The sequence below is a fragment of the Anomaloglossus baeobatrachus genome, chromosome 6 (assembly GCF_048569485.1).
Source record: "Anomaloglossus baeobatrachus isolate aAnoBae1 chromosome 6, aAnoBae1.hap1, whole genome shotgun sequence".
NCBI lineage: Eukaryota > Metazoa > Chordata > Amphibia > Anura > Aromobatidae > Anomaloglossus > Anomaloglossus baeobatrachus.
This window is the reverse complement of record NC_134358.1, coordinates 565,952,727-566,024,815: the sequence shown is the minus strand read 5'-3', so window position 1 is coordinate 566,024,815 and position 72,089 is coordinate 565,952,727. Positions and strand designations below refer to the sequence as shown.

The window sequence follows — 72,089 nt, the reverse complement described above, 5'->3', positions numbered from 1 at the left end:
TTTCTTTATCAAAATTTCTGGGTTTTTTTGGTTTTTATTTTTACTACTTCGATACCAAACATGTAAAGATTGTTTTATTTATGGAATTGTAATGACCTAGAAAATCCTACTGCAAGGTCAGTTTTATGGTTAAAATGAACGATCTAAGTTAAAAAAAAACTTGCAGAATTTCATGTGTTGCTTTTTTTGCTACACTTGAATTTTGTTGCCGCTTACCATTACATCATATATAAATGGAGTCATTCAAAAGTACAACTCCTGCAAAAAAAACAAGCCCTCACACAGCTATATATATATATTATATATAATATATATATATATATATATATATATATATATATATGTATATATAATCGAAGCAAAACTAAACATTTATGGCTCTTGATCAGCTCCAAATTTGTATGATGCAAAAAAAACACTGGCATAATATATTTTCTTCAATTTTTACCAATCTTGTAAAACCTCTCCTGCGAAAAAAAACACTTGCTGCTTCTCAGAGAAATGGTTGTCAGTGCGTTGTCGCAGTTTTCTGATTTTGCTACTGCTACGTTCAGGAGCTTGTGCTGTTATTTCTCCCATGTGATGTCGTGCATCTGCCAGCAGAGGGCTCTGCTCTGGATATTGACTTGTCTGTGTCTCTGCAGCTAGAAGACATGTGTGATGAGACGTATCAGAACCGGCACAACGCGTACGAGGATCTGGAGCGCTCCCGCTGGGACTCATGGACTTCAACTATTCCACAGAGACGAGGGAGCAGGTACTGAGATATATTCCCTTACACAGCAGGTCTCCGGGCCCGGCCTCAGTGTACACCCTGCATTTCTATACCGCTGTTTCCGGCCCGACCTCAGTGTACACCCTGCATTTCTATACCGCGGTCTCTGGGCCTGGCCTCAGTGTACACCCTGCATTTCTATACCACTGTCTCTGGGCCTGGCCTCAGTGTACACCCTGCATTTCTATACCACTGTCTCCGGGCCCGGCCTCAGTGTACACCCTGCATTTCTATACCGCTGTCTCTGGGCCCGGCCTCAGTGTACACCCTGCATTTCTATACCGCTGTTTCCGGGCCCGGCCTCAGTGTACACCCTGCATTTCTATACCACTGTCTCTGGGCCCGACCTCAGTGTACACCCTGCATTTCTATACCGCTGTCTCTAGTCCCGGCCTCAGTGTACACCCTGCATTTCTATACCGCTGTCTCTAGTCCCGGCCTCAGTGTACACCCTGCATTTCTATACCGCTGTCTCTAGTCCCGGCCTCAGTGTACACCCTGCATTTCTATACCGCTGTCTCTGGGCCCGGCCTCGGTGTACACTCTGCATTTCTATACCGCTGTCTCTAGTCCCGGCCTCAGTGTACACTGTGCATTTCTATACCGCTGTCTCCAGGCCCGGCCTCGGTGTACACTCTGCATTTCTATATAAATTGCAGGCAGCTCGGCAGCATAATGAATGACTCCCAGACGAGTGGAAAACTCCAGAGCATTCACTGCACCGCGCAGGTCGCTTTGTCTAGTTACATGGACTGATCCTCCATTTACCTTGTGCTGCCCCAAGGTCCTCAGTTGCTTTCAGTTTTGCAGAATGTTATAAGACAATGGCTCACAGGTTACCATATTTTTTTGATTATAAGACACTTTTATTTTTTTCTCCCTCCAGAATTGTCATGGACGGAGGAGGTGTTTATAATCTGTATATAGCTAACTGTGTGGAGCAGGGTCACAGCTGAAAGTCGGCGGTGGCAGTACAGCACGGTGCGGGACGAGGCGGGGAGGGGGTGGTGCAGCGGCATGATACGAGCGCCATTGATGATCAGTCATTGAATGCGATAGACTACAGGATAATGGCTGTGGATGCAGCGCATGTGAAGAGAGATCTCAATCTGCGCGTGCACCGCTTCCGACACAATGGACTTCAGAAAAATGGCTGCCAAAGTGGCGCAAGCGCAGATTGAGCTTTTGACTGAGGCCTGTCTGTGTGTGCTGTATCCGCAGCCATTATCCTGAAGCCCATCACATCTACTGACCAAACCTCAATGGAGCCCCTTCCTCCCAGCCTCGGGCCTGCAGCGTGCTGTGCCGCCGCCGTCGTCCTGCGCCCCCTCTCCACCACGCCCTACAGAAAGCTATATCCAGATTATAAAACAGACTTTGATTTGAAGGCTAATCTAATTTTTTTTTCTATTTTTCCTACTTTTTTTTTCATACCCTCCAAATTTGGGGTGCATCTTATAATCCGCAATATACAGTATATTGAAGAGTCAGATGCTTTCTAATTTTAAGAATTTGTAGACATTGGATATTTCATATATCTTTTCCCCTTAGGTCCTCTAACAGATCTGACGGTCGATGGACCCCGCAACCATCATCCAATAGCCAGGGGTCTTTCCCGCAGCCGGCCTCTCCAGATATTGGATTCCACAGCCTTAATGATGTCCCGCTAACCCTGTCATCTGCTGCCACCGAGTACCCGGAGCCTTACAGCACTGTCCAATGCCTCTCTGTCCACAGCCGCACCAGGGGGCTCTCCTGGAGTGAAGACACCAGATCTTCCACCCCCGAGGTCCAGGATGAAGAAGAACAGGTTAACTTCAGCTTCTTTTGTGTTGACCTACAAACTCCCTCTAAAGGGTTTCTATGGTTCTGTGTTGGGGCATCAATATCCACTCGGTGGGGGTCTTGCTTTTTAATACCCCTGTTGATCAGCTGACTGTAGGGGGCCTGGCGCTCAGTTGTAAGTGGGTGCACTTGGTAATACAGCTCCAGGGCTGAGCTCTAATACTAGGTCAGAGCTCGTCCACCACTTCTATCAGCAGATCCATGGCGAGCAGTGATCCGATATTGAGGACCTTTCCAACGGACAGGCAAGCAGACTTGTAGACCCCATATATATTGCTTCAAACACGTCCACTAGAGAGCTTGCAGTTATGTTCCCCCAATGATGATGGGTATTACATAGAGGCCAATCTATATGCTGGTAATGACGCACGTTTCTTCTCTCTGCAGACTATCGCACCCTGGGAGTCTCGCTCTTTTCCCCTCTCAGACAGAGACCAACACTCTCTACAAACCTCACCGGGGACTGCACAGAGCAGAGGCAAGAGCAAACTTCACCCCGACGTCCTGTGTAACGCAGAGGGCACGTCTGACCCCCAGACTGACAGCATAGACTCTGGCACGTCAGCCGAAAACCTTGCCCCCACCTCCAAAGATCCCCTTTTACCTAATAGCATTTCAGTAGTTCGATTTAGTGCCCATAGCGGTGAAAAAATCGCAAGCCTGGAATATTTTCCCACCAGGCTGGTGAACAAGAGATGAAAGCGCGTCCTCTTCACAAGATTGTGTATGACCAGAGAATACAAACCCCATATACGTTATTTCAGTATCAAGTGCTTGGCTGGCTACTTGCAGGCCCGAGCGGAGTAGTAGGGGCCACCAGTAATGGCCGGGGGGTCCTGGGCTCAGCAGCACGCTGAAGTAAAAGGCCTGTGACGAGGTTATAGCAGAGGCCTCAGGCCGGACCTCACGCTTAACGTGGAGCGCAGGAAAGTCTCCAGATGCGGAAGACTAATATTTCCTGCCGCTTCGTGAGGTGCAAAAGGCAGAAGTAGGTACAAGGAGCAGGTAACGTAGGCAGCGGAGGATTGCTGGATTATAGGCATTATTAAATGAGGTCCACAGAGGTGCAGGGGAATATTAATCAGGCGTAGACCCTTGTGCTGCGCCGCAGGAGGTGCAATGTTCTGCAGGTGTCTGCTTCCATCCTAGATCTTAGCTTCTGTCCTTCGTTATATCACTGTGTAAAGTTATAGCAGGAGAAGCAGATTCACCTCCCGTGTCTGGGGCCACAAAACAAGGCGCCACGGAACGGGCAAGAACGAGACCTAATAAAGAAGCCACCGGACTGAGATTCCTCTCCCGCTGCCTGGGAACAAAAAACGTGTAATTACTGAATGAGGGGGAAGAATCGCCTCCTGTCTGAGAATGGCCGGGTGTATATGGATATATGGAGGAGATTACAAAGAATAAATTCTAAATCATATTATTCCGATTCTCATGTGTCTCACTTCTTGTGTCTGGACAATTCTTTTACTTAATGCGGTATTTTATATATGAAGAGGAACAAAACAAGTGCAGCAGTAAGGTAAGTCATTGCTTCATATAGATAAGCAGGCGTAAAAATCCAAAATAACCAGGTAAGATAATACAAGCATAAAGGGACATACGAGATGGAAAGGATTAGTGTCCCGTATTCATATTGCTCTCATCTTGCTAAACCCCACACGCCAACGCAAGTTTCACACGTCCTTCCTCAGGGAAGATGACAGGAGAATATTACAGTAGTCGAGGCGGGAGAAGATGAGGGCATCGGTAGCATTTTAGTAGATGTGGGGTTGAGTAAGCGACCAATTCTGTAAATGTTTTTGATTAGAAAGTGGTCAAGCACTTGGCTGTTGCGGTACAGGGGAAAGCCTGATAATCATTGCCATAGGTCAGGTAGGGAGTTCAGCGATTTGGAGGAAAGAAGTTCTATTTCTTTGGCGCTCCATTGGGAGACCCAGACAATTGGGTGTATAGCTATGCCTCCGGAGGCCACACAAAGTATTAAACTAAAAGTGTAAAGCCCCTCCCCTTCTGCCTATACACCCCCCGTGCTGCCACGGGCTCCTCAGTTTTTATGCTTTGTGCGAAGAAGGCAGACATCCACGCATAGCTCCACAGCTTAGTCAGCAGCAGCTGCTGACTATGTCGGATGGAAGAAAAGAGGGCCCATAACAGGGCCCCCAGCATGCTCCCTTCTCACCCCACTCTTGTCGGCGGTGTTGTTAAGGTTGAGGTACCCATTGCGGGTACGGAGGCTGGAGCCCACATGCTGTTTTCCTTCCCCATCCCCCTTAGGGCTCTGGGTGAAGTGGGATCCTATCGGTCTCCAGGCACAGGAGACCGTGCTCCATCCACAGCTCCTGAGGACTCTGCTGGATAGGAGCCGAGTATCGTTCAGGGACATGGCCCTGCTACTTTGAGGTACTCTGTGTCCCCGTGGGGACCGCACACAGCAACACTCCAGCATTGCTGGGTGTGCTAGTGCACCGGGGACCGCGGCGCTGACTGCGTTTGTGCCTTTACACACTGCAGCGTCGCTGAGTGTGTTAGTGTATGGGGACTGCCGCGCTGACCGCCGCTGCCATTGTTATCACTGCGGCGCGGCTGGGACTGTTAGTGCGCCGGGGACTTCCGCGCCGACCGCGCTTATACGGCGGCCGCGCTTATAATTTAGTCCCCGGCTTTTGCGGCCTAGTCTCATTCTTTTCCCGCCCCCAGACCTGCCAGTCAGGGGAAGGGCGGGACGCTGTAAAGGACGTCAGCAACTGAGGCTGGAGCATGCTTTGCATACTCCACCCCCCTCACTGTGCACAGTGGGGCACCAGATTCCCGCACTTTCTAGGGCACGCCCACGGCCCCCTCCTCTCCTCAGGACGCCGGCAGCCATTCCTGTCAGCTCTGCTAACGCTGGAGAGGGGAGACAAGCTCAGGGAGACCCAGGCAGGAATTCTGGTGACCACACAACCGCTTTGCGCGGGCGGTAAGCAGCACCTGTGGTGCTGGCCCCACTAGTGCAGAAGTGTACTTATAGATTATATGATTATAGGCTATACTTTACACTGTATGGTGCACGGTTGTTTATTTGGCTATATACCCTCCTGTATTGCTCAGAGGAGACAACAGCATGTCGTCCACAAATAGCAAGGGTGCCAAAGCACAGACTTACTATGCTGCCTGTGCAGCATGTACGGCTATACTGCCGGCAGGTTCCACTGACCCTCATTGTGTGCAATGCTCGGCCCCTGTGGCACTTACTCAGCCGGAGCCTCTGCTAAGGGTGGCCCAGGGAGAACCACCTGTTAACACTGTCCAGGTGACAGGGACGGAGTTTGCAGTTTTTACTGAAAGACTTTCTGAGACTATGGCTAAGATATTAGAAGCCTTGCAGTCCAGGCCGGCATCTCAAGCCATGGGCACTGTGGAATCATTGCCCCCTGGCCCCCCTCAGTTGGAACAACAATGTTCTCCCGGGGTGTCTCATAGATCCCAGAGTGAGGTCTCTGACATAGTACGCAGCCCCAGACCGGCTAAGCGAGCTCGCTATGAAATCCCCTCGACATCATCACATTGTTCAGGGTCTCAGCGAGAGGACTCTCTGTATGATGAAGCGGAGGTAGCTGATCAGGATTCTGATCCTGAAGCCGCTCTCAACCTTGATACTCCTGATGGGGACGCTATAGTGAATGATCTTTTCTTCGGCGCTCCATTGGGAGACCCAGACGATTGGGTGTATAGCACTGCCCTCCGGAGGCCACACAAAGCATTACACTAAAAAGTGTAAGGCCCCTCCCCTTCTGGCTATACACCCCCAGTGGGATCACTGGCTCACCAGTTTTCTGCTTTGTGCGAAGGAGGTCAGACATCCACGCATAGCTCCACTGTTTAGTCAGCAGTAGCTGCTGACTATATCGGATGGAAGAAAAGAGAGCCCATACTAGGGCCCCCAGCATGCTCCCTTCTCACCCCACTTGCGGTTTGTAAGGTTGAGGTACCCATTGCGGGTACGGAGGCGGGAGCCCACATGCTGTTTTCCTTCCCCATCCCCCGGAGGGGCTCTGAGGAAGTGGGATCTTACCGGCCTCCAAGCCCTGAGGCCGGGCTCCGTCCACAGACCCATTGAACCTGCTGGATAAGGAGCCGGGGTACCGTTCAGGGACAAGGCCCTGCAACATTCAGGTACTCTGTGTCCCCCTATGGACTGGCCGCGCACACTCCAGACTCGCTGGGTGTGCTAGTGCGCCGGGGACAGTAGCGCTGCGCGCTGGGGTTTGAGTCACTGCAGCTTAGCTGAGTGACTTTATGTGTTGGGAACTACCGCGCCGGCCGCTCCGGGAGCGGCGGCGCGGCTGGGACTTGTAGTGCGCCGGGGACTTAGCGCCGACCGTGCTTTTACGACGGCGGCGCTTATAAATCTAGTCCCCGGCTTTTGCGGCCTAGCTCCGCTTCGTTCCCGCCCCCTCCCTGTCAATCAGGGAAGGGGACAGGCGTTGTGCAATCGTCAGCGCCGAGGGCTGGAGCCTTATTTACATGCTCCAGCCCTCTCACTGAGCACAGTGGGACGCAGGTTTCCCGCTTTTTGTCTGAGCACACCCAGGGCCCGCCCCCCCCCTCCACAGAGACGCCGGCAGCCATTCCTGCATGCAGTCTGGCTGGGGAACGGACACAGGCTCTGGGAGACCCAGACAAGGGATTTCTGGCGACCACACACCCGCGTTAAGCGGGCGGTAAGCAGCACATTCGTGCTGGCCCCACTAGTGCCACAGTGTTATTTAGTGTACTTTTTCCTGTACCAGATATATCTATATATATTGCACTGTAAGGTCGCTTCTTGGCTGTATACCCCTATTGCTCTGAGGAGACGACAACATGTCATCTGCAAAACGCAAGGGTGCCAAGACACAGGCTGTGAACGCTGCTTGTGCCGCTTGTGGGGCTAATCTACCGGCAGGTTACAATGACCCCCATTGTGTGCAATGTTCGGTCCCGGTGCCACTTCGTCAGCCGGAGCCTATGGTGGTAGTGGCCCAGGCAGAGTCGCCAGTGAACCCTGTCCCGGTGACGGGGACAGAGTTTGCTGTTTTTGCTGACAGGATTTCTGTCACTATGACAAAAATCCTAGAGACCTTGCAGGCCAGGCCAGTTACTCAGTCCATGGACACTGCTGCGGCAATGTTCCCCGGTCCCCCTCAGTTGGAGTTAATCAGTGCTTCAAGGGGGTCACAGGCATCTCAGCCTGACGGCTCTGATTCAGATGAGAGTCCCAGGCAGCCTAAGCGTGCTCGCTGGGAGAGACCCCCCACGTCATCACGCGGATCAGGGTCTCAGCGAGAAGAGTCTCTACATGATGAGACAGAGGAGGGTGATCAGGAGTCTAATCCTGAAACCGCTCTCAATCTGGATACTCCTGATGGTGACGCCATGGTAAATGACCTTATAGCGGCCATCAATAGACTGTTGGATATTTCTCCCCCAGCCCCTTCTGCAGAGGAGGCAGCTGTACAGCAGGAGAAGTTCCATTTCAGGTATCCCAAGCCTAAACTGAGTACTTTTCTGGACCACGCTGACTTCAGAGAATCAGTCCAGAAACACCATGCCTACCCAGATAAGCGTTTCTCCAAACGTCTTAAGGATACACGTTATCCCTTTCCCCCTGACGTGGTCAAACGCTGGACCCAGTGTCCAAAGGTGGATCCCCCAATCTCCAGGCTTGCAGCTAGATCCATAGTTGCAGTGGAAGATGGGGCTTCACTTAAAGATGCCAAAGACAGACAGATGGACCTTTGGTTAAAGTCTGTCTATGAAGCTATTGGCGCGTCGTTTGCTCCAGCATTCGCGGCCGTGTGGGCACTCCAAGCTATTTCAGCTGGCCTGGCACAGGTGGACTCTATCATATGTCCAGCAGTGCCGCGAGTAGCGTTCCTAACCTCGCAAATGTCTGCGTTTGCGACTTACGCTATCAACGCTGTCCTGGACTCTACAAGCCGTACCTCAATTGCGTCTGCCAACTCTGTTGTCTTGCGCAGAGCCTTGTGGTTAAAGGAATGGAAAGCGGATTCTGCTTCCAAAAAATGTTTAACCAGCTTGCCGCTATCTGTAGATAGACTGTTTGGTGAACAATTGGCTGAAATCATTAAGCAATCCAAGGGTAAGGACTCCTCCTTACCCCAGCCCAGATCAAGCAAACCTCAACAGAGAAAGTGGCAGTCGAGGTTTCGGTCCTTTCGAGGCTCCAGCAAGACCCAATTCTCCTCGTCCAAAGGGACTCAGAAGGAGCAAAGGAGCTCAGATTCCTGGCGGGCTCAGTCACGCCCCAAGAAAGCAACCGGAGGAACCGCTTCCAAGGCGGCTGCCTCATGACTTTCGGCCTCATCCCTCCGCATCCTCGGTCGGTGGCAGGCTCTCCCGCTTTTGCGACATTTGGCTGCCACAGGTCAAAGACCGGTGGGTAGCAGACATTTTGTCTCACGGGTACAGGATAGAATTCAGTTCTCGTCCTCCGCCTCGGTTCTTCAGAACCTCCCCACATCCCGACCGAGCAGATGCCCTTCTGCAGGCGGTGTGCTCACTAAAAGCAGAAGGAGTGGTGATCCCTGTTCCTCTGCAGGAACAAGGGCAAGGTTTTTACTCCAATCTCTTCGTGGTTCCAAAAAAGGACGGCTCGTTCCGTCCTGTTCTGGACCTAAAGCTGCTCAACAAGCATGTGAACGCCAGGCGGTTCCGGATGGAATCCCTCCGATCCGTCATTGCCTCAATGTCTCAAGGAGATTTCCTTGCATCAATAGACATCAAAGATGCTTATCTCCACGTGCCGATTGCTACAGAGCACCAACGTTTTCTACGTTTCGTGATAGGAGACGACCATCTCCAGTTCGTAGCTCTGCCATTTGGTCTGGCGACAGCACCACGGGTTTTCACCAAGGTCATGGCGGCAGTGGTAGCAGTCTTGCATTCTCAGGGACACTCGGTGATCCCTTACTTGGACGATCTACTTGTCAAAGCACCCTCTCAAGAGGCTTGCAAACACAGCCTGAATGTTGCGCTGGAGACTCTCCAGACTTTCGGGTGGATCATCAACTTTTCAAAGTCAAACCTGGCACCGACTCAATCACTAACGTATCTTGGCATGGAGTTTCATACTCTCTCAGCGATAGTGAAGCTTCCGCTGGACAAGCAGCGGTCCCTACAGACAGGGGTGCAATCTCTCCTTCAGGGTCAGTCGCACCCCTTAAGGCGCCTCATGCACTTCCTAGGGAAGATGGTGGCAGCAATGGAGGCAGTCCCGTTCGCGCAGTTTCATCTGCGCCCACTTCAATGGGACATTCTCCGCCAATGGGACGGGAAGACGACTTCCCTAGACAGGAAAGTCTCCCTTTCTCAGACGGCCAAGGACTCTCTGCAATGGTGGCTTCTCCCCACCTCATTATCACAGGGAAGATCGTTCCTGCCCCCATCCTGGGCAGTGGTCACGACAGACGCGAGTCTGTCAGGGTGGGGAGCAGTTTTTCTCCACCACAGGGCTCAAGGGACGTGGACTCAGCAGGAGTCCACACTTCAGATCAATGTTCTGGAAATCAGGGCAGTGTATCTTGCCCTATTGGCCTTCCAGCAGTGGCTGGAAGGAAAGCAAATCCGAATTCAGTCGGACAACTCCACAGCGGTGGCATACATCAACCACCAAGGAGGGACACGCAGTCGGCAAGCCTTCCAGGAAGTCCGGCGGATTCTGATGTGGGTGGAGGAAAGAGCATCCACCATATCAGCAGTTCACATCCCGGGCGTAGAAAACTGGGAAGCAGACTTCCTCAGTCGCCAGGGCATGGACGCAGGGGAATGGTCCCTTCACCCGGACGTGTTTCAGGAAATCTGCCGCCGCTGGGGGGTGCCGTTCGTCGACCTAATGGCGTCTCGGCACAACAACAAGGTCCCGACCTTCATAGCGCGGTCTCGCGATCAAAGAGCTCTGGCGGCAGACGCCTTAGTGCAAGATTGGTCGCAGTTCCGGCTCCCTTATGTGTTTCCACCTCTGGCACTCTTGCCCAGAGTGTTACGCAAGATCAGATCCGATTGCGGCCGCGTCATACTCGTCGCCCCAGACTGGCCGAGGAGGTCGTGGTACCCGGATCTGTGGCATCTCACGGTAGGCCAACCGTGGGCACTACCAGACCGTCCAGACTTACTGTCCCAAGGGCCGTTTTTCCATCGGAATTCTGCGGCCCTGAACCTGACTGTGTGGCCATTGAGTCCTGGATCCTAGCGTCTTCAGGATTACCCCAAGGGGTCGTGGCCACCATGAGACAGGCTAGGAAGTCCACTTCTGCTAAGATCTACCACAGAACGTGGAAGATTTTCTTATCCTGGTGCTCTGCACAAGGAGTATCCCCCTGGCCATTCGCGTTACCTGTCTTTCTTTCCTTCCTGCAATCTGGGTTGGAAAAGGGCTTGTCGCTCGGCTCCCTTAAAGGGCAAGTTTCAGCACTATCCGTGTTTTTTCAGAAGCGTCTAGCGCGACTTTCTAAGGTGCGCACGTTCTTGCAGGCGGTGTGTCATATCGTACCTCCGTACAGGCGGCCGTTAGATCCGTGGGATCTAAACAAGGTCCTTGTTGCTCTCCAGAAGCCGCCTTTCGAGCCCCTGAGGGATGTGTCACTTTCTCGACTCTCACAGAAAGTGGTTTTTCTGGTAGCGGTCACGTCTCTTCGGAGAGTGTCTGAACTAGCAGCGCTGTCATGCAAAGCTCCTTTCCTGGTGTTCCACCAGGACAAGGTGGTGCTTCGCCCCATTCAGGAGTTTCTCCCTAAGGTGGTATCCTCTTTTCACCTTAATCAGGATATCTCCTTGCCTTCCTTTTATCCGCATGCAGTTCATCGGTATGAAAAGGATCTACATTTGTTGGATCTGGTGAGAGCACTCAGAATCTACATTTCCCGCACGGCGCCCCTGCGCCGCTCGGATGCACTCTTTGTCCTTGTCGCTGGTAAGCGCAAAGGGTCGCAGGCTTCCAAGGCCACCCTGGCTCGATGGATCAAAGAACCAATTCTTGAAGCCTACCGTTCTGCTGGGCTTCCGGTTCCATCAGGGCTGAAGGCCCATTCTACCAGAGCCGTGGGTGCGTCCTGGGCATTACGACACCAGGCTACGGCTCAACAGGTGTGCCAGGCAGCTACCTGGTCGAGTCTGCACACTTTCACCAAACATTATCAGGTGCATACCTATGCTTCGGCGGACGCCAGCCTAGGTAGAAGAGTCCTGCAGGCGGCAGTTGCCTCCCCGTAGGGGAGGGCTGTCTTTGCAGCTCTAACATGAGGTATTTCTTTACCCACCCAGGGACAGCTTTTGGACGTCCCAATCGTCTGGGTCTCCCAATGGAGCGCCGAAGAAGGGAATTTTGTTACTTACCGTAAATTCCTTTTCTTCTAGCTCCTATTGGGAGACCCAGCACCCGCCCTGTTGTCCTTCGGGATTTTTGGTTGTTTTTCGGGTACACATGTTGTTCATGTTGAACGGTTTTCAGTTCTCCGACGTTACTTCGGAGTGAATTTGTTTAAACCAGTTATTGGCTTTCCTCCTTCTTGCTTTTGCACTAAAACTGGTGAGCCAGTGATCCCACTGGGGGTGTATAGCCAGAAGGGGAGGGGCCTTACACTTTTTAGTGTAATGCTTTGTGTGGCCTCCGGAGGGCAGTGCTATACACCCAATCGTCTGGGTCTCCCAATAGGAGCTAGAAGAAAAGGAATTTACGGTAAGTAACAAAATTCCCTTCATTGCATCCATCAATCAAATGTTGGATATTTCTCCCTCAGCTCCTCCAGTGGAGGAGTCAGCTTCTCAGCAGGAGAAATTCCGTTTCAGGTTTCCTAAGCGTACAACGAGTATGTTTCTGGACCACTCTGACTTCAGAGAGGCAGTCCAGAAACACCGAGCTTGTCCAGATAAGCGTTTTTCCAAGCGCCTTAAGGATACACGTTATCCCTTCCCCCCTGACGTGGTCAAGGGCTGGACTCAATGTCCCAAGGTGGATCCTCCAATCTCCAGACTGGCGGCTAGATCCATAGTTGCAGTGGAAGATGGAGCTTCACTCAAGGATGCCACTGACAGACAGATGGAGCTCTGGTTGAAATCCATCTATGAAGCTATCGGCGCGTCTTTTGCTCCAGCATTCGCAGCCGTATGGGCACTCCAAGCTATCTCAGCTGGTCAGGCGCAAATTGACGCACTCACACGTACGTCTGCGCCGCAGGTGGCGTCCATAACCTCTCAAACGTCGGCATTTGCGTCCTACGCTATTAATGCTGTCCTGGACTCTGCGAGCCGTACGGCGGTTGCAGCCGACAATTCGGTGGTAATACGCAGGGCCTTGTGGCTACGGGAATGGAAGGCAGATTCGGCTTCCAAAAAGTGCTTAACTAGTTTGCCATTTTCTGGCGACCGTTTGTTTGGTGAGAGATTGGATGAAATCATCAAACAATCCAAGGGAAAGGAAACATCCTTACCCCAGGCCAAACCAAAAACACCCCAACAGAGGAGAGGACAGTCGAGGTTTCGGTCCTTTCGGGGGGCGGGCAGGTCCCAATTCTCCTCGTCCAAAAGGCCTCAGAAGGATCAGAGGAACTCCGACGCATGGCGGTCTAAATCACGCCCTAAAAAGACCGCCGGAGGTGCTGCTACCAAGGCGGCTTCCTCATGACTTACGGCCTCCTCACACCGCATCCTCGGTCGGTGGCAGGCTCTCCCGCTTTTGCGACACCTGGCTGCCACAAGTAAAAGAACGTTGGGTGAGAGACATTTTGTCTCACAGTTACAGGATAGAGTTCAGCTCTCGTCCTCCGACTCGATTCTTCAGAACATCTCCACCTCCCGAGCGAGCCGAGGCTCTTCTGCAGGCGGTGGGCATTCTGAAGGCAGAAGGAGTGGTGGTCCCGGTTCCTCTTCAGCAACAGGGTCACGGTTTCTACTCCAACCTGTTTGTGGTTCCAAAGAAGGACGGGTCCTTCCGTCCTGTTTTGGACCTAAAACTGCTCAACAAACACGTAATGACCAGGCGGTTCCGGATGGAATCCCTCCACTCCGTCATCGCCTCAATGTCCCAAGGAGATTTCCTCGCATCGATCGATATCAAAGATGCTTATCTCCACGTACCGATTGCTCCAGAGCATCAGCGCTTCCTGCGCTTCGCCATAGGAGACTAACACCTTCAGTTCGCGGCACTGCCGTTCGGCCTGGCGACAGCCCCAAGGGTTTTCACCAAGGTCATGGCTACAGTAGTTGCGGTCCTCCACTCTCAGGGTCACTCGGTGATACCTTACTTAGACGATCTGCTGGTCAAGGCACCCTCTCAAGAGGCATGCCAACACAGCCTCAACGTTACTCTGGAGATTCTCCAGAGTTTCGGGTGGATCATCAATTTTCCAAAGTCAAATCTGACACCGGTCCAATCGCTGACATATCTTGGCATGGAGTTTCATACTCTTCCAGCGATAGTGAAGCTTCCGCTGGACAAACAGCGTTCACTACAGACAGGGGTGCAATCTCTCCTTCAAGGTCGGTCACACCCCTTGAGGCGCCTCATGCACTTCCTGGGGAAGATGGTGGCAGCAATGGAGGCAGTCCCTTTCGCGCAGTTTCACCTGCGTCCTCTTCAATGGGACATCCTACGCAAATGGGACAGGATGCCGACGTCCCTAGACAGGAACGTCTCCCTCTCTCAGGCAACCAAAGCTTCCCTTCGGTGGTGGCTTCTTCCCACCTCATTATCGAAGGGGAAATCCTTCCTACCCCCATCCTGGGCGGTGGTCACGACGGACGCGAGTCTGTCAGGGTGGGGAGCAGTCTTTCTCCACCACAGGGCTCAGGGTACGTGGACTCAGCAAGAGTCCTCACTTCAGATCAATGTTCTGGAGATCAGGGCAGTGTATCTTGCCCTAAAGGCGTTCCAGCAGTGGCTGGAAGGCAAGCAGATCCGAATTCAGTCGGACAACTCCACAGCGGTGGCTTACATCAACCACCAAGGTGGAACACGCAGTCGGCAAGCCTTCCAGGAAGTCCGGCGGATTTTGATGTGGGTGGAAGCCACGGCCTCCACCATCTCCGCAGTTCACATCCCGGGCGTGGAAAACTGGGAAGCAGACTTTCTCAGTCGCCAGGGCATGGACGCAGGGGAATGGTCCCTTCACCCGGACGTGTTTCAGGAGATCTGTTGCCGCTGGGGGATGCCGGACGTCGACCTAATGGCGTCACGGCACAACAACAAGGTCCCAACATTCATGGCTCGATCTCAAGATCACAGAGCTCTGGCGGCAGACGCCTTAGTTCAGGATTGGTCGCAGTTTCAGCTTCCTTATGTGTTTCCTCCTCTGGCACTGTTGCCCAGAGTGTTACGCAAGATCAGGGCCGACTGCCGCCGCGCCATCCTCGTCGCTCCAGACTGGCCGAGGAGGTCGTGGTACCCGGATCTGTGGCATCTCACGGTCGGACAACCGTGGGCACTGCCAGACCGACAAGACTTGCTGTCTCACGGGCCGTTTTTCCATCTGAATTCTGCGGCCCCTCAACCTGACTGTGTGGCCATTGAGTCCTGGATCTTAGCGTCTTCAGGATTATCTCAAGAGGTCATTGCCACTATGAGACAGGCTAGGAAACCAACGTCCGCCAAGATCTACCACAGGACGTGGAAAATATTCCTGTCGTGGTGCTCTGCTCAGGGTTTCTCTCCCTGGCCATTTGCCTTGCCCACTTTTCTGTCCTTTCTTCAATCCGGATTGGAAAAGGGTTTGTCGCTAGGCTCCCTTAAGGGACAAGTCTCTGTGCTCTGTGTTTTTTCAGAAGCGCCTGGCCAGACTCCCACAGGTGCGCACGTTCCTGCAAGGGGTTTGTCACATCGTCCCTCCTTACAAGCGTCCGTTAGAACCCTGGGATCTGAACAGGGTGCTGATGGTTCTTCAGAAACCACCGTTCGAGCCAATGAGGGATATTTCGCTCGCACGCCTTTCGCAGAAAGTGGTTTTTCTAGTAGCAGTCACCTCACTTCGGAGAGTGTCTGAGCTAGCAGCGTTGTCATGCAAAGCTCCTTTCCTGGTGTTTCACCAGGACAAGGTGGTTCTGCGTCCGGTTCCGGAATTCCTCCCTAAGGTGGTATCCCCTTTTCATCTCAATCAGGACATCTCCTTACCCTCGTTTTGTCCTCATCCAGTTCACCAATGTGAAAAGGATTTGCACTTGTTAGATCTGGTGAGAGCACTCAGACTCTACATTTCTCGTACGGCGCCCCTGCGCCGCTCGGATGCACTCTTTGTCCTTGTCGCTGGCCAGCGTAAAGGGACACAAGCTTCCAAATCAACCCTGGCTCGGTGGATCAAGGAACCAATTCTCGAAGCTTATCGTTCCTCGGGGCTTCCGGTTCCCTCAGGACTGAAGGCCCATTCTACCAGGGCCGTGGGAGCGTCCTGGGCCTTGCGACACCAGGCTACGGCTCAGCAGGTGTGTCAGGCAGCTACCTGGTCGAGCCTGCACACTTTCACGAAACACTATCAGGTGCATACCTATGCTTCGGCAGATGCCAGCCTAGGTAGGCGAGTCCTTCAGGCGGCGGTTGCCCACCTGTAGGACGGAGCCGTTACGGCTCTATTATGAGGTATTATTTACCCACCCAGGGACTGCTTTTGGACGTCCCAATTGTCTGGGTCTCCCAATGGAGCGCCAAAGAAGGGAATTTTGTTTACTTACCGTAAATTCCTTTTCTTCTAGCTCCAATTGGGAGACCCAGCACCCGCCCCTGTTTTTGTGTACACATGTTGTTCATGTTGAATGGTTTCAGTTCTCCGATATTCCTTCGGATTGAATTTACTTTAAACCAGTTTATAATTTTTTCCTCCTTCTTGCTTTTGCACCAAAACTGAGGAGCCCGTGGCAGCACGGGGGGTGTATAGGCTGAAGGGGAGGGGCTTTACACTTTTAGTGTAATACTTTGTGTGGCCTCCGGAGGCATAGCTATACACCCAATTGTCTGGGTCTCCCAATTGGAGCTAGAAGAAAAGGAATTTACGGTAAGTAAACAAAATTCCCTTCTTTGTCAACAGTGAGTTTTTGGAAGCAAAACAAGGATATGGTTGATATACTCTGGGATTCTGAACAGCAGAGGGGTGACGTAAAAGCCTGAGGGGTAGATCGGAGTGTCATCAGCATATAGGTGGTACATGAAGCCATAGGACGTTGATATGTCCCAGGTCAACGGTTTACAAGGAGTGGGGGTCCCAGCACAGAGCCTTGAAGGACACCGGTAGAGAGAGGGGATGAGAAGATAATAGAATGGGTGATGCAAAATGTGAGGTATGAGGAGATCCAGGAGAGGACAAGGTCTGTAATAATGAGGGAAGGGAGGACCTGTAATAGGAGGGAGTGGTCGTCTGTGTCGAAGGCAGAGGACAAGTCTAGTAGGAACACCAGAGTAATACAGACTGCAGAGGACAGGGCGAAGAAAAGCAGCACAGTAATGCAGAGGACAGGTCCAGGAGGAGGAGCACAGAGTAATGTAGAAGGCAAAGGACAGGTCCAGGAGGAGGAGCACAGAGTAATGTAGAAGGCAGAGGACAGGTCTAGGAGGAGGAGCACAGAGTAATGTAGAGGGCAGAGAGTGGACACTCATTGGCTGTCGGTAATATGCCCCAGCACCTGATAGATAAATGAACACTAGTGAAAACAATATATAGCACCTAATGTGAGTCTATAGTAGATACTGTATATACACCATGTGTGTATGGTATAATGTACATACACACAGTATATACAGTGTGTCCACCCATACCCTCTCCACCGCCATTAACTTGAGAACGGCGGCAGCTATAGGAATAGAAGTGGTGTCTAGGTATAGTAAAGTAGCCATGTGCTATGCAATGAAACCACCTATAGCGCCACCTGGTGGAAAACAACGGAGTTAGCATTTTTATCTCAAACAGAAAACGAGAGAAAAAAAGTGAATTACAAAGCTGTAGGGCATCATCAATTTCGAGATAAAAATGCTAACTCCGTTGTTTTCCACCAGGTGGCGCTATAGGTGGTTTCATTGCGTAGTGCATGGATACTTTACCTAGACACCACTTCTGTGCCTATAGCTGCCGCCGTTCTCAAGTTAATGGCAGTGGACACACTGTATACACATATATACGCACACACACACACACCTTGAGTTATATATTGTTACATAATACAGTCCCCCTCGTGCACTCTCTTCTCTCCCCTTTGATGAGTGTCCATACACCTGTGCGGTGTCCCAGTGATGCGGAGATCAGTGGTGACGTCCGTGATTTCTGCTCCCAGTAGTATTCAAAAGTCAGGAGCTCAGGACGCTGCGCTCATAACATAGTGCAGAGAGACTGTGCACAGGGGAGGAGAGACCGTTACCCGGGCCCTTACATCATAATGGGCTGGGGACACTGTCGGGCAAACAGCGCTGATGATGTCCCCAACAGCATGTGGGTTGCCCTGCTGGTCCAGGGCCCCGGCACATACAGTGCACTGGAGAAGACAGTGCACAGAACGCAGCGTACTGGGGGTGGGGGAGGATGAGAGAGGGGGCGGGGGAGGATGAGAGAGGGCGGGGGAGGATGCGAGCGTGCGGGTGCTGTGGTGCACTACCTGGATGGCCACAGGTCTGCAACATGACGTCGGCTGTGATGATGCTCGTCAACGTGGTCCAGCCCCTGACATCACAGGAAGCAGCAAAATCCCGGCAGAAGTCACATGACCGCTCTGAGCCGGGGGAGAGGGGCTGAAAGCAGCGCAAGCGTAGTTGGTATCAATATACCTGCCGCTATGTAGCCCAATGGTTAAATAAAAAAAAAAAAAAAGAATAGGGAAAATAAGCCGGGTAACCCCCTTTAACGATAGGTTGGAGAGATGTGTTGGGGCCGGGATAAATGTGGTGGTGATGTTGGGAAGGAGGTGGGGGAAGGGCATTGGCCTGGTATATGGAGGGGTCTCGGTGGTTGAGTAGTAAAGCTTTGCCTGATTTTGTCCATCTTTTTTTTTTTTTATTTTTTTCCCCCCATAGCGCCTGAAGTTGATTTCAAATACCCTTTTTTCTTTACTATCCACAGTATGTGTGAATTTAGTCTTATATTCTCCAATGAGGGGAAATTAATAATTGAATTTAGAAGTGAGTCCTACCTGCTCTTCCAGATGCCGTCCCTCTGTAATGCTGATTCTCCGGATTGCCAAATGCAGCAGCAAAAAACTGCAGGATAATGAGTAGGGGTCCAAAGTTGGAGGATACAAAGAGTGGTCAAAATGCTACACTGCTGATCCGTATGAAAAGCAATGACTGTCTGTGCGGGCAACTGCCCCCCTGGATTCATTATTCCCTTTGCTTATTACCCCTAAAACATGTTTTAAGCATAACCTTAATTCTTAACTATTCCAGATACAGCAGGACCTGTCCTGAATTTGGGTCGTTCACCGAGGAGGTTGGAGCTGTGTGCCGACTTGTTCTGTATCTGTGTTCTCAGGACACAGATACAGCTAAGCAAAATGGCGCAAAAGTCAAATCCCTGCTCCATTACACTATCAAAAATGGACTGACCTGCAAAAACATTCAGGTCACGTGATCTTTTTAGGTCATATGCCTTGACAACACACACATCAGCTGCGGAGAATTGGGATGTGTCCGGATATACAGCCAAGTCAGAAAATGATGTGGCGGGCACTGTGGAGGGTCACATTCTGTGTGGGGCATTGGGGATATCATACTTTATGGAGGCAATATAGAGAAAATTTAATTTTCGCAGAGCTTTTTTTTTTTTTTTTTTTAAATAAAAAGTAATGACCAATTTAAAAGGGGTATTCCATTACTTTCAAACTGATGGCCAATCCTTAGATTGGGTCATCAATATCAGATCATTATGTGTCTGGAACCCCACACTGATAAGGTGTTCTCTGGTAGAGGCTGGATGTCAGTATTGTGATGGAGAGGATTAGAGATGAGCGGTTCGGTTCAGTGGCAGCAAACGAGCCGAGCCTCCATTGACTCGAGCTTTACCCGAACGCCGGAGCAAGCCACTGATTGGCAGACTGAGTCTCCATTCACAAACAGCCAGCCATAAGCAGATCCCTTCTATTTAATAGTCTGTTTAGGTGACTAGAACCTGTGATCATCTGATCACTTGTGCTATATACAGCAATATCATTGCATCATCAGAACCATCATACATCACCAAAACCATCTTCAGTACGTGTACACAACAGCAAAACCATAATCAGCAAAATAATACAGCACCAAAACCACCATCAGTATAGGAATTAATCTTCAGAAACACCATCAGTACAGAAATACATAGCCAAAAGAACATAAATACTGCATAAGAACCACAATCAATTACAGGAATACAGCAACAGAACCACCATCATTGAGGAAAAACATCACCAGAACCATCAACATTACGGAAACTAATACTAAAACAACCAGGAATATAGGAACACAGCACCAGAACTACCGTCAGTACAGGAGTACAGCTTGAGACCAACTGCCACATGCTTCTCCCTTTTGAACCATGGCCACCACAGTCCCCACATCACAGTCCTTATCACCGCATTGGCCCTATCACTACACTAACACAATATGTCACATTATTCTTCGTGTCCACTATGGATAGCTTTCCTCCCCTGAATCTGGCCCTATGAGTTTGTGATCCATGACTTGCTATACGTCATTTGAAGGTCCAATGGCTCCACTGTTACCTCCTGGGAATGGTGGTCACCAGCAAGGTATTTAATCAAGACTCATGTTGAGTCCTAATACGAAGAAGAGTTATTTGGCTGAATCTGTGTGACGCAACTACCGGATACATGATGACTAGGAATGAAGACAAGGAGATATCTAAACAATCGGCTGAGGGTAGGGCTGTACTTATAGCTCCTGGTGCCCGAGGCACAAACTTTACACCTGCTTTAAGATGGCTCTCCACCCTAGGACCGAATGCTGGACACATTTCTCATGCGACATCATCCTATCTGGTCCCCACCCTATTTTCTTTCCACTCTACTGCACTGTAGTAGAAAAGGTATGCAAGTTATGGGTCAGGCTAACCAGTGCACCCCCATCTTCCAAACGAGAAATAAAAGCCATGGGAGAAAAGGAGGCAGCGGGATGCAAAGAGAGGGCATCGGGTAGGGTGACGATACATGAGAAACAGTGAAAAGCAAAAGGGTAACAATGTTTTGAACTTTTGTCTTTTAGGCTCCATATCTCGCCATCCTCTACAGCTTTGAGCGTGAGACGACCTTTATTTTATAGACAATCATCTTGGCTATCTCATATATAAATGTGACTTAAAGAATATGTTATCACAGGTCACCTAAACCTATATGTATCCCAAATGATGGACGATGCCAGGCACATCAGGGTGGATCCTGGTGTAGCAGCGATGATCGAGAGAAGTGGAAAAAGCCAGAAACCATCTTGGAAAACCACTGAAGCTTTATTGTGAAAAATCTCTAAAAAACATACAGTGGATAAAAAGCTCAGCGTGTAGACAAGGGTCTACGCGTTTCAGGCCTGACATAGAACTGGCCCTTAATTATTAAGTCCAGGGGTTAGCAGTGGATAGGCATATATCAGACACCACCATTACTAACATGTTAAAAAACACTCGAAAAAAAATATTTTATTTGGATAAAGACTCCCCTACACTTCCTTGTTCACCAATTTATTAATTAAAAATAAGTCCTCGAAGTTCCGACATAATCCATAGTGTAATATCGCATGACGCCCATCAATTGCTATGGAGTCTCATTCTCAGAACAAGACTCCGTAGGTCACTGCCGGTCAGCGGCAGGTTCTAGTCTTAGAAATTCTGTGCCTGCCGCTGATTGGGAGTGACCTGTGGAGCCTCATTCTAAGAATAAAGATCCATGGGAATCGATGGACACCATGGGACATTACAATATTAGATTTCTTCGGCGCTCCATTGGGAGACCCAGACGATTGGGTGTATAGCTACTGCCTCCGGAGGCCACACAAAGTATTACACTAAAAAGTGTAAGGCCCCTCCCCTTCTGCCTATACACCCCCCGTGGGATCACGGGCTGCTCAGTTTTCAAGCTTTGTGCGAAGGAGGTCAGACATCCACGCATAGCTCCACTGTTTTAGTCAGCAGCAGCTGCTGACTATGTCGGATGGAAGAAAAGAGGGCCCATACTAGGGCCCCCAGCATGCTCCCTTCTCACCCCACTCTTGTCGGCGGTGTTTGTTAAGGTTGAGGTACCCATTGCGGGTACGGAGGCTGGAGCCCACATGCTGCTTTCCTTCCCCATCCCCCTGAGGGCTCTGGTGAAGTGGGATCTTACCGGCCTCCAGGCTCTGAGGCCGGGCTCCATCCACAGACCCGGAGATCCTGCTGGAATGGAGCGGAGTATCGTCAGGGACAGGCCCTGCAACGTTAAGGTACTCTGTGTCCCCGTACAGTCTATGCACAGACACACTCCAGCGTTGCTGGGTGTGTTAGTGCGCCGGGGACAGTAGCGCTGCGCGCTTGGGCTTTACTCACTGCAGCTTAGCTGAGTGAGTTTATGTGTCGGGAACTACCGCGCCAGCCGCTGCTGGAGCTGCGGCGCGGCTGAGACTTGTGGTGCGCCGGGGACTTTCGCGCTGCCGTGCTTTTACGACGGCAGCGCTTATAAATCTAGTCCCCGGCTTTTGCGGCCTAGTTACGTTTCGTTCCCGCCCCCAACCCTGCCAGTCAGGGAAGGGGCGAGACGCTGTACAATGATCAGCGCCGAGGGCTGGAGTCTTATTTACATACTCCAGCCCTCTCACTGGGCACAGGGGGACGCCAGTTTCCCGCTCTTGTCTGGGGCACGCCCACGGCCCGCCCCTCTTCACAGGACGCCGGCAGCCATTCCTGCAGGCAATCTAAGCTGGAGAACGGACACAGGCTCTGGGAGACCCAGCAAAGGGATTCTGGCGACCACTTACCCGCTTATGCGGGCGGTAAGCAGCACCTTGGTGCTGACCCCACTATTGCCACAGTGTTTTTTTGTGTACTTTATCCTTGTACTTATATTTGCAAGACCATACACAGACACACGCCAGCATTGCTGGGCGTCTTAGTGCGCCGAGGACAACAGCGCTGCGCGCTTGGACTATACTCACTGCAGCTTAGCTGAGTGAGTTTATCTGTGGGAAACTGCCGCGCTGGAGGCTGCAGCGCGGCTGAGACTTGTGGCTGTACGGTCGCTTCTTGGCGATATACCCCTAGATAGCTCTGAGGAGACAACAGCATGTCGTCAGCATAGAGCAAGGGGGCCAAGGCACAGGCTTTCTATGCTGTCTGTACCGCACGTGAGGCTGTTTTACCGGCAGGTTCCACTAACCCCTAATGGGTAGAGTCTCTGCTAGTGGTGGCCCAGAGAGGGCCACCTGTGAAACTGTCCAGAGGACAGAGTTTGCAGTTTTTTTGCTGATAAAATGTCTTGGACTATGAACAAAATTCTAGCAACTTTGCAGTCCAGGGCGGTGACTCAGACCATGGGCATTGTTGAATCAAGGCTCCCCGGTCTCCCTCAGTTGGAACTAATCCGTGCTCCAAGGGGGTCCCATACATCCCAGACTGAAGGCTCTGACACGGACGACAGTCCCAGACAGCCTAAGCGAGCTCGCTGGGAGAGACCCTCGACTTCACACACTGGTCAGGGTCTCAGCGAGGGGATTCTCTGTATGATAAGGTAGCTGGTAAGGTTTCTGATCCTGAGACCGCTTTCATTCTGGATGCTCCTAATGGGACGCCATGGTGAATGATCTCATAGCGCCCATCAATACACTGGTGGATATTTCTCCCTCAGCCCCTCCAGTGGAGGAGGCAGCTTCAGCAGGAGAAATTCCATTTCAGGTATCCCAAGCGTAAATTCAGTACTTTTTGGGCCTCTCTGACTCAGAGGAGCAGTCCAGAAACACTACGCTTATCCAGACAAGCTTTTCTCCGCCGCGCCATCCTCCATAGTTGCAGTGGAAGATGGGACTTCACTTAAAGATGCCATTGACAGACAGATGGACCTCTGGTTGAAATCTGTCTGTGAAGCTATCGGCGTGTCGTTTGCTCCGGCATTCGCAGCCGTATGGGCACTCCAAGCTATTTCAGCTGGTCTTGCGCAGATACACTGTCACACGTACATCTGTGCCGCAGGTGGCGTCCTTAACCTCGCATGCATTGCGACTTACGCTATTCATGCTGTCCTGGACTCTACGAGCCGTACGCCGGTGGCGTACGCCAACTCCGTGGTTTTGCGCAGACCCTTGGGGTTAAGGGAATGGAAGGCAGCTCCTGCTTCCAAAAAGGGCTTAACCAGTTTGCCATTATCTGGTGACAGACTGTTGGCTGAGCGATTGGATGAAATCATTAAACAGGCCAAGGGTAAGGATTCTTCCTTACACCAGCCCAGATCAAACAAAACCCAAGGAAGGACAGTCGACGTTTCGGTCCTTTCCAGGCTCGGGCTGGTCCCAATTTTCCTAGTCCAAAAGGACTCAAAAGGCTCAGAGGGGCTGTCACGAACCACCGGGGGGGGTCACTCAGAAATCCCCCGCGCTGGCTACCAGTACGTCACAATCGGGGGGTAACAAGTGGGGGTCACCCCTCCTTTATACCTCCCGACCGACAGACAGAGCACGTGATGCGCTCTCTAGCGCCCCTCTTATAGTCAGGCCAATTATGGAATTGCCCGACAATAAGCAAGGAGGCCACTATACTACTTATGCCGATTATTGAAGGGTCCCCGGTGAGAGTAGGGTATATATTCCCCCGACCTCCGCGGGCGGAATATATAAAATCTCCCCGAATCTCACTGGCCTCCCCACAATAATCCTTGGCACAAACTCGCTGCCACCAACCGCTTCACGGTAACTATTAGCCGAACACACAGACGTGGGATTCAAGATCGAGATAACAGAACAGCCCAAGATTAATTATATAATTTAATCAGCCTAAAGCACACTAGAAACTACAATATATACAATAGGGAATCTACAGAATATACATATGTCAGAGTACAGTTACAGATAAAGCATGGTTTACAAACAGGCATACACAGTTCCAGCAGTTACCTTGTGCGTCTGGCCACAGGGGGGCGCTGTAGACCAGGTTTCTAGGATCCTTCCCACAGATGTTTCCTACACGTGACCCCCGGCGAAAGAACACTGGAAAATGGCCGAAGTAGGGTTATCAACCTGGGCAAATCCAGGTCCCCTCCTACCTTAGTGACCTCACAGGGAAGCACTGCCACTCCCCCCGCTTTTGAGTCAGAATTATCCAGAAAGGGGATATTGGCCATAACTTTGCCTGGGAGCGTCGTAGGCAGACGCCAACGCTCTCATTGTGACAGTTATGAATTTAGCTACAGAACGAGAGGACTCATGACTTGTCTACTAGTTCCCCATTGGCTGATATCACGCCTGGGGTACTTCCCAATGTCCTACTCCCATAAAAAAGGTGTGCCAGCATCGTTCGCATGCAGAGACACCATTTTTATGGTTGCCATATTTATCGGAAATATGGCTTGCGAGATATGAACCATATTTTACTGGAGTCGTCCTGTCTGGATACTTCCATAGCCTTGCTAATTAGATAGCAGCCCCTACCACAGGGTCACGGCAGGGAGTCATCCTGTGTCCATTGTTCCCACATCATCTAATCTCCATATCACAGGAGATGGCCATGGGATGTGTTGCTGGGATGTGACACCTTCCCAGATGGTGGACATTGAGAACAAGAAGGGAGGGGGCACTGCCAGGGAGTGATGAGAGCGATTATGACTGGCAATCATAATTCCTCTTCATATCCCAGGATGTGCCTCACACCTCCCCCCTTTTGAGGGCGCTAGGGGGCAGCACACTCCGGTGTTCCCCCGTGCGCCCGTCCGCGACCTCTCCTTGTCGGGACAGCCCGTCTGCGTTACCGTGGTCCCGGCCCCTTTTGTGGCGAATGGTGAAGTTGTATTGCTGGAGCGCAAGGCTCCATCGCAACAATCGCCCGTTCGTCCCAGAGACGGTGTGCAACCAGCTGAGGGGATTGTGGTCCGTCTCCACGATGAAGTGGCGCCCGTATAGATAGGGTTGCAGACGCTGCAGGGCCCACACTATGGCCAGGCATTCTTTTTCCATCGTGGAATAGGCCATTTCCCTTGGTAACAGCTTCCTGCTCAGGTACAAGACTGGGTGCTCTTGGCTCGCAGAGTCCACCTGGCTGAGCACCGCACCGAGGCCGAAGTCACTGGCGTCGGTCTGTACTACAAACGGCCGCGTGAAGTCGGCTGCCTGTAGCACGGGCGGGCTGGACAGGGCGTCCTTTAGGGCCCGGAAGGCTGTCTCGCAGTCCATTGTCCAATCGACTGCAGAGGGCAGCTTCTTCTTGGTGAGGTCCGTCAAGGGCTTTGCCAGGCTACTATAGCATGGAACAAACCTCCTATAGTACCCAGCGGTCCCCAAGAAGGACATCACCTGCTTCTTGGTCCTGGGGGTGGGCCAGGATGCGATGGCTTCCACTTTCTCAGGCTCGGGCTTCAGTGTTCTCCCGCCTACCCGGTGACCGAGGTACTGGACCTCGCTCATGGCCAGCTGACACTTTCCCGGCTTGATGGTCAAACCTGCCTGGTGGATCCGCCTGAGCACCTGTGCTAGATGCTCTAGGTGATCTTCCCAGGTGGGACTGAAGACGGCAATGTCATCCAGGTACGCGGCCGCGTACCCTTCAAGTCCCTTGAGCAGGGTGTTGACCATCCGCTGGAAAGTGGCAGGGGCATTCCTCATCCCGAATGGCATCACCGTGGACTCGTACAGTCCAAATGGGGTAATAAAGGCAGAGCGTTCCCTGGCCTTGCGAGTCAGGGGGATCTGCCAATATCCCCGGCTCAGATCCATGATGGTCAGGTACTGAGCCCCGGCCAACTGATCGAGCAGGTCATCGATGCGTGGCATTGGGTACGCATCGGCGACCGTGACAGCATTGAGCCCCCTGTAGTCCACGCAGAACCGAGTGGTTCGGTCCTTCTTAGGGACGAGGACTACAGGCGAGGCCCAAGCGCTGTTGGATGCCTGGATCACCCCCAGCTTCAGCATCTCGTCAATCTCCTGGCGCATGTGTTGCTGCACCTCCAGGGAGACCCGATATGCTGAACGCCGGATCGGGGGATGATCCCCAGTGTCCACGTGATGGACAGCCAAGTTAGTCCTTCCGGGCTGGTTGGTAAACAACCCCCGGAAGGGGTGTAGGGTGGCCCACAGCTGGGACCGTTGGTCCTCCAAGAGCTGGTGGCCAACCTCCACATCCTCAATGGATCCGCCTGCCCTAACCTGGGCTAGCATATCCAAGAGGGTTTCCGCTTCTCCCTCCTCGGGCAGGTTGCACACGGGGAGCGCACAGGCCTCCCGCTCATGATGTGCCTTCATCATGTTCACATGGAAGGGCTTCCGCCTTCCACGGGCAGGGTCCAGGGTGACCAGGTACGTCACAGGGTTGAGCTGCTGGTACACGAGGTATGGGCCTTCCCAGGCTGCCTGAAGCTTGTCCTGTGGTACGGGGACCAGTACCCACACCTTTTGACCCACTTGGTAGGTCCTCTCACAAGCGTTCTGGTCGTACCAACGCTTCTGATCGGCCTGGGCTTGAGCCATATTGTCGTGTACCAGTTGCGTCAAGGCCTGCATTTTGTCCCGGAAGCGCATGACATACTCGATAACCGACACTCCAGGGGTGGCCAAATCCCCTTCCCAAGCCTCTTTCACCAGAGCCAGGGGGCCCCGCACACGTCGCCCGTACAGGAGCTCAAACGGTGAGAATCCTGTTGAGGCCTGTGGAACCTCCCGGTAAGCAAATAACAGGTGTGGGAGATACCGCTCCCAGTCACGCCCATGGGAGTCGACCAACATCTTAAGCATCTGCTTTAAGGTGCCATTAAACCGCTCGCACAGGCCATTAGTCTGTGGATGGTACGGGCTGGCCACCAGATGTCGCACCTGGACTTGCTTACAGAGGGCCTCCATCAGCTGGGACATGAATTGGGTCCCCCGGTCAGTGAGCATTTCCTGGGGAAAACCCACTCGGGAGAAAATCTCCAGCAATGCGGTGGCCACCTTGTCAGCCCGAATGGACGACAAGGCCACTGCTTCTGGGTACCGGGTGGCATAGTCCACTACCGTCAGTATGAAGCGTTTCCCGGAGCTGCTGGGGATGGCCAGCGGGCCGACCAGATCCACAGCCACCCTCCTGAAAGGCTCATCGATGATGGGAAGAGATACCAGTGGGGCTTTGGGGTGTGGCCCCGCCGTCCCCACTCTCTGACAGGTTTCACACGAACGGCAGTAGGCAGCCACATCGGCCCCCATTTTTGGCCAGTAGAAATGCTGGTTTAACCTGGCCTTGGTCTTAGCGATCCCTAGGTGTCCGGCCATCGGAATCTCATGTGCGATCCGCAACAACTCCGTCCGCAACGGATAGGGTACCACCAACTGTCGGTCCCTGGGCCACGCCTCCGGTGAACCCTGCTGGACCGTGACCCGGTACAGCCGTCCTTGGTCCCAGACCACTCGCTCCGGGTCCGAGTCCGAGGGAGGCTGTGCCGCCTGCTCCTTTAGAGCTTTCAGGCTGTCGTCAGCTTCTAACGCTGCCTGAAACCCCTGACTAGATGTGGCCAGAATCGACGAGACTGTCACATCTTCGGTCAGTACCCCGGGACCTGTGTCCTGGCCTCCACCTGACTCGGCTGCCACTTGGTCAGAAGGGGAAGAGCTATCGGACCTCCGGGAGGCCCCTTGGCTTCCAGCACTCCCACTGCGGGTGACAGCGGCCACAGCCGCTGCGACTGTGGGTCGTGCCTGCTCCTCCTCCGTTCCTGACCAAGTCGCCGGTTCAGGCAGACCTACCTGGCTTCCTGACACCCCGGTTGTGCGGGAACCCTGCACCGAGATCTTACCTGGGAGCACTTCCGCTCCGGGACCGGCCCCAATCTCACCTGCCTGTTCCCCCCCTGCAGCAACAGAACCCCGCTGTGAAATCTCTGGGGACCCCACATTTGCTGTGGTAGCCCCCACCCCACACACTGGTCCTCCCCCTGCAGCACCCTGCTCTCTGCTTATCCCTGCAGAGGGCAACAGATCCCAGCTCACAGGCTGATTACTTGCAGAGGCATTGTCACACCTTTCTCTGACCCCCTCCCCTCCTGTCACAGCTGCAGCTGTGTGTGTGTCTATGCAAGCAGAAAAATCAGAGTTCACTCCCTCCTCCCTTATATCATTCATGGAGAACACATTAACATTGTCCGGAGGCATGTCAGTACTGGCTGAAGGGTCAGCCCTTGGGGGGGGCCCAAACTGGGAGGTTATCTGCCCCAAATCTGTCCCAAGTAGCACGTTTGCAGGGATCCGATCAGTTACCCCCACCTCTCTCACCCCTCGCCCTGCGCCCCAGTCCACATAAATGCCAGCAACAGGCAGCGCCGGGTCAATGCCTCCAATCCCGGAGACAGCGAGGGTTTTTCCAGGTATCAAGTCTTGGGGGGACACCATCTCAGGCCGCACCAGAGTCACCTCCGAGGCGCTGTCTCGCAGTCCTATGGTCACAGACTGGCCGACGGTGACAGGTTGGAAGCTGTCCAGGGACCTACCACCACCCCCACCCACACAATACACCTTGGGCGGCCCTTGGGACGGGGACGGAGCCGGGGCCTTGGGACGCTGAGGGCACATGGCCTTGAAGTGTCCAGGTAGGTTGCACTGGTGGCACCGTCTTGGTTCTGCCACGGGCCTGGAGAGGGGAGTTGAGGGGTACACCCCCTGCAGTCTAGGGGCAGGTGGGGCAGTCGCAGAATTCATCTTACCCCCTCTCCAGGTGCTGCTGGTGGCTGCTCTCCTGGCCTCAGGAGCCCGATTGTTGGTGTAGTCATCGGCAAGGGCAGCTGTAGCCGTGGACCCCTTTGGCTTCTGGTCTCGGATGAACTGGCGGAGATCCTCAGGGCAGTTCCACAGGAGTTGCTCTGTGATGACCAAGTCCAGGATCTCCGGTCCGGTGGAAAGCTGCAGGCCTTGGGTCCAGTGGTCGGCAGCTCGGGCAAGTGCCCGCCGGTGGTCAGCCCAGGAGTCCTTTGGTCCCTTTTGCAGGGTCCGGAACTTCTTGCGGTAGGACTCCGGAGTGAGGTTGTACTGTTGGATCAGGGCCCGCTTGATGGTGTCGTAGCCCTGATCTGCCTCAGTAGGCAAGTCCCCAAGGATTTCCAGGGCCTTACCCCTTAAACGGGGGGTCAGGTATTTGGCCCACTGGTCCTTGTCCAGATGGTGCTGCAGGCAAGTCCGTTCAAAAGCAGTCAAGAAAGAGTCCAAGTCTCCATCCTTCTCCAGCACTGGGAAGTCCTCAACACGGACCTTTGGAAGTTTGGTGTTTTGAAGGTCACATGTGGCTGATGAGGGCCGGAGCTGAGCTAGCTGCAGCTGGTAGTCACGGTCTGCCTGTCGCTCTCGCTCTCGCTCTTCACGCGCTGCCTGCCGCTCCGCAGCCTCACGCGCTGCTTGCCGCTCCGCAGCCTCAGCGTCACGCGCTGCCTGTCGCTCACGCTCGGCCATGAGTATCTCGTAGGTATCCCGGTCTCCAGCCATAAGCCTGGCCAAGGCAGCTTGAAGGAGGGCCTCTGCACCTCTCAGGCCGGAGGGATTGGCAAGTGATGATCTGCGGCACGCTGCAGAGCCAGGTGATTCACTGTCCATTTCAGAGCGGAGGACTGGCATCTGGCTCGTTGAGGACCCTTGGGCGAGCTCCTCCTCATTTTGTCCAGCAGTGCCAGGTTGTGCGATGTCCTCTGCAGAGCTGTTCTCTGGCGTCGGGCTCCTGGAGGACTCGTGGACAACCTCCTCATCGTCTCTGGCCTGAGCCATTCCTTTGGCTTTGCTCCTGGTGCTCTCAGCCATTCTTGCAGACTTTTGGTCACTGACACAGAACTGACACCTGATGCGCCCACACACCTTACAGTATCTGCACTCTGACACTCTAGTGTTGAGCTAGTCTGAAGACCCCAGCAGCCACAGCTGCTGCAGGCAGTCTTTAGTGTCTGGGAGTATGGGTCTCACACTCACACACACTATTATCTCGATCCCACCGCTTGCCACCAATATGTCACGAACCACCGGGGGGGGTCACTCAGAAATCCCCCGCGCTGGCTACCAGTACGTCACAATCGGGGGGTAACAAGTGGGGGTCACCCCTCCTTTATACCTCCCGACCGACAGACAGAGCACGTGATGCGCTCTCTAGCGCCCCTCTTATAGTCAGGCCAATTATGGAATTGCCCGACAATAAGCAAGGAGGCCACTATACTACTTATGCCGATTATTGAAGGGTCCCCGGTGAGAGTAGGGTATATATTCCCCCGACCTCCGCGGGCGGAATATATAAAATCTCCCCGAATCTCACTGGCCTCCCCACAATAATCCTTGGCACAAACTCGCTGCCACCAACCGCTTCACGGTAACTATTAGCCGAACACACAGACGTGGGATTCAAGATCGAGATAACAGAACAGCCCAAGATTAATTATATAATTTAATCAGCCTAAAGCACACTAGAAACTACAATATATACAATAGGGAATCTACAGAATATACATATGTCAGAGTACAGTTACAGATAAAGCATGGTTTACAAACAGGCATACACAGTTCCAGCAGTTACCTTGTGCGTCTGGCCACAGGGGGGCGCTGTAGACCAGGTTTCTAGGATCCTTCCCACAGATGTTTCCTACACGTGACCCCCGGCGAAAGAACACTGGAAAATGGCCGAAGTAGGGTTATCAACCTGGGCAAATCCAGGTCCCCTCCTACCTTAGTGACCTCACAGGGAAGCACTGCCACTCCCCCCGCTTTTGAGTCAGAATTATCCAGAAAGGGGATATTGGCCATAACTTTGCCTGGGAGCGTCGTAGGCAGACGCCAACGCTCTCATTGTGACAGTTATGAATTTAGCTACAGAACGAGAGGACTCATGACTTGTCTACTAGTTCCCCATTGGCTGATATCACGCCTGGGGTACTTCCCAATGTCCTACTCCCATAAAAAAGGTGTGCCAGCATCGTCCGCATGCAGAGACACCATTTTTATGGTTGCCATATTTATCGGAAATATGGCTTGCGAGATATGAACCATATTTTACTGGAGTCGTCCTGTCTGGATACTTCCATAGCCTTGCTAATTAGATAGCAGCCCCTACCACAGGGTCACGGCAGGGAGTCATCCTGTGTCCATTGTTCCCACATCATCTAATCTCCATATCACAGGAGATGGCCATGGGATGTGTTGCTGGGATGTGACACCTTCCCAGATGGTGGACATTGAGAACAAGAAGGGAGGGGGCACTGCCAGGGAGTGATGAGAGCGATTATGACTGGCAATCATAATTCCTCTTCATATCCCAGGATGTGCCTCACAGGGGCTCAGACTCCTGGCGGGCTCAATCACGCCCAAAGAAGGCAGCCGGAGGAACCGCTACCAAGGCGGTTTCCTCATGACTTTCAGCCCTCTCTCTCCGCATCCGCGGTCGGTGGCAGACTCTCCCGCTTTGGCGGCATTTAGCTGCCACAGGTCAAAGACCGGTGGGTGAGAGACATTTTGTCTCACGTGTACAGGATAGAGTTTTGTTCTCGTCCTCCGGCTCGATTCTTCAGAACTTCCCCACCTCTCGACCGAGCCGATGCTCTTCTGCAGGCAGAAGGAGTGATAATCCCTGTTCCTCTTCAGGAACAAGGTCACGGTTTTTACTCCAATCTGGTTGTGGTGCCAAAAAAGGACGGCTCTTCCGTTCCGTTCTAGACCTAAAACTGATCAAAAAGCAGTGTAAACCAGGCGGTTCCGGATGGAATCCCTCCGCTCCGTCATTGCCTCAAGGTCTCAAGGAGATTTCCTAGCATCAAGAGACATCAGGATGCTTATCTCCACGTGCCGATTGCTCCAGAGCACCAGCGTTTGCTGCGATTCGTTATAGAAGACGAGCATCTTCAGTTCGTAGACCTGCCCTTAGGTCTGGCGACAGCCCCACGGGTTTTCACCAAGGTCATGGCAGCAGTGGTAGCAGTCCTGCACTCTCAGGGTCACTCTGTGATCCCTTACTTGGACGATCTACTTGTCAAGGCACCCTCTCAAGAGGCATGCCAACGCAGCCTGAACGTTGCGCTGGAGACTCTCCAGAGTTTCGGGTGGATCATCAACTTTTCAAAGTTAAATCTGACACCGACCCAATCACTGACATATCTTGGCATAGAGTTTTATACTCTCTCAGCGATAGTGAAGCTTCCGCTGGACAAACAGCGTTCACTACAGACGGGGGTGCAGTCTCTCCTTCAAGGCCAGTCACACCCCTTAAGACGCCTCATGCACTTCCTAGCGAAGATGGTAGCAGCAATGGAGGCAGTCCCTTTCGCGCAGTTTCATCTGCGTCCACTTCAATGGGACATTCTCCGCCAAAGCGATGGGAAGTCGACGTCCCTAGACAGGAACGTCTCCCTTTCTCAGACAGTCAAGGACTCTCTTCAGTGGTGACTTCTTCCCACCTCATTGTCAAAAGGAAGGTCCTTCCTACCCCCATCCTGGACGGTGGTCACGACAGACGTGAATCTGTCAGGGTGGAGAATAGTCTTTCTCCACCACAGGGCTCAGGGTACGTGGACTCAGCAGGAGTCCACCCTTCAGATCAATGTTCTGGAAATCTAAGCAGTGTATCTTGCCCTGCAAGCCTTCCAGCAGTGGCTGGAATGCAAACAGATCCGAGTTCAGTCGGACAACTCCACAGCGGTAGCATACATCAACCACCAAGGCAGAATACGCAGTCGGCAAGCCTCCCAAGAAGTCCGGCGGACTCTGATGTGGGTGGAAGACAGAGCATCCACCATATCCGCAGTTCACATCCCGGGCGTAGAAAACTGGGAAGCAGACTTCCTCAGTCGCCAGGGTATGGACGCAGGGGAATGGTCTCTGCACCCGGACGTGTTTCAGGAAATCTGGGGCCTTCGGGGGAGGCCGGACGTCGACCTAATGGCGTCTAGGCACAACACCAAGGTCACGAGTTTCATGGTGTGGTCTTACGATCAACGAGCTCTGGCGGCAGGCGCCTTAGTTCAGGATGGGTCGCAGTTCCAGCTACCCTATGTGTTTCCCCCTCTGGCACTGTTGCCCAGAGTGCTACGCAAGATCAGCTCCGATTGCCGCCGCGCCATCCTCGTCGCCCCAGACTGGCAGAGGAGGTCGTGGTACCCGGATCTGTGGCATCTCACGGTCGGCCAGCCGTGGGCACTACCAGACCGGCCAAACTTACTGTCCCAAGGGCTGTTTTCCATCTGAATCCTACGGCCCTGAACCTGACTGGGTGGCCATTGAGTCCTGGATCCTAGCGTCTTCAGGATTATCTCATGACGTCATTGCCACCATGTGACGGGCTAGGAAGCCGACGTCTGCCAAGATCTACCACTGGACGTGGAAGATATTCTTCTCTTAGCGCTCTGCTCAGGGAGTGTCTCCCTGGCCATTTGCATTGCCTACTTTTCTTTCCTTCCTGCAATCTGGTTGGGAAACAGGTTTGTTGCTCGGCTCCCTTAAAGGACAAGTTCCAGCGCTGTCTGTATTCTTTCAGAAGCGCCTAGCACGACTTCCTCAGGTACGCACGTTCCTGCAGGGGGTTTGTCACATTGTCCCTCCGTACTGAGGCCGTTAGACCCATGGGATCTGAACAGGGTACTAATTGCTCTCCAGAAGCCGCCCTTCGAGCCTCTGAGGGATGTTTCACTTTCTCGACTTTCACAGAAAGTGGCCTTTCTGGTAGCGGTCACGTCTCTTCGGAGAGTGTCCGAGCTAGCAGCGCGGTCATCCAAAGCTCCCTTCCTGGTGTTTCACCAAGACAAGGTAGTGCTGCGCCCGATTCCGGAGTTTCTCCCTAAGGTGGTATCCCCTTTTCATCACAATCAGGATATCTCCTTACCTTCCTTTTGTCCTTATCCATTTCATCGATATGAAATGGATTTGCATTGTTGGATCTGGTGAAGAGCACTCAGAATCTACATTTCCCGCACGGCGCCCCTGCGCCGATCGGATGCACTCTTTGTCCTTGTCACTGGTCAGCGCAAGGGGTCGCAGGCTGCCAAATCCACCCTGGCTCGATGGATCAAGGAACCAATCCTTGAAGCCTACCGTTCTGCTGGGCTTCCGGTTCCATCAGGGCTGAAGGCCCATTCTACCAGAGCCGTGGGTGCGTCCTGGGCATTACGGCACCAGGCTACGGCTCAGCAGGTGTGCCAGGCGGCTACCTGGGCGAGTCTGCACACCTTCACCAAGCGTTATCAGGTGCATGCCTACGCTTAGGCGGATGCCAGCCTAAGTAGAAGTGTCCTGCAGGCGGCGGTTGCCTCCATGTAGGGAAGGGCTGTTTTTACAGTCCAAACTTGAGGTATTAATTTACCCACCCAGGGACTGCTTTTGGACGTCCCAATCGTCTGGGTCTCCCAATGGAGCGCCGAAGAAGAAGGGAATTTTGTTACTTACCGTAAATTCCTTTTCTTCTAGCTCCAATTGGGAGACCCAGCACCCGCCCCTGTTTCCTTCGGGATTTTTGGTTTGTTCGGGTACACATGTTGTTCATGTTGAATGGTTTCAGTTCTCCGATGTTCCTTCGGATTGAATTTGTTTAACCAGTTATTGGCTTTCCTCCTTCTTGCTTTTGCACTAAAACTGAGCAGCCCGTGATCCCACGGGGGGTGTATAGGCAGAAGGGGAGGGGCCTTACACTTTTTAGTGTAATACTTTGTGTGGCCTCCGGAGGCAGTAGCTATACACCCAATCGTCTGGGTCTCCCAATTGGAGCTAGAAGAAAAGGAATTTACGGTAAGTAACAAAATTCCCTTCTTTGTCGACACTTTGAGTGCTTCTTTTTAATTAATAAGCAATCAGGAAGAGCCAGGTAAAGTGTCAGATTTGTTTTTTTTTTTATGGATGTGCCACTTTTAGGGCGGGTGCGAACTAGTATTTTTAGGCTGGGAAGGGCCAAATAACTGGACCTTCCCAGCTTTGTAATACCAGCCTCCAGCTGTCTGCTTCTGCTTTACCTTGGCTGGTTATCAAAAAAAGGGCGAAACCTATGCCGTTTTTTATGTGAATCTGGAGTGTTTGGATCTTGTTTAAGCTTTGTGTGATCCGCTGGGTCGGACCTGGGTTGGCGCTGTGAATTATGTGTTGTGCTGTATATTGTCACAAAGAGTTTTACACAAAATTCGCTGACTGTCATGGCGGCATCAGAAGACGCTGTTCACAGTGCAGATTTTGACACTTCGGCCAAAGGTTTCTCTGGTTCTGATCTACACAGGCAGACTCAGGCATCGACCAGCTGTGTGACCATTCATAGATAGGCTAGCAAGAGTTAACCTCTGCTAGCCTGCTTGTTAGGCTTCTGGGATCACATATTATAAGGACGTCTATCACATATACTTGTCTCATACTTAGGTTGGAGGAAATCTTCCACCCACACCGACTATAGTTTCTGCTATGTTGATCTGTGTGTTGTGGTATCACAGATTTTATGGAGAGAGAGAAGCCTGTACTTTGTGTTGTAGTGGAGTTTACCTGTCGTCTTGTTGTTTCCTCCCTGCTCTTGTTTTCCTCCTTTTCACCTATTGTCTTATACCTCTGTGTGTGTCTGCTGTGTGACAGAGTTTTGGTTTCCCTTGTTTGTCTATTCGTGTGGGTAATTACACTCATGCCCCGGCCCCCCTAAAGGTAGGAGGAGGCTGTATAAGATCACGGCTGGTCAGGATCAGGGCCAGGAAGGAGACTCAGACATCACCACCTTCAGGGGTATCTCTGAGATTAGGGATAGCACAGGGCACTAGCCTTAGGGTCAGCCTAGGAGACCCTGCGATCCCCATAGTCCCTGTGACATTTGCGTTCTCTTTGCCTTTTTGTCCTCTTCCCTCTCAGCTCTATCCTCTATCCTTCCTGTATTTTTTCTTTTTAAGATTTTTTACTTTCTATTGGATGACGGTCTTGTACGACCAATTGTTTATAATGTAATACTTTTTCATTACGGCATAACTGTATGGTAACTTTACCTCAATAAAAACAGATTGAACATAAGAAGTTTGGTCGCCTGACATAAAAGGCAATCAAATGAACATTACACTAATTAGAAAAGACGTAGCCGGTCATTAAACGCCACAGGTCATTTCAAAGACTTTATTGTTTTAGGAGGAAATGTTTGATATATAAGTGCAGGCATGTGTATGAGAAGACGCCCTATGGGTGTAAGACTTGGGCTGGAAATCTCACATCGCCTTCATTTTCCTTCCCCTCACGGACGGTGGAGGATTACTCGGCGGCTATGCGCCTTTGTAACACGTTTGGACAAGTTCTTTAGGACAAGGCCTGAGAAGAAGCTCTGTGGGCGAAACATTTTGAGCATTAACATAGAACAAAGCCATTCTACCTTGTTTAAAACACCATTTACAGTGAAGAACGTCTCTGGGAGCACGGGACTTGTTGCTATTCAGGCACCGATATTAAGGATCTGGTAAGTAAAAGTCCTTAGAACTTTACTGTTCTATCTGGCACCAAATAACACGGTTTGATGAATAATCTGCCCAATATATAAAATAACAAAAACCAGAGCCACAGCAACAAATAACCACAGGGTATATACATAAGCAGTGCAGACCTCAGAGAAAAAAACAAACCGTGTTAAAAATTAATTAATAATAATAATTTTATTCATTTTATATAGCGCTATTAATTCCACAGCGTACATTACAAAAATTGACTTTTAATGATTCAATTAAAAAGGACAAAAAAAGGATACAAAAAAATTAGGTTCAAATTTGAACCCCGGCACCTCAATAGTTCAAGGGGCAGCAACAGTGAACGCATTTTTCTTTGTTAATAATAAATAAGATAACACGCTAGGTTACAGGAGAGACAAAGATAACACATATAAGTCAATCAGAACTCTCAGGTTGAGGGGAATTAATGACCCCTTCCAATCGCGAGGTATTTAGAGGGGAATAACCCTGATGAGCCCTAGACGTCCCTACCTAGCAATGGAGGGTGTGACACCGTAACTGTTTTGGGCACCCCCATTCCCTGTAGGGAAGCCCTAGACCAACCCTACAATGACCCTGTATGAAATGTAGCACATATCACCAGAAGTAAAACAAGTCAAAATAACTTATCTGAGTCATTTTTCAATCCCATAGTGTCCCGACGCGTTTCTCCCCAGAATCCAATACACCAGGGATCATCAGGGGACAAAGACACTTGATATTTAGGAGACCTAGATTCAGAGACTCCAGAGACAGGACAGCTGTGTGCCAAAATCTGGGGATGAGGACGATACCTGGTAAACTGGGGAGAAACGCGTCGGGACGCTATGGGATTGAAAAATGACTCAGATAAGTTATTTTGACTTGTTTTACTTCTGGTGATAGGTGCTACAGTTTGGACAGGGTCTCTGTAGGGTGGTCTAGGGCTTCCCTACGGTGAATGGGGGCGCCCAAAACAGTTACGGTGTCACGCCCTCCATTGCTAGGTAGGGACGTCTAGGGCTCATCAGGGTTATTTCCCTGTAAATACCTCGCGATTGGAAGGGGTCATTAATTCCCCTCAACCGGAGAGCTCTGATTGACTTATATGTGTTATCTTTGTCTCTCCTGTAACCCACCTAGCGTGTCATCTTATTCATTATTAACAAAGAAATATTCTTTCACTGTTGCTGCCCCTGAACTATTGTGGTGCCGGGGTTCAAATTTTAACCTAATTTTTTATCCTTTTTTTGTCCTTTTTAACTTAATCATTAAAAGTTAATTTTTAACAGGGTTTGTTTATTCTCTGAGGTCTGCACTGACAATATATAAAATAAAAAGGTGTACAACTGTCTGGCAAGCATTCTGTAAGAAGGTGTGACCGTTCTCAATTCTCTGGAGGGCACCGGTATATGGCTATCCTCTGTGGCTGGCACTATCATGGGGTCATGGGCAAATCTGTTTTGAGTAGTGTTGAGCGGACCCGAACTGTAAAAATCCGGATCCGCGCGGTTTCAGTATCCGATCCGGGTCTGACCCGGACCCGGGAATCCGGCTGCACGATCTGGATCCGGTTTTTTTTTTTTTTTTCTTTTCTCTCTCTCTCCTCCCCCCGGATTCCACTCCCCATTGACATATATGGGGCCGAAATCCGGATCGGACCCGGACTTCTTTTTCAACCCGCCGGGTAGCCGCCGGATCCGGATCTTTCACTATCCGCTCAACTCTAGTTTTGAGTTTATTAAGAAAAAATATGTATAAAAAGTTGTAGAAAACCTTTCAATGTTTTAGAGTTGTTTTTGTTTTTTTGTTTTTTTTTTAATCTTTTGTTAGCTGCTTGTAAGCTGAATATATCACAATTAAAGGGACCTTGTCTGCAGGATTTCACCCTCCAAACTAATTATATGTGCAAGTAGCGCTTTCAAAGACAAGTCACGTAATACATGTACATGGCCGGTCCGTTCCTCCATTGGCGAGAAATCAGCATTTGATATGATATGTAAATGAGGCTGAGGAGCTGTTTGTAGATCTGAAGCCTCCGCCACTCCTGCTCTATTCCTAGCCCAGCAGCGCCACTTCCTGTTTGACTGTCCAAAATAGCAGTTGCATGTCTGCCCTTGACTATCCCTAAACAAATATTGATTAAAATACAAGCACAGATCTCATCTTTCGTTTGGCAGGGGAAGGTTCCCAGAATCTCTAAACTTACCTTATTTAAGCATAAGAAAAATCGAGGTATTGGCTTGCCTAATATCCAAGCCTATTATTTGACGAATTTGGTCAAGCAAACCCAAAACACATTACTGGATCATTTCAACAATAGTTGGATGTACATTGAGAAAGGCCTGTGCCATAATCGTCATAAACGGGATGTGATCTTGTCATATTTAATAAAAAGAAACAAACGTTTAGTGGATAATCCGACTACCAAGGCGTGGAGATTACTGCAAGATATTTTATTACGCCAGGGCGAACCCCTCAGCGAGATTAGAGAGGTCTCGTTAGATTTATTAATCCCACGTATTAAACTAGATGGTTGGAAAAAGAAGGGAATTTTAAACGTGTAATTTATTAAGAAATTATTCTCTTTTAGGATTTGAGGCTCTTGCTGAGGTATACCATCTGCCTGATACAGAAAAGATTAATTGGGTTAGGATAAGTGAATTCTTGGCAGATACAACAACTTCTGCCTTCAAGATTCCGAGATTACTGAATGTTCTTTTGCACAATCTGACTAATGAGATCTTCTGGAAAACTAGTAACATTTACAGAATATTCAATGATGATCTCCAATTGACTAAATTACAGTATATGAAATCTTGGGAAAGAGATCTGGATTGCTCATTCTCGCTTAAACGATGGCAAACTTCCTTGAAACACACATATACGAATTGTGCTTGTGCTAATTTGCAGGAAACACACTATAAATTACTTAGTAGATGGAATTATACGCCTCAGAGATTGAATGTCATCTTATCCTCTAATTCAAGTCTTTGTTGGAGGGGTTGTGGCTGTACTGGCTCTTTTTTCCATATTTTTTGGAGTTGTTCTTTTTTGGGTACCCTATGGAAAGACACAGAACATCTTATACAGTATATACGGTGACCTCAGTTAGAATTCATTTGACCTCTGAGCTAGTTCTCCTATCTATTGGTTTGGAGGAGTTGAAAAAGCGGTGTAGACAAATTACTTGCCATATTCTTTTGGTCATTAAATCTTTACTAGTGTCCAAATGGAAAGAAATAGATGTCTCCTCAATACAGGAAGTTATAGATAGGGTTTCCTTACACAACGTATATGAGTACAACATAGCCCTGAAGGAAGGTAACTTTTCTAGATATGCTGAGTGGTGGTATCTGTGGTCTCTTAAATTTAACCCAACCCTTAAGATATACAACTTTTGATGTTATTCTCTTGGTTTTTTTTGGTTTTTTTTCTACATATATTAGTTGTTTGAATTTTCTTACTGTTTGCAAAATTTGCCTTATATTTGCAGTATGTTTCTTTTGCATAGTAATAGTTGCTAGGAATCCTGGAGTTGTATATTTTTAATTTATTTTTTTAATGTTGCCTTTCAAATTATATCTAAAGCCTATTGTTTGTTAAAAAAAATGACACACATTGTAAAATAAGTAATTTCAATGCTTGCTACACCTCATTTTATGTTTCCCCTTTCCCTGTTATAAATAAAGACAGTATACAAAATAGCAGTTGCACTCAAGTAAAGGGAAGGAGAAAAAAAACAAGAATGTAGATGGTGAACACTGAAATGTGAACTCGCATCACTGCCAAGAAAACATGAAAATTCAAGAAAACATGAAAATTGTTTCTCCAGGACTGGAGAAACTCTAGCGCAGCACCACCTCTTGGACGTAACGATCCTAAAAGTTAAATGTGGATTTTTAACAATCCTTTGCATATGATTTAGGATATATATGCCAGATTAGAATCCCAATTTGCAGACACAGTGTTTCGGGGTGCTTGCCCCTCGTCAGTGCAAAGTATGGGGTGTCTGATCTGGCTCATGAGAAAGCTATGTGGGGATCACATGAAAACATTTCTTTGAAAAAAATGAGATCTCCAGCAAATAAAAGTGGCCAAATTTACTTGTGCCCAGACACCAACGTCAAGGTGTACCTCTCATCTGGGTCACACTCTAATTTCTATGTACATATGAGATTAGGAGGTGCCGGCAATTCTTCTACTTCCTCTTTGACTGACAGATGCTACAATTAGTTTTACTGTCTATAATGGATCAAAATGCATCTCCAACAACTAATGATATAATATCACTAGCAAACCCAATTGGAGTAATAGATTAAAAAGTAACTTTTAATATTAAAAAGATTTTATAGATCTTAAAACAAAGTGCAAATGTGATGCCCTGGACCAGCCAGGTAGTCACAGTTAGGCCCCGCACAACACCAGTCCCCTAACAAGGTGACAGTTAAAAACCTGGTCACCTCCCTCAGGGCTTGATGGACACACCAGGGGGCGGAGCCAGGCGGTTGGCCACGCCCACCGAGGAGTTCAGCGGGCCTGAGGCAGGAAACACAGTCAGTAGTTTGTTGAGTGGAGGTGAAGTTCAGAGGCAGGCCTGTGTGTCAGGTCTGCAACTAACTTACAGGTGCCAGGGTAGGAGCCCTGGTACCTTTGGCTAGGAGGCATATGGAGGCCTCTGTCTGCAGGAGCCAGGAAGATGGTTCGGTGGAACCGAGGTGGACTGGGACAGGGTAGTGGCCCGCCGGTACCGACCCTGGAACCGACCCAGAAACCGGAGCACAAAGGGGGGTACTCAGACCCTGAAGCTAGGTCCAGAAGATACTGGGGGCTAGCTAATTAACTGATTGAGGCTAGGACTTTAGGTCCTTTCCCACCCAAAGTCCCAAAAGAAGACAACAGCCCAACGAGGGGGATAGAAAGTCACCGCCACGGCAGAGAGATCCCACGGGCCAGCGTCTACAGGCAAAGGGCTCCTCCGACAACCACAAGCTGGGGAGCGGACTCCTGACGCCGCAGGCGCAGGTAGTCCACGATCACAAAACAGGTGCGGGAGAAAGACAGACCACCAGCCGGGTGGGACACCAGACTGCAGCCGGCTGCGGGCACCGACCACCATCACCTTGGTTTACCAGAGACTTGAGTGTTTACTAATCATGAGTACATCAGTGCCCTCCGGCCGCCCATCGCCGTGCACTAGCTCAGCCCACCGGGACCCAGGGCCACCACCCCTACCCACGGAGGGGTTAACAACTAGCTGTGCAACATTTCCCCCGGGTGCCCCGTAACCGCAGCGGTGGTGTCCACCTTCACCACATCCTGTGGGTGGCGTCACGAACTTGACACGGCTCCGGCCGTACACATACGTCTTCGAAACCGCCAGACCCCCCTCTTTATCGGAGTGACCACAGGACCCTCGGGTCCAGAGACGCACGAGCCACCCACTAGAAGGCCTGGACCCGAGCGGCTCGGTAGCTGCCGAGCACGGTGGTGGCACACAAATATTTAACAATAGAGTTTCCTCAGGCACATTGAGTAATTATGTAAACACTAATTTTTAGAGACTCATATTGTTCTGATCTATCCAGAGTTCACTATGTCCTATAATTAGATATTGCTTAATGATAATATCTCATTAACAGGATAGAGCTTATAGAAGTAAATAAAATAAAACCCTATGAACACTAATGGTCATTGAACAGGAAAGGTATCAGGGCCCTGATAAATAACCGTAGTCAGTTGAAGAAAATCTATCGATGGAATGACCAATGTGATAAATGGTGACTCCATAACTAGAAAATCGCCAACTCAGAGAGACAAATCGCCCTTTATATTTGGTGTGATTATCCCACATCTTCTAATGTTAATTTGTAATAATTAACGATTGGGGTATCGTAAGAATATTATTTATGAATGTATGCCATTATTATCGGTATACTGCAACCTAGTGTTGTACTTGAAACCCACACAAACACGGGGAGAACATACAAACTCCTGCAGATGGTGTCCTTAGTGGAATTTGAACCCAGGACCCCAGCGCTGCAAGACTGCAGTGCTAACCACTGAGCCACCACAAGACTGCAGTGCTAACCATTGAGCCACCACAAGACTGCGGTGCTAACCACTGAGCCACCACAAGACTGCGGTGCTAACCACTGAGCCACCACAAGACTGCAGTGCTAACCACAGCCACCGTGCCGCCCTGAAGTGTTAAGAAATTTTAAGCATTGGTTTTAAATAAAAAAAAGCAAAAACAAAACCAGTTTGTTTTTTTTTTAGAGACCAGTTTAGGAGCTTGGAGGGGCCTATATTTTAGAAAACAGCACAAATAGCACTGTCTCCTGTTTCTCGTGTAGATCGGACTCCCAGTCTCGTCCTGTAAATGATGCACTTGTATCACTGCCTTCTGTAACCTCAGACAGTTGAGGCTTTACTTGTAAATTGTACATATATACATACATACATCCATAGTACTTCCATCCTTTACATCATATAGATCTGGTAGAGTATGGCCTCTGTCTCACCCTATAAATGAAGTACAAAGGAATGCTGGGAGATTATAGCTCCGAATTGTGAATGGAGCTTTGGACAATAAAAGCTGGAACTCGGGATCAGGACTAGGAAAGTAAAGTTTCAACAAAGTTCCCTAAACTAAAGCTGGTGTCACACACAGCGACAACGACAACGACGTCGCTGCTACGTCACCATTTTCTGTGACGTTGCAGCGACGTCCCGTCGCTGTCGCTGTGTGTGACATCCAGCAACGACCTGGCCCCTGCTGTGAGGTCGCCGGTCGTTGCTGAATGTCCAGCTTCATTTTTTGGTCGTCACTCTCCCGCTGTGACACACACATCGCTGTGTGTGACAGCGAGAGAGCGACGAAATGAAGCGAGCAGGGAGCAGGAGCCGGCATCTGGCAGCTGCGGTAAGCTGTAACCAGCGTAAACATCGGGTAACCAAGGGAAGACCTTTCCCTGGTTACCCGATATTTACCTTCGTTACCAGCCTCCGCCCTTGCTGCCAGCGCCGGCTCCTGCTCTGTGCACATGTGGCTGCAGTACGCATCGGGTAATTAACCCGATGTATACTGTAGCAAGGAGAGCAGGAAGCCAGCGCTAAGCAGTGTGCGCGGCTCCGGCTCTCTGCACTGTGACATGTAGCTGCAGCACACATCGGGTTAATTAACCTGATGTGTACTGTACCTAGGAGAGCAAGGAGCCAGCGCTAAGCGCGGCTCCCTGCTCCCTGCACATGTAGCGACGTTATGATTGCTGCTTCTGCTGTGTTTGACAGCTAAGCAGCGATCATAACAGCGACTTACAAGGTCGCTGTTACGTCACCGAAAATGGTGACGTAACAGCGACGTTGTTGTCGCTTAGTGTGAACCCAGCTTTAATGATTATGCTCACAAGAGGACACAGGGCGTAAGACTCCTCTAATTTGCAGATGTGACAGACCATTATTCGTCAATGCTCTACTTATTTCTGTTTTTTCTTAATTGAAACTCTTTGCAGAACTTTAGGTAGACCCTGAACGTCAGTCAGAATGTACTTGGAGATCCCATCTCTCGGACGCCCCTTCACCCTTGGGATGTTGTACGATTCTCGGGAAGAAAAACTCATTCCAGGTAATGCTATAAGCAAACATTGTGGTTTTTTCCCTCCCCAGTTATCATAAACAGGGTTTTTACATGACAGACGTGGCAGTATTTATTTAGGATTTGCAATAACCTTTTGATCGGTGGTGCGCCGAGTGTATGACCCTTTGACTCTTACAACGATGAAGTTTGTGAATAGGGCCATACGATGGTTCACGGAACAGACACTTCACTCAGAAACTGTGAAGGGACCACGATGCGAGGTCAATGTGAAGATCTGAGGTTGTGGGTTGTAGTAATCACCTAGGCAGGTTCGTGATGCAATTATTTTTATTCTTCCCTCCATGGTCTTACAGCAACTCCTGGAAGATGGCCAAAACAAGATGCTCCCGGTCCACGAGATCCTATACCGGGACCGGTAGTTTAACAGCCTCTGTACAAGGCGATATCCACTATCTCCCAACTTTAGATTGACCCACAGCTTTTGTATCTCCCGTTGGTATGGTCCTCAGTCACAGTCTATGCTCCTCTAGACAATGAATACCACGACCTTAGCATGCATGTCCAGTTCTAGCTAACAACCCCCCATCGCCTCATCAGTGTCCCAAGTACCCCAAGCCATCCCCTGGGTTTGAGCCCAGCCCTCAGGAAACATCTCCCCCATGCTAATTGTGCATTGGTTTAGATATTTTCCTGAGGCTAAAGGCCCAGTCACACTAAACAACTTACCAGCGATCCCAACAACGATACAACCTGGCAGGGATCGCTGGAGCGTCGCTACACGGGTTGCTGGTGAGCTGTCACACAGGCAGATCTTACCAGCAACCAGTGAGCAGCCCCCAGCCAGCAGCGACGCGTGGAAGCGATGCTGCGCTCGGTAACTAAGGTAAATATCGGGTAACCAACCCGATATTTACCTTGGTTACCAGCGCGCACCGCTTAGCGCTGGCTCCCTGCACTCCTAGCCACAGTACACATTGGGTTAATTACCCAATGTGTACTCTGCTACGTGTGCAGGCAGCAGGAGCCGGCTTCTGCGGACGCTGGTAACCACGGTAAACATCGAGTAACCAAGAAGCCCTTACCTTGGTTACCCGATATTTACCTTCGTTACCAGCATCCGGCGCTCTCACGCTGCCAGTGCCGGCTCCCTGTTCCCTGCACTCCTAGCCACAGTACACATTGGGTTAATTACCCGATGTGTACTGTGGCTACGTGTACAGGGAGCAGGGAGCCGGCACTGGCAGCTGAGAGCTGCGGACGCTGGTAACGAAGGTAAATATCGGGTAACCAAGGAAAGGGCTTCTTGGTTACCCGATATTTACATTGGTTACCAGTGTCCGCAGAAGCCGGCTCCCTGCACATTCAGTTGTTGCGCTCTCGCTGTCACACACAGCGATGTGCGCTTCACAGCGGGAGAGCAACAACTAAAAAATGGCCCAGGACATTCAGCAACAACCGGCGACCTCACAGCAGGGGCCAGGTTGTTGCTGGATGTCACACACAGCGACATCGCTAGCAACATCGCTGCTACGTCACAAAAGTTGTTCCTTAGCAGCGATGTTGCTAGCGACGTTGCTTAGTGTGACGGGGCCTTAAGCCCCACACATGGGACTGCATGTGAGACCCCCTGTGGTGATGGCTCCACTGGATCTACTATCACCATCCACATAATGGGACTAGAGGCTGGGAGAACAATGGCTTGAGGCCCCTGTGACACTAACAAGAGTAATGGAATGATTGCTTTACTATAATTACCAATCTCATGCCTGGCCTTCTGTGTATATAAGATCCAGCCCGCATGGTTCTGCCTCTTGGCCCCGGGTCTGGATGAGCATGGTATGTGTACGTGTGAACGGTGTCTCCCACGGCGCTACTCCCGATTCATTAACTTTTTTTGTGCACCTTAAACGGAGGAGCAAGACAATATCTAATAAAACACAATAAAAATCGACCTAACCAGCAATCCGTGTTGGAAAACATCTTCATCACTTAAAGCCATAGACTCCACTCTTGTGATGCCGAGCACTACTCTAGTGGAGGAGATCTCCAGGAAAGTCGAACAAGCCAGGGGTCAGAAGCCGGGAGATCACGTCAGTAGCAGAGGGAGAGAGAAAAGCTGAAGTTAGTGTGCGAGCCGAGAGTCAGTAAACCAGGAAGATATGAAAAGTACCACGAAGAGAGCGGAGCCAGGGTCAGAGTACAAGCCAAGGTCGCTAGCCAAGAGGACAAGTCAGGTACATGGGAGAGTGGAAACGAGGGTCAGGAACAAGCCGAAGGTCCGGGAGGCAAGGAGTCAAGACAAAGTGGGGGAGGAGACGGGACGGGGTACGAGGAACTAGGAAGCGGGATAAGATCAGGTCAGTCATTTACGGGAACCAGAGACGTGCACTCCAAAACAGGAACTATCACTGGTGGTGTTCCGGGTGGACTGGCTACCGGATAAAGCAAGCCGTACACCGAAATGAGGCTTCAAAGAACAGACCCCTCCCATACCACACAGGGCTTATACTGGGAACAACAAAGTCACTGGAAGAAAATATGAGGCCTAGTAGGAGAACAGAGCACCGCTAATCAGAATCATGACAACTCTACATTCATTGGTCCCATAGTCTTTAGTCTGCAGCCAGCTCTTCATAGCCAGCACTGTCTATGTAATAGTGGGCCCAAAGGTTCAGACCCCACTGCACAGAAAGTGATGCGCCTCTCTAGCAATATGGATCAATTTCTGAAATCACAACACAAAGGTTGCTATAAAAACAACCAAAAGACAAGGTATTGGCCCAAAATTATTTTATTATTTATATTCAGTTATTTAAAAAAACATATATCCAAAACAAAAATATATCAGAAAAAATATGTAGCACGTGCTAAAATACACAAATAGGGGGATAGCTCAACGTCCACAGTTCAGAGTATCAAAATTCAAAAAAAAATCCACTAAAAACAAATACATAGCATAAAATATTTTTTTTTTCACAAGACAATATAATTAGTCTGGGGAGCATAAAAAATAATATGTAAGAAAATAGACAATTTATTAAGTAAAAAAATAATTATATAAAAATAAATTATGCCATAGTAATTTCCAATAAATAATTTGATAAAGTGTGATAAATATAAAATAGTGAAAGGTGTTAAAAAAATATATACTATTCGAGTGAAAAAAAAATAATTTAATAATATATAGATATATAAATATAATTACAAAGCGCCTCAGTACTATATATATTAGAAAAACTCACTACTCGCAATATGTGCAAAAACAATATTTTATATAACTATAACAGCGGCAACAGTTAAATAAATAAACCAGACAAATATCAAAATTGAATAAAGTGTCTGGTGTCTCCTCAAAGTCCTTACCCTATCCAACACTTAGATAACCAGCATTGGTGTGAACCTGATAAAAAAAGTGCCTAGTGCATTTAAATCTTGCTCCTTATCAGCCAGACAAATAAGGCCACTAATTTAAGCTAATGCAAACAGGTTTAAATAGATTTAAATAGATTTATATAGTTAAAATACTACTTACTGATCACAAACTGTGCTTTGTATATCCCCCACGCGCTCCTACGTACGTTTCGCTCTTATCGTCATCAGGTACGTTCTCTTTTTTTTTTGCGTTTGTGTTTTTTTTTGCCCAAACAGTTACATTTTTAGTATTATCTATAAGAGAATTGTGTATTTAATGGATCAATTTCTGGTATGGAAAAATCTTTAATCCCTACTCAGGCACACATAAGGTACAATGGGTAATAGATATTAGTCCTGCACAAGGGACCAATGTATATGACAGAGAGGAGAGCGACTACAAAGAGCGCCTAGCTCTCTGGAGAACCCTGCAGCTACATAAATCACAAGGACTGCCCAATGATTTTAGTGGAAGGGGTGTATTATTATTATTTATTATTATTATTTATTATTATAGCGCCATTTATTCCATGGCGCTTTACAAGTGAAAGGGTATACGTACAACAATCATTAACAGTACATAACAGACTGGTACAGGAGGAGAGAGGACCCTGCCCGCGAGGGCTCACAGTCTACAGGGAATGGGTGATGGTACAATAGGTGAGGACAGAGCTGGTTGCGCAGTGGTCTGCTGGACTGAGGGCTATTGCAGGTTGTAGGCTTGTTGGAAGAGGTGGCTCTTGAGGTTCCTCTTGAAGCTTTCCACGGTAGTGGAGAGTCTGATGTGCTGAGGTAGAGCGTTCCAGAGTATGGGGGAGGCACGGGAGAAATCTTGTGTGCGATTGTGGGAAGAGGAGATAAGAGAGGAGTAGAGAAGGAGATCTTGTGAGGATCTGAGGTTGCGTGCAGGTAGGTACCGGGAGACTAGGTCACAGATGTAGGGAGGAGACAGGTTGTGGATGGCTTTGTATGTCATGGTTAATGTTTTGAACTGGAGTCGTTGGGTGATGGGAAGCCAGTGAAGGGATTGGCAGAGTGGCGAGGCTGGGGAGTAGCGAGGGGAGAGGTGGATTAAGCGGGCCGCAGAGTTTAGGATAGATTGGAGGGGTGCAAGAGTGTTGGAAGGGAGGCCAGAGAGCAGGAGGTTGCAGTAGTCGAGGCGGGGGATGATGAGGGCATGCACTAATGTTTTTGCTGATTCTTGGTTAAGGAAAGCACGGATTTGGGAGATATTTTTGAGTTGTAGTCTGCATGAGGTGAAGAGGGCTTGGATGTGTGGCTTGAAGGATAGAGCAGAGTCGAGGGTCACTCCAAGGCAACGAGCTTGTGAGACTGGGGAGAGTGAGCAGCCATCGAGTTTGATGGAAAGGCTTGTTGGAGGAGATGAGTGAGGAGGAGGAGGAGGAGGAGGAGGAAAGACAATGAACTCTGTTTTGTCCATGTTAAGCTTTAGGAATCGCGCAGAGAAGAAGGATGAAATAGCAGACAGACATTGTGGGATTCTGGTTAGTAGAGAGGTGATGTCAGGTCCAGAGAGGTAGATCTGTGTGTCATCGGCATAGAGATGATACTGGAAGCCGTAGGACTCAATGAGCTGTCCCAGGCCGAAGGTGTAGATGGAGAACAGCAGGGGTCCAAGAACTGAGCCTTGGGGGACACCGACAGATAGGGGGCGAGATGAGGAAGTGGTGTGAGAATGGGAGACGCTAAAAGTTCGGTCGGTTAGGTATGAGGATATCCAAGATAGGGCCAAGTCTGTGATGCCCAGAGATGAGAAAATTTGTAGTAGGAGGGAATGGTCTACTGTGTCGAAGGCAGAGGACAGGTCCAGGAGGAGGAGGACAGAGTAGTGTAGAGGGTAGAGGACAGGTCCAGGAGGAGGAGGATAGAGTAGTGTAGAGGGTAGAAGACAGGTCCAGGAGGAGGAGGACAGAGTAGTGTAGAGGGTAGAGGACAGGTCCAGGAGGAGGAGGATAGAGTAGTGTCGCTTGGCTTTGGCGGTTAGTAGGTCGTTAGTGACTTTAGTTAGGGCAGTTTCAGTAGAATGATGCGGTCGGAAGCCAGATTGTAGCTGGTCAAAGAGAGAGCAGGAGGAGAGGTATGAGCACAGTTCAAGATGGACATGCTGTTCTAGTAGTTTTGAGGCATAGGGGAGAAGGGATATGGGGCGATAGTTTGACACAGAGGATGGGTCAAGGGAGGGCTGATTCCTTTTCTCCGGTGATAGCGCTGCAGAGAAATTAAGCACCATTTTGACAAATTCCCCCACCAGGTAGTTTATTGTTAAGGGTCCGAGGTGCAGAGTTGTTTTTTTTTTATAGTAATGATCCGATAATCCTTATAACAGTTCGTCTCTCCCCTCAGTGATACATAATTGTCATTGTGTTTTTATTTTCAGGCTTCAGTCTGTGGAACAGAGAGGATCTGACCAAGAATATTTCCATAGAGTCGGAATGTAACACATTTTTCGAAGTGTTGACGTGTGACACATTTTCTGATAAGTCGTCTGCTCTGAACATCTCAGGAGGATTAAAAATCAGTTTGTGGTCTGGCATGGTTGCTCTCGAAGGATCTGGAGCATACCTTACAGAAACCAAGGAATCAAAACAACATGTCAGGGGGCGTGGCCTGCTTGCTAATGGCACCGGTCACCTAGCTGCTGAGCTCCAGCCACCTCGACTCCTAACCGGCTCACTGCGGCTCACCAGTGGCACCAATCTCTCTGCACACGGGGGGAAAGTGCTGCGGAGGTACCCAGGAACGTGGCATGCCAAGGGGAAAGTCCCAGAAGAAGCCGTCCCCGGCGAAAGTTACAGACTTCTTCTCCAGCACGGGACGAGGGAAAATGGCAGCAGCATCCTCCTCCACAGCTTCCTCACGCTCATCCAGGAGGGGATCCACAGCAGGCCCAGACTTGGACACAGACGCTGCAGATATACCGCTTACCAAAGGTACCATGCAGAAACTGCTCAGTGCCCTCCGCTCATCACTGCAGCAGGATTGGAAAGATATGGTGGCTGAGCTGAGGGGAGATATCACTGCCATAGGCAGTCGCACAGCACACATTGAAACTAAAATGCAGGAGCTGACAAAGTCACACAATAGCCTCACTGATGCTAATGCAGCACTGGAGGAACAAGTGCAAAAGCTCCATACCAAGGTCTTGGATTTAGAGGACAGGTCCCGCAGAAACAACATAAGAATCAGAGGAATTCCAGAGGCCATACCAGACAAGGGGCTGCAGAGCTTTCTAGGCTCCTTGCTGCAGGAGCTGCTCCCAGACCTGTCTGCAACTGATTTCCTGGTGGACAGAATACACAGAGTCCCTAAGCCTAAATCCCTCAGTGCTGATGCCCCCCGGGACACTTTGGCTCGCCTGCACTTTTACAAGACCAAAGAAGCCCTGCTGCGAGCCCTGAGAAGGAGGCCGCCTCTGTCTGAGCAATTCCGGCACCTGTCCATTTTTCCGGATCTGTCTGCAGGAACCCTGGCAAAAAGGAGGGAATTTGCCCCTTATACCAAAATTCTCAGGGATGAAGCTATATCCTATAGATGGGGTTTCCCTGTAAAGATCCTGCTTTTCCGTGCAGGAAACACCCACGTCTGCCATTCCCCACAACAGTTGGCAAAGCTCCTATCCTCATGGAACATGGCAAATCTCCCGGCCAGATCTCCAAGAGCCACAGGATCATCCCAAAGGGATAAAGTGAATGAAGATTGGTCCGTCGCGTGAGTTATGTGATATGTCTGAGTCGCGGCTGAGACTTAGTTGCTACTTTTAAGGTCCGCTGGTTCTGTTCAACCAGGACCCTGAGCCCCCATGGCGGTACATTTCCACCATACCGCAGGCCCCCTTTTTGGGCTTTTTTCTATGTGGACTGATGCTCCCTACATCAGTAATGTTAGTGATGTTAATGTTGTCAGTGTTACCTCTTTCCTGCCTAACCTTCCTTTCTCCCCCATCAGCTCTAGGCAAGAGACTTTTTTTCATGTACAATGGTACTGAACTGTATGTCTATAAATGTTAGGGGCCTGAACTCGCCGGCCAAGAGATCCATGTTTTGGCGGGAAGTGGTTAAATCCAAATGTGACGTGATTTGTGGTCAAGAGTCTCATCTCCTCCAGGGGGACTCGCACAGGTTAAATAATGCTAAATTTCCTTTCATACTGCTGGCTTGTGGGAAAAAAAAAAAGGCTGGAGTATTCATTTGTGTAAAAAATACTGTTGCGTTCACACTACATTCCCAACATTTAGACCCTGAAGGTAGATACGCCATTATTAATTGCTCCATAAATGGCTCTAAGTATACTATTGCAACCCTTTACGCCCCCAACTCTGGTCAGATCAGCTTTCTGCGGAGGTTTCTTTCCAAGCTTTCATCCGTTACAGAGGGTAAGCAAATAATCTGCGGGGATTTTAACATGTTAATGTCCAGCACTCTGGATTGCTCCAATACTGCTGTAAAGAGGAAGGAAATGAGCACAATAATTTCAGAAAGGCATCTCCATGATATATGGAGATACCAACATGCAAATGAGAGGGACTACACATTCTTCTCACCTCGGTTCACCTCATACAGCAGATTGGACTACTTTCTGGTTGAAAGCTCACTTATTTTGGATTGCTCAGATTCAAAAATTGGACTTATAGCTTGGTCGGACCATGCCCCCATATACCTGACAGTCCAGGAGCAAAGCCGCACGCCCGTTTTTACCCGGTGGCGCATGAATGACTCCCTCCTAGCCTGTAGACAAATCTCTGAGGAGTTGCAGGCCGACCTTGCAGAGTTTTTTAAATTTAATGACAACAAGGAGGTGACAGAGGAAACGCTATGGTCTGCACACAAGGCCTTTATTAGGGGGTCATTCATCAAAATTGCCACTAGGGAGAAACGGAGGCGTCAGGCAACTTCCAAAGCTCTACTGTCCCACATAGCGCTTTTAGAAGCCCACAATAAATCTGCCCCAAACATGTCAACATCTGACGAACTCAGGAAACTAAGAACACAGCTCCGCAAATTGCTGATGGTAGACTATGAGAAAAATTTAAGATCCCTCAAACAGCGGTACTATATGATGGGTGACAGGGCGGGTGCCTTACTAGCCAGGAGGGTTAAAAAACGAGAAATGCAAAACAAAATTGAATACCTCGTGACGGGTTCTAATGCCACAATACGCAACCCAACGGAAATAGCCAATGCATTCGCTGATTTTTATCAGTCTCTCTACAACCTTAAAAATGACCCCACTGCCCCAAAGCCTACCCAATCGGCAATTAATTCCTTCTTAAACAATATTAATCTTCCTCGGTTATCTACAGTACATCTAGAGCAACTAAATTCCCCTTTCTCCCTGGAAGAGGTTCGCCAGGCGGTGATCACAGCCAAAAGAAATTCAGCTCCAGGCCCAGACGGCCTCACTAACTCCTATTATAGGCAATTCACAGAAACCCTGTCTCCTTTCCTCCTGAGACTTTTCTCCTCTTGGCGAGCCACAGCAGATATTTGACCAAATAATCTAGAGGCCATTATAACTACCCTGCCAAAGCCAGGAAAACCCCCTACATCACCAGGAAACTTCAGGCCAATATCCCTCCTAAACTGCGACTTAAAATTGTACGCCAAAATAATCTCAGCTAGAATACATAAAGTCCTTCCATCACTGATTTCCCCGGATCAAGTGGGGTTTGTGGCGGGGAGGCAGGCGAAAGATGGGACGAGACGTATGCTGGACCTGATTGCGGTGGCTGAGGGGAGGAAAATCCCCAGTGTATTCCTGTCCTTGGACGCAGAGAAGGCGTTTGACAGGGTGCACTGGGGATATCTGAAATCTGTACTGGCCAAGTTTGGATTTGAAGGCCCCATACTTACCGCCATAATGGCACTATACTCTAACCCTAACGCCAAAGTTCTGGCATCCGGATTTATATCTCGGAGTTTTGAATTATCCAATGGGACACGCCAGGGGTGTCCGCTCTCCCCTATCATCTATGCCCTTGCTATAGAGCCTCTGGCGCAGACTATCCGTGAATGCCCTCGGATCTCGGGGATTCGAGTGGGGAGTACAAACCATGTGATCAGTCTATATGCGGATGATGTGATTTTATCCTGCACTAATGTAGAGGTGTCCCTAAAACACGTAATGGAGATCCTGTCCTCCTTCGCTCAAGTCTCGTATTACAAGCTTAATATTACCAAGTCCTTAATTTTTCCGCTCTTCCTGCCCGCCTCAACTAGAGCCACTCTTTCTCATCTTTACCCTTTCAAATGGGAAGACGAGGGTATCCCCTACCTGGGTATTATACTGGCCCCGCTACACTCCGTGATCCGGAAAAATCTGCTGACCCTGCACACCTCACTGGATAGAGAACTTACTCGCCTTTCTCTTCTCCCGCTCTCTTGGGTGGCGAGAATACAGACCTTTAAAATGATCTGCCTCCCAAAAATTATCTACTTACTTCGGTGCCTGCCCCTAACAATTCCGCAACGGTATCTCACCAAAATTCATTCGCTAATGAGTAAATTTATATGGGCTGGGAAAAAACCTAGAATAGCCCTGAGATGCATGCATGCCCCGTTAAGTGGTGGAGGAATGGGTATTCCTAATATTCTAACATACCACAGAGCCGCTATCCTGGAACCGGCTCGAGATTGGTGGAGGAATGATTCAGACTTAAGATGGTTACAGATTGAGTACACCTGGGCACAGGTCCACTCCCCTAAACAATTCATAGACTCCCTGCTCCTAACCCCTTCGTCCCCCGGCGATCTTCTACCCACCACAGCAGCTCTAAAGAAAGCTTGGTCCTTGTGGAGCAAGCCAGTGTCACATGCTTTAGGTCCCAGCATTCCCCTTAGATCGCTAGAAGCCTTCATTCCAAACTTGAATCTTGCCGCCTGGACACGTGGAGGTCCAATCACCCTAGCAGATCTCTATAGAGAAGGTGTCCTACTCCCGTACTCAGAAATGTGTGATAAATTTAACCTTCCCCGACACAGTCTATTCCAGTTTTTTCAAATACGTCACTTTCTTCAGTCCGCTCCTCATCTCCCGGCTCCCACGACAGCTGACCACGCCTCAATTAAAAAATTCTTTCAAAATAGCAAAATCAAAGGCCTTTCATATATCCATAATATGCTAAACTCCCCACAACCGGACAAACAATTGCCGTATATGCTCAAATGGGAAAAAGATCTAGCTTCTCCGCTTCCGCCGCAAGAATGGTTCGCGGCCTCAAAATGGATCCACAAGTTCTCTTCTTGTCTCAATCATATAGAGCAATTAAAAAAGGTTCATCTGAGGTGGTACAACTCCCCTACTAAACTGGCTTCTTTTTCCCCACATGTGTCACCACTGTGCTGGAGGGGCTGCAACCACAGGGGCACCTTATGTCATATGTGGTGGTTTTGCCCTAAGTTATCTAACTTCTGGCAGGAGGTGTTCAATCTAATCCATGAGGTTACTAGTCTCCGCCTTTCTCCAAACCCAACCTTAGCGGTGCTACACATTGGCTTAGATGGGATCCCGGATCTTTTAAAAAACATCATTTCTCACATTCTCATAGCTGGCAGGTACTGTGTGGCATACAAGTGGAGGTCGGTGAGCCCCCCTACAAAAAGAGATCTAATTGAGAGGATCAACCTACACTGGCTATACGAAACCAACTTGGCCCCCAACCTAGAGAAGAGAACGGTGAGACTTAAACAATGGCACCCGTGGGCCACTTCCCTTTATGCAACGGCCCTCCCCCAGATACCGACACCTACACCATAAATAAATTGATTATGCCTAAGAATGTCTTGTAGAGCTGCTTCCCCCTCCCCCTCTCTTTCCCCCCTCCCTCCCTGCTCCTATGTTCAGGTTGTTGTTGTAAGGGGTATTTAATGTCCCAGATTGATATTCTGATAATGGCTCGAGGCTATTCCACCTCTTGCTACTCAATGCTCCTGTTCTTGATGTTGTTGTATGAGAAGTTGTATTTTTCTGAAAACTCAATAAAAACCTTTATGATAAAAAAAAAAAAACAACATGTCAGTATCACACTGAAGTACAAGAGAACCACCAAGTTCGCACAACTCAATATGGACCATCTCTCCAAACAGAACATCACCTACCATGAAGCATTTGAGAAAGGGATAGTCACTCATGTGGTCACTGGCATTTTATATGGAGCCCAGGCATTTTTTGTATTTAACCAAGAAATTACCAACTCTGAAAAACCTAAAGAGGTTGAAGGAATGCTTAAAAAAATGGCTTTGAATATAGCAAACTTTGTAGGAGTATCAAAGAATAAAGAGACAGAAAAAAACAATAAGTTCAACTGCACATTTTATGGGGATTTTGCTTTGGAGAAGAAACCAGTGACTTACGAGGAAGCTGTGCAAGTCTATGGGAGCCTTCCGAAATTAATTGGAGAGGATGGGGAAAATGCTGTGCCTCTGAGGGTCTGGCTGTTTCCCTTGAAAAATATGGATGACAAAGCTGCCCACTTAGTGCGAGAGATTAGTGATCACTTGGTTATCATGGCAGAGAATATAATGCAGCACATGTCAGAAGTTGTCATGGAGTGTAACGACCTGATGAAACATCCGGCGGCCATAACTTTTCCAACTCTTCATAACAAGATCAGCCAGTTCAAAACACTTTTTGAAGGTTTTCGGATGATGTTCCAGAATCAGATGGCCAAAGTTCTGTCCTCTGTACGTTGTGGGAACATGAGAGAGTCCAAACTGGAGGACGTTCTCTCCGGGAAAGAAAAATCTCCATTCAGGGATCAGAACATCAAGGAATTTCTGAGTAGAAGTCGGGAGGAGATGGATGTCAGTTGTTCATCATTAAAGCACCTGACCGGTTTCAGGGTTGTGTCAGAGCAAAGTTTGCTGATAAAGGCAATTCTTGACCCAGACTTTGACCCCACAATTTGTTTAAACTTCTCCTTTTGTCTTCTGAGGACTTGTACCTCTCACACTTAAAATTGTGGCTTCAAAGAGAAACATGGGATCTTGAGGATGTCTTCATGGATGGTGAATCCAAACAATGGTTTGAAAAAGATGGGATAGTGAAGGAAATCAGAGAACTTGTGAGGGCGTTCACCGCATTAGCTACAGAACCTACAGCCTCAGAAAATACTCAGTGTCTCGTCACTTCTGTTGCATGTAGTGCTGCTCCTGGAGTCACTATACAATATTACCAGAGTGGAGAGCTGGTGACCACAAAGTGTCTGCCTCCCGGAAAGCCCAATGTTCCTCTGATTACTGGAAGAACCTCCGACACAATGGAGATTGTGCTTCAACCGGCGGATTATGGAAGAGAATCCATTGAAGGTTATAAAGTGGAGTATAAATGTACAGACGAGCAGGAATGGGTCAATGTAACCACAAGCAGCAATGACAACGCACTGACACTGTCAGGACTAAAGAAAAACTTTTCCTACGACATCCGATATTCAGCCGTGTGTAGGACCGGCCTCAGAGCTGTCAGTGATGTTACCAGGCCTACATTCACTGGTAACAAATGGTATTGGCCAAGGACAGAAATCGTAAAAAAAGTATTTAAAGTAATTGAAATAATTGTAGGAATATTATTGGTACTGATGACTGTTAAAAACATTAAAATTAATACATCTAGTTATCAAATATTTTATAGTAGGACATATGTTCACAGTTCTGTTTATGTTGGAGGGCATAGTTTATTAATAAAGTTCTTATAAGGAATAAACATTAAAATATCCATATTGAATATACATAAGTACTGACATGGAAGGATATATATAAATCTTCTGGAAGCTTCTAGTGGTTATGTCATATGGAACTGTGTTCAGTTAAAACACCCTATATGGACTGGACAGTTGTCATATAACACACGATGGAGGGGGCTACGGAGGCTCCTGCACGTCGTCAGAATGCTTACAGGCTGCAAGATGAACACATGCTGTCCAGCCTAGGGTAAATCACCCCTGCTTGCCATTCAGAATCCAAGGAGAGATGGATGAAGATTTTCTATTGATCAGTATGGACTAAATGAACTCTTTTCCGTAAGCTAATGAAGTATATTATTTTTCCTTTCTGTAACTGAACCCTGGCAACCATTTTTAAATAGATAAAATACATTTATTTTTTACATTTTTGAAGTCCTTTCTTTCATGCGCTTTTACGTATTTGAAGAAAAATATATTTAAGAGTATATTTTTTAACATTTGGCGAGCTCAGTCATTCGTGTTTTTTCATTTTTGTACTTCTTCCTTCACTTTGCATAAGGGGGGACAGACAGAGACATATGCCTCCTGCAAAGTGATAGGGAATCGACAATTTATAAAAATCACGCAGAACCTAGGAAATACGTATAAGTCAAGTTGCATGAATGTTTTTTGAACTTTAAAGACTTTATAAAGCCTCAGAAGTTAACTTTTGACGTATTTTTGAGCAAGAAAGATAAAGTCAGTCCATAAGAAGTATTGGATGTGCTGAGCAAGGTGAATCAAGTCTTAGAGGATCATCCATCAGATCATCTGATCATTTCAGGTAAGAAAATGGATTTTATCTCTTCATATGTTAAGCAAAGTAAACTTCAGTTCACTTATTCAGATATTTCTAATGTGGAGGAGGTTTGGTTACGCTTTTATGAGGAGTGTGAACTTGAGAATTCACGTATAGAATGTGCAAGGTCTTTTAATAGAGAGAAACAGAAAATCAGAAATGTCTGTCATTTAGTCTATGATTTTCACAAGTTAATCGTAGAAAAATGTAAAAATGGTGGAAATAGACAACCTGAATTGTCAGGAGAGTCAGTGATAGAGAAATCCAAAGACTGCTTAGAACCTGGAATGTCAGTCAGTGATATGGTGAATTTAGACTGTAATTTTGCAAATCAGAATCTTGACAATGGCGGCAGACATGTGCTGTGTATTCAAGGTGACTTTCAGAATACTGGGAAAGAAGCAGGAAATGACGTAGAGAAGCCAGAAGGGGGAGGAGCCAGAGTGGGACACGTGCAAAGAGAACATGGCGATGATCAGTTTAAAACAATAGAACAGACTAAGTTAGGAATTAAACTTAGAAAGAATCTATTGGACATATGCAAATTAATTCCCGCATATAATCCTAAAATACATGTTTGCAGAAATTCAGAGATATTTGAAAGTTCCGTTGAGAAGTTAAATTTAACCAATAGTGAGACAAATCAGTTATTCCGTATGTGGATACCTCAGCATTTCTTTAGACAATTGGCATTAAAAAAGTCTTCTGACAATGAGACATTTGATTGTTCAAATGATAACGATATCATAAGGCTGAAAAATCTCATCTTCTGTGCAAGGAATGAATCTGAACCAAATTATGAGATGTTGAAGGAATTACAAATTGAACAGAATGAGAGTATGTTCTCATTTATGTCCGTTTTTGAACGTTTGTATAGGGCGGTGATTCCAAATGTCAGATTGGATGGAATGATACATTTATTCATCAAGAAATTTAATTTCCTTGATAATGCAGCTTGTGTGGTGGCATTAAGTAAAAAGTCCCTATTCGAATGTACGACATTTATCGATTTTGTTAGAAATCGCCAAAGTCAATCAAAACAGAAATTAATTAATTCTGAAAAACCAACACGAAAAAGGGAGAGATTCTGTAAAAAAACAACAGTGTCTCCCAGATCCAGATATTTCTGTGACAGGATGTATGAAATTCGCAGGAAAATGCATACGTGTTACAAACCATACAATCCATCCCAATTATTATCATCTAAAAATCTTTTTCCACAGGAAAAACCTTTGTTTCCCTTGTCTCCAGTGAAGGGATTGGTCACTGGGATTGATGATCCCAGACAAATGATGAGTAAAAGCTTTGAAAGACAGAAACAGGTGTCTTGTGCAGATTCTTTCCCCGGGTTAGAATTTGATAGCCAGCAACAGCTGGGTGGTCTTTCAGAGAGAGACATTCTTTCTCATTTAAGAAAAAAACTTGAATTACAAAATAATTTCAGAGATTCCTACAAGTTGAAAATTAATCTAATAGATCGAATTTTAGAAGAAAAATTTAGGTTTGGTCTTCAGCTAAATAAAGTGGATTTCTGGGTAAATAAATTTTATTATTTGATAAATATGATTATTCATATACAGTGAATCTCTGCATATATATATATTAAAAGTAGTGATAGTAAATCAAGGTCATATTTTCATTTAGTAAAATGATAGTTTAATGTTATAAATTAATAATTTGATCTCTGTATATGAATAATAATATTTAAAATGTAATAATAAGAGAAAGTAACTGATTCTAAGTGTTTCATTTTTATCATAAATATGATAATAATTTTATTCTTTTATTTCCCTCAGAATTTATCAGTAAAGCAGATTGATGAAGTATTAACTTTTTATTTATACATTTGTTCTTGTCCTCAATCAGGTAACATATATCTTATTGTGTAAGGTTAATCGCGAAAGTATGATTAATAATAATTATTCTTTTCTCAGGTACCAATTGCCAGAGAACCATTACTTTAACGTTTCTTTTATGAATATATATATATCTTCCTTAGAGTTATTAGAAATGAAAAAAGGTTTTGGAGTGTAGTAAAACTGCTTGCTGTTTTGGAATGGTGTTCTTTGCACGTGACCAGAGCATGTGACTTTTGAATTACTAAAGCTAATACTAAATGTTTGTTCTATGGTCAAATGTACAGTATGTGACTATCAAAGGTACCTATTTTTTTAGGAGTATATGTAATAAATTTATTCGTATACTTCAAGAAGTTTTGAGATGCGCATAGAGAAATTAAAAATCAAAAACAGGGATTTGTGTCTGTCAGTTTCTATGTGGATATATGTTAAGGAACCATGACAGTCTTGTGTGCATAGATGTGTCTATGAATGATTGATTGTCTGAGCAGCTGCCGATGTCAAGTACTTGGCTAAGAGGTCTTTGAAGTTTCCAGAAGAAAAAAAAAAAGGGAAAAGTTCCACTTTTTGGAAGAAAAGATACTTCTTTCATCAATATATACAATTGTTTACTTCCTAGTAATACATTATTTTTATATGAATATGTTAACACAATAAGGATGAAATATTACTTATAGTTCCACATTTTCTTATATAGTAGGTTATTTAATAAATAATAGACAAATCAAATAAATTAAATTAGAGTAATAAAGATGGAAGATCGAGGTACATCTAGGTTTACCTTCCTATATTTACAAATAATATTTATATTATATTTTTAATCAATAATAATTTATAATGGGTATTATTGTGTTTTGATGGAATCATCCAGTCTTTCCTAAAATGTTATTTACTTTGGTTTATAATTTTACAAATGATCTAACTAAATAAGCTACATTGTTGCCTTTCATATTTATAATATGATACATGTTATAGGTACACATTATATTGTTTCATATTTTATATTATATTTTGGTTACATTCAACACATTGCCACCTATGGGTTTGGAAGGGTAATGCACCAATGACAAAAAAGGTTATTACATGAGAATACTATTGTCTATACCATCATGCAGTATTATTACATCATTCTAAGTATCAATTATATTAATACTTCTACGATAATAATAATGACATGGTATTATAGTATTAGAGTTATGATACGCTGTGACATTTATTAGTGATAGTTATTGCCATATTTGGTATCTAGATTAGGGAATGAAGTCTTCAATCAAGATTACAGAAGATAAAAAGACTTTATAATTTTCCTAAAGTTAAAAGGGATTCTGCAAAAAGGTCCAAAAGGTAACGTCTCAAATAAGACTGTGTTACATAAAAAATACACTTACCGCGTTTGCACCTCAGAAACACAGTGATCCTATGGTTCCAGGATGGACAATGACACATGGTCTGTGCATTAAGGCCTCACTACAGTTACTAAGAAGAGCAATGCCGTGTTAAAGTTAACCCCTGTCGTGCTGACCAAGAACGTCTTAACATCTGTTCCAGGATTTGACAACAGGCAGCGCGGAGGATAAAGGTGACTAATGTAAATTACACTGCACAGACATCAAAGACTGATGCTATTCTTCTACACTCATGAACTGTGGTTTATCAACATTGGCTATGGACTTTGTAATAAAGAATAAAGTTTATGGACTTGATCTAACGATAATAAACGCAATACGGGACTGTATTAAATTGGTAACCATTCATTTTTTATCAAAGGATTTATTTCTAAGAGACTGTGTTTATGCTGGATTACATCGGAGATAAGAAGACATCAACTCAGAGGACATTATATGGTGACCGGATTTGTTTTTGCATTTCTTTTTAGGTCTAGCGAAGTATAGTTATATATTTTTATATGATTGATCAGTCACGGCCTATCATAACATGAATCCACATTATTATATTATTGAACTTACAACATGAATAATGCAAATTAATTATTATTCATCATTATTATTGATATTAATCCATTATCGCCAAATAAGGAAAGAAGATTTGTTATTTTAATGATGTATTAATTAATTTTCGGGGTTAATTCACCCGCTTCAAGGGGGAATTGTTAAAAACATTAAAATTAATACATCTAGTTATCAAATATTTTAGAAGTCCCCATCTTTCCTCCCTCCCCATGTTGTTGTGTGGTTAAAGTGTAAGGCAGAGGAATTGTAACTGGATTGTCTCGGAGTATATTAATGTATGGAGCCCTCATGTGCGGGCAGTTGACAATTGTTCTCTTAAATTACCATGTATGATTTTGTATCTGCCGTGTTTTCAATAAAAAAACTAATTGGATTAAAAAAAATATATATATTTTATAGTAGGACATATATGTTCACAGTTCTGTTTATGTTGGAGGGCATAGTTTATTAATAAAGTTCTTATAAGGAATAAACATTAAAATATCCATATTGAATATACATAAGTACTGACATGGAAGGATATATATAAATCTTCTGGAAGCTTCTAGTGGTTATGTCATATGGAACTGTGTTCAGTTAAAACACCCTATATGGACTGGACAGTTGTCATATAACACACGATGGAGGGGGCTACGGAGGCTCCTGCACGTCGTCAGAATGCTTACAGGCTGCAAGATGAACACATGCTGTCCAGCCTAGGGTAAATCACCCCTGCTTGCCATTCAGAATCCAAGGAGAGATGGATGAAGATTTTCTATTGCTCAGTATGGACTAAATGAACTCTTTTCCGTAAGCTAATGAAGTATATTATTTTTCCTTTCTGTTACTGAACCCTGGCAACCATTTTTAAATAGATAAAATACATTTATTTTTTACATTTTTGAAGTCCTTTCTTTCATGCGCTTTTACGTATTTGAAGAAAAATATATTTAAGAGTATATTTTTTAACAATGACACAGTTGTTAGTAAAAAAAACCTAAATCATACATGTAATATATAGAAAGAAACCTATATATAAATTTGCGCTGAACCACAACAAAATGATTTTGGAAAAAACTATGTAATATATTTTATTTTATTTTGTTCTCCACTCATGTAATAAAACCAGGGGGTTACACTCAAACTCTAACATAAAATACCATAAATCAATGAAGCAGATGGGTATATAGGAATATATAGGTTTCTTTCTATATATTACATGTATGATTTAGTTATTTTCAGGCAATAAAAGGGTTTTTGCCTAAAAAATTAGCTGCAGAACCATTTGAAACAATGGGTTTTAGCGCTGATTTTCCGCTGTTGTCAGAGTTTATTAATGGAAGGGTCTGTCACTCAGAGTACACTTGGGCGAATCATCAAGATCCTCTGCTGGCAGCACCTGTGTAATCACCGACCAATATCGTCCCAGATGTACTCAATGGGAGACACATCCGGTGACTCTGCAACCTAGGGAGCAGGTTTAGGTTCTTGATGAAAAATGGCTCCTGGGACACATTGGAGAAATTGACGCACTACTGGTTCTGTGACCAAATCAATGAAATGCCGAGCTATTAGTGGTCTGAAGAATAAAGAGTGCTGGCTATCATACATTATGCCCACCACACCACAATCCCAGAAGTAGAACCATTGTGACGATCCCTCGTGAAGACCTCTTCATGGTGTTGCCCACATAGTCTTGTCAAATTTGAAGTATGTTGTGTAGTGATCCGTTCTGTACTGGAAGTGAAATTGGACGTCACACAACATCTAAAACAAACCCCCAGAAGGCAGATGTGCGACACTTGGCTACAAGACAGGCATCAAGGTAAAAGTGTCCATTGCCCCCACGCTTATCACGGTGCAGAGCAAGACCACAATGGAGACTAGAATGAAGGTGTGTTCTTTTCTGCAATGATTCTTGTATTTCTTTTTTTCTGGGACGCAACAATAACCGGAGATTTGTGTAGAGACCACATGGGCGACATCATGAAGAGATGTCCACAAGAGAACATGAAAGTTTAAGGAGCCGGTTTTCAACACAACCTCAGGATACATGTTGCTGTTGCTGTGAGCAGTCTGTGTAGCTCAAACCTGCTCCCATGGCTGCAGTGTTTCCAGACCTGTCTCCCATGGCTGCAGTGTTTCCAGACCTGTCTCCCATGGCTGCAGCGTCTCCAGACTTGTCTCCCATGGCTGCAGCATCTCTGGACTTGTCTTCCATTGCTTCAGCATCTTCAGACTTGTCTCCCATGGCTGTAGCATCTTCAGACTTTTCTCCCATTGCTGCAGCATCTCCGGATTCATCTCCATCGAGCACGTCATTGATCGGTGATTACACAGGAGCTGGCAGCAGTGGATCTTGATGATTTTCCCAACTTCATTCAGTGGCAGAACCTTCCTCAGACAACCGTTAAAGGAGTTGTTCGACCAAAAAATGTTGAGTTTATCTGTGCTGTATTGTCATATAAAACACCCCTACATTGTTATTTTTTGTTTTCTGACTTTTGTTCCTCTTGAATTATCCCTTTATTCTCTGCAGCTCTTTGTTTACATTCAGCTCAAGCAAACATGATAACTTCCTGTGCTAAACCTGACAGTCACAGCTGGCACCGCCCGGCCTCAGTGTCCAGCCCCGCCCCAGTCTCCAGCCCCGCCCGAGTGTCCAGCCCCGCCCCAGTGTCCAGCCCCGCCCCAGTGTCCAGCCCCGCCCCAGTGTCCAGCCCCGCCCCAGTGTCCAGCCTCGCCCCAGTGTCCAGCCTCGCCCCCTGCACACACATTTCCTGTCAGTATTCTGCCCCAGCACTGACCTGTTATTACTACAGCATTGGAAATAACAGCCCCACATCAGGCTCTGCACCCGCCACCACATCGGGCTCTGCACTCCCCACACACATCGGGCTCTGCACTCCCCACCACATCGGGCTCTGCACACCACACACACATAGGGCTCTGCACTCCACACATACATAGGGCTCTGCACTCCCCACCACATCGGGCTCTGCACCACACACACACACACACACACACACACACACACACACACACACACAGGGCTCTGCACCACACACACACATATGGCTCTGCACCACACACACATCGGGCTCTGCACTCACCACATCGGGCTCTGCACCACACACACATCAGGCCCTGCACTCCCCCCACATCAGAATCTGCACTCCCCCCACATCGGGCTCTGCACTCCCCACCACTTGGGGCTCTGCGCCCCATACCACATCGGGCTCTGCACTCCCTACCACATGGGGCTCTGCTCCCCATACCACATGGGGCTCTGCTCCCCATACCACATCGGGCTCTGCACCCCCGACACCACATTGGGCTCTGCACCCCACACACACACATAGGGCTCTGCGCCCCACACCACATCGGGCTCTGCACACCACACACACATCGGGCTCTGCACGACACACCACATAAGGCTCTGCAACCCTCCCCCCTCCCACACACACACACACACACACACGGCGCTCTGCACCGACCCCCCCACCATCCTTCTGTACCGAACCCTACTCCCATAGGTAACACATGTAGGCTACATTCACATGACCGTTCCGTTTTAGCAGTCCGCAAAAAAAGGTCCATTTTTTTCACAGATGCATCCGTGTGCCTTCCGTTTTTTTTGCGGACTGCAAAAAACGGAAGCAGCAAGAAAGATAAATAGATGAGTAGATATAGAGACAGAGAGATAGAGGGATGAATGAATAGAGGGATAGATAGATAGATAGAGGGATAGATAGCTAATAGATGAGAAAGACCTATATAATGTCCCATTCCCCTGCATATTCTAAGCTGGCACCCTTTAGTGACTTTCATGTGGCACTAAGGGGTGCTTAGCCTTGTAGTTAGCCAAAAAATAAATAAATAAATAAAAAAAAAACCGACATGGGGTCACCCCATCTTTTGTAGCCAGCTAGGGTAAAGCAGACGGCTGCAACCTGCAAACCACAGCTGGCAGCTTCATCTTGGCTGGTAAACAAAAACAGAGGGCACCCCACGGTGTTATTTTAAATTAAATAAATAATTTAAAATAAAAAACATGGTTTCCCCCCAAAAATTGGATCACCAGCCAAGGTAAAGCGGACAGTTGTTGTCTGGTATTCTCAGACTAGGGAGGTCCACTGTTATTGGACACTCCCCAGCCTAAAAATAGCAGGCCACAGCCGCCCCAGAAGTGGTGCATCCATTAGATGTGCCAATCCTGGCGCTTCGCCCCAGCTCATCCAGTGCCCTGGTGCGGTGGCAAACGGGGTAATATATGGGGTTGATGCCAGATGTGTAATGACAACTGACATCAGGCCCTGGGGTTCGTGATGTCACGCGTCTATCAGATACCCGACATTACAAACCCAGTCAGTAATTAAAAAAAAAAATATACAACAAAAAAATTTTTATTTGAAAAAACACTACCCAAAACATTCCCTCTTTCACCAATTTATTGAAAAGAACAATCAAATCCGGGTCCGGCATAATCCAATAAGGGGGTCCCACGATGCCATCCATATCCATATCCATACCATAGTCACTGTCCCAGTCAATGAAGAACAGAATGTTCCCCATTGGCTGGGAGAGCAATGCAGTGACCTGAGCTAACATCAATGGGTCAGCCCAGGTCACTGCAGGGCATGACAAGTGCTGCTGTCAGGAGGTTAGATGAGATCATTACCTGCGGTGACGATCTCCTGCTACCTGACGTCACCGCTGTCACTGACTTCCATTGTCTGCCGCGTTCTCAGCAGTATCGCGGGAGCCCGTGACGTCACCGCTAGTGACAGTCTCGGGCCGCCTGCGAGACTTGATGTGAGAACGCGGCGGGCATAGAAGTCAGTGACAGCGGTGACGTCAGCAGAGCAGGAGATCGTCACCGCAGGTAATGATCTCATCTAAGTTCCTGACAGCAGCGCTCGTCATCCCTGCAGATGCACACACTGCAGTATGAAAAGCTGCTGATACTGCAGTGCGGGTAGCCGCGGGGCTGGAGCGGGACACAGACTGCACGGGCACTCCTGCGATCCTGAGCAGGGGGCCCGGTGCTGGCGGTGACAACGTGGGCAGTTGCCGCTAGGCCCCTCCCCCAGGTCACAGACCCCACAGCAGTGCCGGGGGAGGTTGCGTGGAGAGTACGGGTGCGGGGGAATATGTGGGAGGGTGCAGGGAAGGGGGGTGGGGACTCCACGCACTGTACAGCCCAGCAGGGCGGCAACATGCTGTTCCCAGATTAGCATGTCAACATGGTCCTGCCCATGTTGACATGAAATGACCGGAAGCAGCAAAATCGTGGCAGGAGCGGTCACATGACCACTCTGAGCCGGGGGAGAGGGGCTGACAGCAGGGCAGGTAAGTGGTCTCTATCTACTTACCTGCCCCAATGTAGCCCAATAGGGTAATAATAAAAAAAAAGTCAAAATAAGCCGGATAACCCCTTTAATTTATCCCTTGGCATACTATCAATTAGGTTAAGTGTGTGTATTTCTGCAATGTCTATCGAACCTGTGATTTTCTTATTTTCACAACATCTTGTTCCTGTTGCAATTTCAATGTTGAGGAGTGCATATATATATATATATATATATATATGAGAGAGAGAGAGTTTTCAGTATACATGAGTGCTACCTCTTTGAAAAGTAAGATTTTAATCAATATCTCATTGAATACAAGAACAATTTCCTAAATTTTGACAAGACTTAAATTCATAGAACATTTTTTTAACCCATAACATCAAAATAAGGCTAATTGAACTTTCATTAAAAAAATCTTAAGTTATACTCAAATTAGTGGAAGTAAAAATGAATACGCCCCCACAAACTACCACATTTAGTGATTTGTATGACCTCCATGATTTTTAAGGACGCAGCAAGTCTTCGAGGCCTGGAATGAACAAATTGGCGACATATTGCAACATCTGTAACTTTTCCATTCTTCAATAATGATACACTGGATACTGGATGGAGAATGATGACAACTTCTTCAGAAGTTCCCATAGGTTTTCAGTTGGGCTCAGATCAGGAGACACTCGGCCCCTGAATCACAGTTGCCCTGTTCTTCTGCAGAATGTAACAATGGCCTTAGATGTGAGATTTGTATCATTGTCATGTTGGAGAAGAGCTCGTCTACCAAGAGCCGGAGTGATGGCGGCATGTTCTCTGTCACAACAGAGCAGAACATCTGAAAAATCATGATCCCATCAATGACATGTAACCCCCGACATCAGTAGCTCATGAACCCGCTAAAGGACATGGCCACCACCAGGTCTCACTGACGCCCGATTCATTTTTTCTTTGTACTCTTCACCTTTGCAAGGCCATAGTTTTGAAACCATCAATTCCAAAAACATTAATCTTGCTCTCACCACTCCAGAGTATACTGTGCCCGTAGTCACATTTTTCAGCAATGGGTCCTGGCAAATTGTAGCTGGCTTTTTTTTTTAAGGAGAGGCTTCCTCCATGGATGTCCTCCAAACATGCCGTTCCTCTGCAGTGTTCGTCGTATTGTATCACAAGAAACCCCCCGGTTCAGCTTTCTACCTTTTTAGATAACAAAAGTGAACTTGCTTATTGATTTTCTTGTACCCTTCTTATCAAAAGATGCTCCTGTATAGGTGGTAACTGCCATGGACGCCTGGATGACTCAGTGAGATAGTTGCAGTTCCATCTTTGTTACATTTTTTAATCACTTTTGCGCAAGTATATACAGTAACTGATAATTAAAGCTTTTTTTGTAGCCTTCACCTTTCTTGTGTAATTATTTTCATTTTCAGATCTTGTGACATTTCTCTTCCATGTGGTGCCATCGCTAACAGAATGAAATGGGGTTTGCTTTGGTCTAGAATGAAAAGTCTGCACTCAGGTCTTGTGACATTTCTCTTCCATGTGGTGCCATCGCTGACAGAAAACCCCTTCCCATTTCATTCTTTGTCCGGTCTAGAATGAAAAGTCTGCACTCAGATCTTGTGACATTTCTCTTCCATGTGGTGCCATCACTGACAGAATGAAATGGGAAGGGGTTTTCTTTGTCTGGCCTAGAATGAAAAGTCTGCACTCAGGTCTTGTGACATTTCTCTTCCATGTGGTGCCATCGCTGAGAGAATGAAATGGGAAGGGTTTTTCTTTGTCTGGTCCAGAAAGAAAAGTCTGAACTTTGTACCAGTCCTGGCAACTCATGCTACACCACTAACCATGTGGATTTGCATAATTTAACACAGGAAAGATTACAAATAAACAGGTCACACTTCAGTCACTACTAATATGCCACATCCAAGCAAAATTGTATTTTTTTAACAACAGAAAGTTTTTACAAAGTAAATCTACAGATCTGCCTTCCCAGACAAGACAGAAGCCTAGTGCAAATGTAAAACGTCCATGATCTCATTTGACTCATCAGAACACATAACATTTGACCAATGTAGCAAATGCACCCTAGGCAACAAAGTCTGAATGTCTGACTAGCTAATAGGGGGAGGGGGTTGTCACAAACAGCACTATTAGGCTGATTATTGGGGAACTCACAGTGAGCGTTTTGTATATATGCAACCGATTCCAACGAAAGAGAATATATATTTACCTTGGTACCGTCACTGCCCAGCTCCACAATAATCCAAGAAAACTATTAGCTGACACCACTAATCGTTTATATAGGTACATTAGACACCTTTTAAAAGGTAGCATCTGGCTTTGGGGATGCCGTTTATAGAGCAAAAGGAACAAAGCTATTACATTTTTTATATTTAATCTGAAAGATAGACAGTGTTTATAAAAATGATATAAAATATGTTACACAAGAGAACAAAACAATACAGTATATACAATTACTTAAAAAAAGAAAATGCACATGTATGTGAGACACAATACAGTGTATAAGGCCTCATTCACACATCAGTAATTTTGATCAGTATTTGGTTTGTGCACGCACAGTGCTGCATGGACGTCAGATACAGCCCTTACTGTCAATGACACTTCTCTTGCACAGTTGTCAGTCTGACTGCAACACCCAGCGCCAACACAGCAGAAGGAAGGAGTGCACTGCTATGGGTGCGGATTAGCAGAGCAGTGAGTTATTGTGCTAGGGTAGGAAGAAAAGGAGCCTTCTATCACATCAATGTCGGCCGTGCAGCTGAGTCCACAGTGGGATGCCCCAATTCCCCGAAGGGCAAGTCCAAGCCTAGCTTCATATTCATCAAAGTACTTCAATGAATCATAGAGCAATCCTACACGGCGATGTACCTTCCTGGCATTGAACAAGGCATCAACTTAAGCTTCTGTAGTTATTAAAGAGCAGTCACTCTCACATACATCCCAGTCACATGAGGCTGGTCATGCGATATGGCTCCATTCTTTAGAAAATCATGAGATCCATGTCTTTGCTGCTGGATATCCCAGATGGAAGATATCGTGGTTTTGTTTATGGTCGTGATTTTATCTTTCTATAGATATGAGCCATGGTATGTATAGCATCATCCATTTAGCCAATATTAATTTGGGACTGATGCTCAGGCTATACAAATATGAAAAAATATGCATGTCCTTCCCCTTGTAGTCACAAAGCTGAAAATGCATATCCCATAAATATCGGATTACATAGAATAAAGAGATTCCAGCGCTGGCAGAACCGAGGGCCAAATAGACCTATATCGTAACATTTAAAATTTATTTTCTTTATTAAAATTGCCAGGTGGTCAGATATAGGGGAATTAAAACATGAGGGGAGAGAACAAGGCTAGGCCTTAATCATGATTGTTCCAGGGCTGGAATCCCTTTCTGCTATGTAATTCCTGCCATGCCAAGGAATCCGAGCTGTGCATCTGGAACCAGGACTTGAACTGAACTTGATACAAACCGCATAATGGACCACAGGTGCCCAAAAGTCTAGGATAATCTTTTGAAATTCAGCAGCTCTCCTCCTCTGCGTAAACAAATCTCAGACTGGCTGTGTTTTTCCCAAGAATTCTTCTGCTGAAATTTCCTGTCCATTCCAGGAGGTCCTGCTTCAAAAAAACACAACATAAAAAACACAAACAGCAAAAACACAGACCGGCGTATAGAGGAAAAGAACCTGCAGCATCTGCCACCGACCTGTCATAATGCATGAAGACCATAATGTGTCTAGTCCAGATAGATAGTACTTTATACAAGTGTCGCGGGCGGAGGGGATGGGGCTTCTGCTGCTGCTGCTCGGTGGCTCGAGCGGTGGGCCGGACCAGGGGACTCGAGCAGCGCTCCTCACCCGTGAGTGAAAATAGATGGTTTGTTTGGGGAGAGAGTTCGTGACGCCACCCACGAGTCGTGGTGATTATGGGCACCACCGCTGCTGGTGACGGGGATCCCGGGAGAGATGGTAGGGAGCAGCTGAGATGTTGTCCCCTCCGTGGGTAGGGGGTTGGTGATCCTGGGGCCCGGTGGTGTAACGGGGAGGCTGGATGGCTGGGGTGCAGGGTTGCAGGGACAGCGCGGCGCCGGACGGCACTGGTGTACTCACTCAGACAGTCAATGACAGAGTCTCTGGTAAACCAAAACGGCCAGATGGACGGGTCCCGCAGCCGGCTGCAGTGTTGTTGTT

General features: G+C 48.0%; 2 protein-coding genes across 3 annotated transcripts in view; both read left to right on the top strand.

Annotated features, from left to right (window-relative positions):
* Nucleotides 1-4,046, top strand: part of LOC142243653 (KAT8 regulatory NSL complex subunit 1-like) — a 167,908-nt gene extending 163,862 nt beyond the window's left edge. For both annotated transcript variants that reach the window (XM_075315772.1, XM_075315773.1), the window contains exons 11-13: nucleotides 645-757; nucleotides 2,327-2,585; nucleotides 3,008-4,046. In XM_075315772.1, coding sequence (XP_075171887.1) covers nucleotides 645-757; nucleotides 2,327-2,585; nucleotides 3,008-3,319 — 684 coding nt within the window. In that variant the 3' untranslated portion in view covers nucleotides 3,320-4,046. The remainder of the gene's footprint in view (nucleotides 1-644; nucleotides 758-2,326; nucleotides 2,586-3,007) is intronic.
* Nucleotides 4,047-44,713: 40,667 nt separating this feature from the next.
* Nucleotides 44,714-68,706, top strand: LOC142243987 (stonustoxin subunit alpha-like). The gene is given in 5 exon segments (XM_075316171.1): nucleotides 44,714-44,795; nucleotides 50,578-50,800; nucleotides 56,215-57,113; nucleotides 57,116-57,685; nucleotides 68,588-68,706. Coding segments are annotated over 5 exon segments (1,893 nt in total).
* The last annotated feature ends 3,383 nt before the right edge of the window (nucleotides 68,707-72,089 follow it).